We start from the raw sequence: 72,089 nt of genomic DNA, 5'->3' as shown, positions 1-72,089 counted from the left end.
ACCTAACTTTTGAACACCTGTCCACAAAATGAAGAGTAATAACTCGTTTTAGAGGTTTAGAGATGTGTAGAACCGATTTCTGTAATCATTTTTGCAATATAAGGTCATTTTCAGGTCAAATCCAAGATGGCCGCCATATGCCATCTTGAAAAATTGAATTTTGTACCCCTTGCCCCAGAATGACGAGTAATACCACTATTTAGGGGTTTTGGGGTGTGCAGAATCCATTTCTGCTTTCTATTTTGCAATATAATGTCATCTTCAGATCAAATCCAAGATGGCCGCCATATGACACCATCTTGAAATATCAACTTTTGAACCCTTTGCCCCAGAATCATGCATAATAACTTTTTCATGAGTCATTAGGTATGTTGATTCAATTCATGCAGTTATTTTGCACAAAGGATAATCTTCAGATGAACAATTACTTTCCGAGGCTTATACGTGTTAGAAGTAATGTAAAGGGATTTCAGTAAGAATACTCATTTCTTTTAATAATTCTCAAGTTTTTGTCCCAGAATCATGAATAATCCCTCTTTTTGTGAGTTATTTGGTATGTTTATTCAATTTCTGTTCATAATTTTGCAATATAGGATCATCTCCAGGTCAAAATAATCCAACATGACCACTAAACGCCATATTAAGAAAAAAAAACTACTTCCGAGACTATTGAACCTTGAAGAAGTGCAGACTCGTCGGCCTTATGCCAAAAGGGCCTTAACTGCTTTTGGCCATTCCGAGATAATGGCGTTTAAAGGTTTTGGCCTCTCTAATAATCAAAAGTTTGTGGTCGTTTTTTTGCTTTTGAAGCCAATTTCGATAAACGTGTTAAGTTATTAAGTTTTACATGGAATGTGTTAAATTTATTATAAAATATTCAGAACCCCTAAAATCGGGTTAAGGCCCTTTTGGCATAAGGCCGACGTGCTCTACCTAATAAGGTTGTTGTTATGTATTGGAGCTCATGTAAGGGGATTTCAGTGAGAATGATTAATTTCTTTTAATCACTCCATTTTTAGTTCGAGGTCAAATCATGTCTAGGATGGTCAGATGGTTGATAGATTTCGTCATTAACCGCTTACTTTAGAATGAAACCATTCAAGATTTTGGCTATGATTTCGGGAGTTTTGATATTATTTTTATTTCTGTGCAACCATACTTTTCCAGTGAAATTACTTTAAAGTATTATTTGAATTAAAAAGTGATTTCGCCGTTATTTTTTTATTTGATTTAATTACTAACTTCCTTTATAATTATTATTGAACTTTTCCTCCTGACAAGAGCCATTGACTTGGTCAGCAGGATTGCACTCTTTAGCCTCCTGCAGCAGATAGCCTCCCCAAGACTGTTCCACGGTCAGGATTGTTCTCATTCGTGAAATGTTTTACGGAAACGATGTCACCCTACCTTTCAAGAAGTGGGAGTACAAGACCTAGTCATACATAACAGCTGCCTGTCCTGTGCATGTAAGGGGTTTGGACCATCCATCAGACTTTGAGACAGTCAGAAATCCTGATAGACTCAAGACACCGACTGTCCTCAAGATATGTATATTAACAGCACTCACTCGTCTGGTTGTGGTGAACTCCTCACCTACCTTGGACCGACTACATGTCTCTTGCCCCTTTCACAAGACAAGCATATAAGCATCAGGATTGTAAAATCTGTCACAGTCCTGGCCAAGCTCCTGCACGGAAGTAAGTCCTGGAAAACGTACGCCGACCAAGAAAAGTGGCTAAACACCTTCAATTTTAGCTGCCTCGGACGTACATGTATCATGCACGTAAAATAGCAGGACAAAGTGAAAAATACAGAGGCCCTTTGGCGTACGTGCTGGCATCAAAAGAGTATTCTCGCTCCTTAGTCAAAGGCACCTCAGGTGGTTGGGGCATGTTTGCCGCACGAAACCTTGGCGAATCCTTTCTTGGATTCGCCAAGGTAAGGTAAGCTGTGTGATTGGTCTCACCCCATAGATCACACCATCGTTATAAAGACACCTGCAAACGTGACATAAAACTTGCCGGCATAGACACTAACATTATGAAGGTGTAGATGATAGTCGCCATTTTTATGGAGAACTACTAAGTACAGGGATCAAGACGTCAGAAAATAATCGGAATGCTAAATTAGCAGACCAAAGGCCTAGGAGGAAGGCTAGGGCAGCATCTCTATATAAACGTGTCTCAGCGCCATCCTCCTTCATCTGTAAAAAATTGCTCTAGAGACTGCCACTCTAGAGTGGAGCTTTACAGTCACTCTCGAAAATGTAAGGCCTAGCGCTACACCATCGTCTTTTAAGACGAACTGATGCCTACCAATCATTGGACACATTGATTTAGAAAAAAATATTGATAAAACACTTTCAAATTTAAATAAGACCCTAAAAGCCTCTTCAGTACAAAGGTATGGATGGACCTTAAAAAAATACACTCGAAATGGATCATAGCCCAAACCTAAAGAGGATTCATTCTAAGTTGAGCAATTAATGTTGAAATCTGATATCTAAGATGTAACTTCACCTTGACCTTGAACTTGAGAATTAATAAAATAAATGAGTATTCTTACTGAAATCCCTTTACATTAGTTCTAACACGTATAAGCCTCGGCAGTAATTTTTCAAGATGGCGGTTGGAGGCCATCTTGGATTTGATCTGAAGATTATCCTTTGTGCAAAATAACTACATGAATTGAATCAACATACCTGACTCATGAATAGAGTTATTATTCATGATTCTGGGGCAAAGGGTTCAACAATTGATATTTCAAGATGGCGTCATATGACGGCCATCTTGGATTTGACCTGAAGATGACATTATATTGCAAAATAGGAAGCAGAAATGGATTCTTCACATCCAAAATCCCCTAAATAGAGGTATTACTCGTCATTCTGGATCAAGGGGAACAAAAGTCAATTTTTCAAGATGGCATATGGCGGCCATCTTGGATTTGACCTGAAGATGACCTTATATTGCAAAAATGATTTCAGAAATCGGTTCTACATCTCTAAACCCCTAAAACAAGTCATTACTCATCATTTTGTGGACAGAGGTTCAAAAGTTAGGTTTTCAAGATGGCATCTGGCGGCCATTTTGGATTTATGCAAATTAGCAAAATTGCCCAAACGGCAAATTTGGGCAACCAAGCTGAATTTGTTCTAGGACCCCATAGGAACACGAATCAAGAAAAAAACTTCATCGGAAAGAACATTTCTAGGTTCGGAAAATGTCAAATCGACTATAAATGCTTGTGTCACGCCAAATACTTGTTGGAGGGGGGGGGGTCTATTGTTCCATTATCTAATTGAATAGCATGACGGATTGACGCCCTTGAACAAAGATCAAAAGGTTTTCTATTCCGTGGTTCGGTCTGTTACTTAAACATTCATAGTTCTTTGTATAAATACCGCCCTCATCTAACATGTCTAATCATTTGAGAAAGTACAGACACCGACTCGCGAGCAAGTACTTATTTTGGAAATACATTTACCTCGGGTGGCCATTTCATAAAAAAGGTGGGCATGGCAGCATATTTTGCTGGAATGTACCTTTCATCAAAATCGGATGTAAAATAATAAAAAAAGTTATGATATTTTTAAGATACGCATAATTTTACAAAACAGTTTTATGCACAAACCGGTTGGTATGCAAGTGAGGAAACTTATGACATCACTCACTCACTATTTCTTTTGTATTTTATTATATAAAATACGAAATATTCTAATTTTTCCGCATAGTCCTGTGGAACAATGTTTTATTTCTCCCTGGGCATGTAGAATTACCATTGTAATTGATTTTATGGTTCAGTCAAGTTGAGTCATATTGTGAAATCTGTAAAGATTCAAATATTGTATAATTCAAACATTAAAAGAAAAGAAATAGTGAGTGAGTGATACCGTCGCTTTTCCTCATTTGCATGTGAATAAATTATGCATGTAACTATTTTGTGGAAAATAGGCGAAACTTTAAAGCCTGTGTATAGCTTTGGTGAAGGGTCGATAATGTGATTGATAATCGAATATCATCTAATATGACAGTCTTACTGAAGCGTAGAGACCGTTAGATATTTTTCCAACTGCACTTCTCTGAGAAAATTTCAAATATTCAAATCTTGGATATATAGCGCCCTCTCTCGGCGATGCTGGTTTTAAATTAAAAAAATGGGCATTCAAGTACCTATCTTATACATTTACTGATTAGATATCCAAAAGTTACAGACAAAGAACATAATTATCTCGAAAGTTTCAGCCCATTCCATGATTTCGAATAGGATTTAATTGAAATACAAAAACACACCGATATTTTAATTTGATCGGGTGACCCGATCAAGTTAAATTTCCATGTACAATGGCAAAATTTATCCTGTAAAACACATTTTCATTTCCTATCCTCCACATCATAACTGTTATAGGGCATATCCATTCATACTAGCTAGCAATGAATTGGAATAGTGATAGGTGCATTTTGGTGGATTTACCAAAACTATACACAAGCTTTAAAATGGCACAACTTTATTATTTTACATCCGATTTTGATGAAATATTCAGCATTATACTTGTCTGATTTTTCTCTTTCAATTCAAATCAACATTTTTCTGAGGTGGACTTGACCTTTAAAAACAGAATTTTCACTGTTGCCATGGTATTTGAAATTCCAGCAACAGTTGGTAACATCATGAACACAGCAATTATTTATTAAATTGGGGCCTGCTTTCTACCGCCCACCCCCTTCCCGACAATGGCAAATCTAAGAGGGCGGTTAGGAGGTTGACCCCCCCCCCCCACATCGAAAGAGAAAAGGGGAATCAAAGTGGAACATTCCCTTCCCTGCTGACGAGGGTAGGTCAATCAGAGAAGGATCCAAGGGGGGGGGATATGAGGTTGAACCCCCTCCAAAACCCGCTCTAAAGAGAGAAGGGATAAAAAAAAGTGGAACATTCCCTTCCCTTCTGACGAGGGTAGGTCAATCAGAGGAGGGTCCAAGGGGGGTATGAGATCCCCCCCCCCACCTTCAAAGAGAGAAGGGGGATCAAAGTGCGACATTCCCTTCCCTGCTGACGAGGGTAGGTCTGTAAAGGGAGGTTCCAAAGAGAGAGGGGGGGGGGTTCGTAGCTCATTATGGGCCTGACCAACAGGTCCAATCCCCGTCAAAAAAAGAACAAGTCAAGCCACCCCTCCCTCCCATTTCTTTTTCTCTCTTCCTCCCTCTCTCTATCTCTCCTCTCCCTCTTACACACATACACACCTCACCGTGAGCTAGGATTTTTCAAGGGGGGGTTGCGTTAGTCAAGAAAATTGACGTTTGATATTGTTTGGTAGAAAATTATCTGCATTATACGCGCATAGTGAATGTTTTACAGTGTTAACATAAGCGGGAGTATGATTTTATAACAACTATTACAAATAAATTTATTGTAAATTGTCCTAATTAATGAACAAGATAATTCCAAGCGCAAGTTTTTAATAGAAAAAACGATCCATTCTATGCATTTTTTGCAGTTTTGAATTGCATTGATATCTTCATGAATAAATGATGCGAGCGTTATACCATACTCTCAGTGTGTATGAATGCGATTTATTTCAGAGGTATTCAATTATTATCGAAAGAGGAGCTTTGGTATTTTTTATGTGTGTGGGGGTGAGTAAGTATACCCCCCCCCCCCGAATACAGACCTGTTCTTCCTGCTGTTTCATGCTCTCTCTCTCACTCTCTCCTCAACTCTGTCATGTACACCATCTTGATGTCATCTTGTATGTGTTAATACCTCTCACCTCGAATAAAGACCAGGACCAAGAGTTACCATTGATCCGTTCAATCGCAACAATGGAGGGCCAACAATGTCAGCATGTATTTTTCATGTTTATTCAAAATATTTTCTAACTATGATGTATATTCATGCCTTCTTTATTTTCTTGAAAATTCACTGTTAGTAGACTTATTAACTGCAAAAAAGGGGTTGAACGCTGCATTTTTAGTACAAATGTCCCACTTGGCACAAGTGTTCCTTGAGTCAAAAGAAAAAGATTCATCCAAAGAGACGCGCTGTACCTATGCAAATAAGCAAGTAATTTGCATAAATTTGCATATTATGTAAAAACAAGTAATTCAGAATATAAATTTCACCAGAACTGCCATAAAATTGGAAATAAAAACTTAGGGTAAGACAGGGAAGAAAATTGTCACAAAAAATGGGATATCCTTGTCTATTATTACCTAATTTACATAAATTATGCAAATTATAATTTAAAACAGAGTATTTTTTCAAGAATCCTGAACTGTTTTATAAATAACAGCAATTAATACAAAATGTTAACATTCTACATGAAAGAGAATATATTAGCGAAAACATTGATATGCTTCATGACAGTATCAGTCTCTTAATTTGCAAAAATTTATGACTTGATATTGCGCTAAAACGAGACCAAAACAACCTCTATGTCACAGTCACACTCACGAATCGGACAATAAAGCGATCAATGGTATGTCATTCGAGATAACACAATCTCAACACAATAGCTTCCATCGGTCTCTCGTATCGCTTTTGTTGGTGTGTCTGCTACACCGTAATCTATGATACATACGGGCAAAATGCATTTCGGTATCGGTAAAACACTATTAATTTTGTTTTATTTTTTATTTCTAATTTGTTTCTCTTGGAAAATTTACAGGAGACATTGCTTTGCAGGTTACTGCTTAAATGAACCTCTGGCACATGAATCATGACGAATGTACCCCACCTCAATCCATTTAACTTTGTTAAAATATATGTCTTTTGGAGACCCCGAAGTGGCAAAACTGCATTCCCCGCGGCATTCCCGCTACTTTACAAAACCAGTTTGACTTGTATTATCGACTTGGAAAAGACAGATGTATGAGACATTAGTTAACATGTTTCCTGAAGATTTTTTTTTATTTAAGCCTACGTCCACGGGAGCCCTCCGAATGTATTCCATCCCCTCTCTGTATTTCGACACTAAATAAAAAAAAAATCGTTTTTAAAAGCCACCGGCAAGGCAAATTGCGTTTTTGGTATAATAAAGCAACTTGTATATTAATTTTCATATTCATCTATATTAATATTATTATTAATGTTATTAATATCATCATTATTATGATTATTGTTCTGCAGTTTGTAATAATGCTCTAGCACAGTAAAGGCTATAACCCAACAGGAGCATGCCTAGGATACCCTTTTCCCTTTTGGTTTTATGTATTCAAAAATAGTTTATTGTCTTTAGAACTCTTAAAAGATTACTTTTGTTTGTATTGATATCTTGGAGTAGATTGAGGAGAAAATACTATACAGTTGACATGTAGGAGAGCTGTAGTGCATTGAAAAAAGAAGCCACACGTAAGCTCTATAATACTCAAACCATTGCTTCCACTCTATGTTAAATTTAAATATTTTCAGAGCCCATTCGGAAGAAAGATACATTTCTACTACACACAGTAATGCCCCTTTACTTTCTCCTCTTGAAAAAAAAACAAACATAGAAGCCATTGCTTTATACCGCATAAAATAAGTTCGTGTACATGATGGTGGCCTGTCAAAGTTGCCAAACCATTTCATTTTTTTGACAGTATATGTTTACAATATCGTCTAAATGAAGCACTCATCTGGAAAAGGGCACTTATTAAAGGCAGCATCTACATTATATAGAGGAAGCCCTGGTACTTGGAAGCGGGGGCTGAAGCACCCGCAAGACTTTCCGGAAGAGGGGGGGGGGGGGTTGTTGCACCCACAAATGTAATAACGCCCACAAATGTAATAACGCCCACAAATGTAATAACACTTTACCCACAAATGTAATAACGCCCACAAATGTAATAACACTTTACCCACAAATGTAATAATTTTTGATCGCCCACAAATGTAATAATGACTTTACCCACAAATGTAATAAATTTTAAGGGATTTTTGGCGAATCCGTTCTAAACTAAAATCCTATAGTAATCATATAGCACAAAAGTGCAAAGTCTTTTTTTCAGACCGGGTTAATAAAACATCAAAGTACAAGTCCAAAGTCTTTCTTCCAGACCCGGTTGTTTCAAAAATTATAATATAAATCCAAAGTCTTTTTTCCAGACCCGGTTGTTTAAAAATTGTGATATAAATCCAAAGTCTTTTTTCCAGACCCGGTTGTTTAAAAATTGTGATATAAATCCAAAGTCTTTTTTCCAGACCCGGTTGTTTCAAAAATTATAATATAAATCCAAAGTCTTTTTTCCAGACCCGGTTGTTTCAAAAATTATAATATAAACCCAAAGTCTTTTTTCCAGACCCGGTTGTTTCAAGAATTTTAATAAGTGCAAAGTCTCTTTCCTGACCCAGTTATTTCAAAATTTATAATATAAGTCCAAACTAAGATACGATAATGATATTCCTGTGGAAAAAAATGGGAATCGAGCTTAGTCTTTTCTCCAGACCCAGATAATTAAAACTGGTGGAATAAATGTCTTTGTTGTTGTTTCAACTTATACGGTGTATATTGTGAATATATGTGACTCGGCATACCGAAAAGAGAGACAAGTCGGAATTTTTCAAATCCAACTTTTTTAGTGATTATTATTCCCCGTTTCTTTACCTTTAATTTGATATATCACTCGACCCTTAGAGTAAATATTAGTGGAGATATTAGCTTTAGAATGGAGGAAGAATTGGGCTCTTGAAAATAAAAATCAAGAGAAAAACGCCTTTGAAGTTTGACTTCCGTTTTGACCCTGCTCCATGAAAAAAATATATTTTGCCACCACCGAGCTAACCGAAAGGCCCTAGTAACCGCGTGCCAAAAAGGCGAAACGATTAACCAATGAGGAGGCTGCATTGAGAACAATAGTCAACTTGCTAGTCACGCGCGACTGCAAGACGAAACAACGTTCCACGTCAATCAATTATCGTCTACGTATACATCATTGGTTAAACCGGGGTTTTATAATAATCTTCGTGAAAGAAAAAAAGAATGCCATGATCTCCCTTATTAATGAAATAAAAGGCGGGGTTAAAAAGTTGGACCTAAAACCATGGAGGAGGGATTGTGCCATCGGCTTGTTTGAATGTCGATGGCGTTTACTCTTACCCGGACTCGTGACATGTAGTCTATCAAGCGTGTCATTATGACCTGAACTTTAACCGCATGTTCTAAAAAAAATATCCCTTGTAAAATGGTAAGATGGGCCTTCAAAATAATTCGTACCTCACCTTTACTTATGTGCTCATGTTTTATTAATATTTAAGTTAGATTGAGACAGTGTGAGTAAAAACGCGAATAATTTGTTCAATAAATGGGTTCAGTATCGTACCCATCATAGGGGGGGATACAGCATTGAAATGATTCAAAATTAGAACAAAATACAGAAAGGTATAATGAAAAAAAGGTTAAAGTGATTCTAAAAGTGATGCAGAGAAAAAAAAAACCTTGACATAAACGTCTTAATTCTACAACAAAAAGAGCCAGGAGGTACCATGAGTAATTAAGTCCCATCATTATTTCCAACAGAGGGTGGATTAGGGAAGATACGCTTTTACTTTTTAAACAAACAAGTGCACACCAAGTTACAAATAATGCGTAAAGGATTTCCATGTATCTGAATGCAGGATATAAGAGCAAAAATGTAGCCGCGGGGATCGGCGCCTGACCGCGCTCTCCATGTATAGCCAGACGCAGCTCGGCCATGGCACCTCCAACATGAATGCTGATTCGGATCAAATCAAGCACAACCAATATTTTATTCTAACACAGTAACAGATAAAGAATGAGACCATGCAAAAGCCTTTGTAAGATTAAATGATTTATTTTGGAGGAGAGAGACCCCCTAAAAGAGGGAGAGAAAAACGTAATAATAATAATAATAAATAGATTTAAAATAAATAATAAAATCACCAAGTCTCATTTTAAACCTTAAAACTAGCCGCCATTTTAAATCTAATTGCAAGTATGATTCAAACATTAAAACAAGACAACCCGGATGTGTTTATAGTCCTCTGTTTTCTTTGTCCGTTTTGTTAATTTTCCAATCGAACTTTTGACTCATTCCATTCTACCTCAGCTTGATTTCCCGCCGTTAATTGTTTGCTATTTTGTGCATCTTTGTCATTTATTTCCCTTTCTGACTAATCACGCTAGCATAATGGAATGATTTGTTCTTTCTCACATGTTCTTTCCTTCCTTTCCCGCTTTGTATGTTTTTCTTACTTTTTCATAGGCGGATCCAGCTTTTGGCGAAGGGGGGGGGGGCGTAATGCCCAGCGGCATACATATTTTTGTACATCACCGGCGCCATAAAAGTACAAATTGAAAAAGGGGTAAAGTCTGACCCGGTCAAAATGTTCTTTTCTTTCCTTCATTTTTTTTTAAGCGGCGCCTTTTCGTTCTTTATTTTTTCAAATATTAGGCCCCCCCTCCCTGGATCCTCCATTGTTTTTTTTTTTCACTTTTCCGTTTCCATTTCTCCTTTCCCCTATCCTCGCTTTCTTTCCCTTTCCTCTTTTTGCTCCCTTTCTTAATTCCGCCCACCGTTTTTAATTATATTATGGCGATGAAATCAGCAAGGGCAGCCTGCCCCCCTGCCTGTTAGACCACTGATATTATTTTACAAGAAGAAAATTGAAATTTTAGAGAAAGGACAACAGAATCAATACTAGAACTGCAATCGTTTCAGAACGATGTGCATGCATTGACGCCTCTGATTTAATAGAGGGCAAGAAACAGGAGGAGATCAAGAGAAAACTCTAGATGATATACATTCTCAAAATATTAGAGGGCGCTATTTCTTAAAGGAATGATCACTGATGCGTAAAACACAGTTGGAGTATGTGAAATGATACAATTGGGAAACCCTGAAAACATGAGACCAAAATAAATTCAAACAAGGAAGTTATGACAATTTAACTATTTTAAGACTTTGCAATAGAAGGCGCTATTTCTAAAGGTTATGGTCCCTAATTATGGACAGTATGTCTACCAAATCAGAATGAATTTGGATGAGAAACGGAGGCAGGAGAGGACTAACAAAAATTACATGTTAATCAAATTGGATTTTGGCAGATTTTGCTTTTCATAGGAAATTACATTCTTGAGTCAAACAGATTTCGTCCATTTTTAGACCATGTGGCCGCTGAACAAAGAGAGAGAGAGAAAGACGCAGAGAGAGTAATAGAAATAAGCATACAAATTCGCTGACAATTCATCAACGTAACCCAGTGTTAAGTACATATCAGAACGATGTGCCTTATTGGACAAATGGCGTGCCATAGTACGTTCAGTTCGTTTTGCGCGAAACCGATGCAATAGACACTGTGTACAATTCTGTTTATTGATAATGTGTACATAGTGAGCAGTATACCATGTATTCAGATTGACTTATCTTGAAATTTTCTGTTGTAACCTATGTCGTATTTGGTATCACTGGAAAGAGTATTCCAATGCGGTTACATTGATACCACTTTTATTTGTGCGCAGGCAATAGACCGGAAGTAAATGCCATATAAAGAAAGACATTAAAAATGAAGGTTTTGCACAATAATTTGAAGCTGACGTCAGATTTTTGTCAGTTTCTGTTACAAAAGGTTGACGAACGGTTGAAGTATATATCAATACTCATATCAGCCAAGTTAGAAAGAATAAGCTTCAATAATAAGGAAATAAGAGCAAGTTGAAGTTGTGCTGACATTAAAGTGCATTTTGGGGTATTTTGCTGATTTTCGGGAGCATTTTTCAGATATTTCGTCAGTTGTAAGGTATGTATTTTTTTTAATGGCATGAAAGATCATATCTTGAATACCCTAAATTCAAAAAAGGGTACGGGTTTGGCCATGCATGACGCAATGAGGAGCATTCAAAGGTAAGCGTTTTTGAAACTTTAGAGGGCGCTATTTCAATGACGGAAGGTCAATGATGCGTGAAAACTCAGTAGCTTGTATGTTATGATACCGTAATCAATTCCTGAAATAATGAGTTCAAAATGAATCAAAACAAGAAAGTTAGGGCCATTTTACGATTTTTTTACTTTACATTTCAATAAATATGACGTTTTTGAAGGAAGGCTATTTCGGATTTGAATTTAGGACATGAAGATGGCATTTTGAAGGTCAGGTTATGCGTCGCAGATGATAGAGAAACTCTTGGACTATCTATAGCAATTTGTTAGAAGTCTGTAGCATGCAGGATAATTGAGATATGAAAGAATGAAGAATGGTATGCAAATGGACTTGAAATTTACAAAATGGCGCCTGGATGGTCATGCATGAGTGATTTTGGAAAATGGAAGACAAGAGGCACAACTAGGGATGCTGGACAACATGTCTACCAAATTTGGATGAATTTGGATGAGGGACGGAGTCAGGGTAGAGCTAACAAAATCATGTATTAAACAAATGGGATTTTGGTGGAAGAAGAAGAAGAAGATTACGGAATAGGAATATGGAACAAGAACAACGCATTGTCGCCATTGGGCGTCAATGCAAAAAGCTGTGTCATATTTTTTTCTCATGTCATCACTGTATAATACCGATCCCCTTGCTCTTGTCTTTGTTTTCGCTAATTCCTTCCTATCCTCTCTCCCTTGTTTTCGCTAATTCCTTCCCATACCTCTCTCTTTCTGCCCTGTTTTTGCTTATTCCTCCCCCCCCCCCCCCTGTTTTCGCTTTTTCCTTCCCATCCCTCTCTTCCTCCCGTTTTCGCTAATTCCTATCATCTCTCTCTCTTTCTGCCCTGTTTTTGCTTATTCCTCCCCCCCCCCCCCCTGTTTTCGCTTATTCCTTCCCATCCCTCTCTTCCTCCCCTGTTTTCGCTAATTCCTATCATCCCTCTCTCTTTCTGCCGTTTTTGCTTATTTCTTCCCACCCCCCCCCCCCCCCCCCGTTTTCTCTTATTCCTTCCCATCCCTCTCTTCCTCCCCTGTTTTCGCTAATTCCTATCATCCCTCTCTCTTTCTGCCCTGTTTTTGCTTATTCATTCCCATTCCTCGGTGAAGAAAGGGCAGAGAGAAGAAAAAAAAAGAGGAGAAAATAATCGACATAGAAAAAAAAGAGATCGAAAGGGGAAAAGAACGGAAAACAGAAGAGGAATTAACGAATAAGATTAAAGAAGAGAAAGGGGTTGAGGAAGAATAAGGGGGGAGATTTAGAAAGAAGAGACCGACTGATCTGAAAGAAAATTGCGAACGAAAAGGGGGAGCAGTAGAAAGGAAAAAATAAAACACAAGAAAGAAGAAGGTAAGAGAATAACAGAGAGGGAAAGAGGGAATAGATCTGGGCAAAGTCGAATGGGACAACATGACAATGACTTTTAGGAAATGATAATTTCAATAGGTGTATTTTAAATGACTAATATTTTCAATCAATATCGTAAGACCCGTATACCATTATCCAAAAATTAAAAATGCAAGCCTACTGCATGGTCCCATATTTCATTGGTCAAAGTCAGGGGCGGATCCAGGATTTACCAAAAAGGATTTTTTTAGATACTTCGTACCCGCCAAAAAACTGACAAGCAAAAAAAAGAATAGAAGTCTTCGATTTCAAAAAGGGGTACATCCCGGGGTACATCTCGGCTTCAATGGCATTTTTACATTACAAATTTTGTTTTTTTTTCTTCTCGGGGGGGGGGGGACGTGCCATCCCCTGGATCCGTGCCTCAGTTGTTGAAGTTCTGACATTTATTTCTTTCTCTATCGTTCATTCAAACATGATAAAAAAAATTGAAGGCAAAAATAGTTGGAAATAATAAAGCCCACAAAGCTTTCATGATGAACTTTTTTTCTTTTGTTAATGATATACTGCAAATCAATTAACCCACATTCGCGAACATACAACACTTTTATGTATTATAAACCCTTTATTTTGAAATTAGAGTTTTCTCATCGAAACATCCCGATCACTTGCAAATTATAAAGAGAATCTTCAACATGTCCATGTTATGTTTTATGAAATTAATCCTCGCCAACAAACCGTGTTATATAAACACTTTGCGTTTACGCAGGACCTTTTTCGCGAGACAAGCTAGCTATACACTCTAAATCAGGTAGGTCTATCAATCTATCGCTAACGCCCCCGCCTAGTACCAACTACCATTATTACAAAAAATATCACTTTAGAAGTTGAATCCCGTTTGTTAACTTTCAGAAGCCCCCTTTTCAATTTCAGAATACCTATTGAAAGCGATGCTTTTGATCTTTCTTTTGAGGCTCATTGAACCGATCGATCGAGCGGACGGTCGACGGACGCCGCCAGCTGTACTTGAGTTTAAATGAATAGCCAATCAACAATGGCGTTACGTTGCTAGGGGCGGAGCTTAGTATGAAGCGAAATTCGATGAAATCGAGCGTGCCAAGTATAAAAAAATTTCGAACTGACCGAAAAAAAACACTCGCAGAAAAACTGTTTTTTATCACTTTCCCGTCATCAAATTCACTCATTTTTTTTCGCACACTAATTATGAAACATGGAAGAATCTAAAAATGAAAAAAAAAAAATCTTCAAAATTTTGACTTTTTTATTAGTTTGTCGAATTTCTAGAAATTTTCATTTGCGACTTCTCTCTCATTTCGGTATGCCGAGTCACATATGCACTAAGAGTAAATTGAGAATCAAGCGTAGTCTTTTCTCCAGACCCGGTTACCTGTTATTTAAACATTATGAATAACAGTTTAAAAACAGTATAAAGACCCCATAATCTTATTAATGCTGGATATATAGCGTAGTCTTTCAGCCCGACCATTTTTTTCTTAAAAACGCTAATAGTAAGAATTAAAAAAATCAAAGTTTAAGACCAAACAAACCTTCAACCTAAGAACCTGTTTTAAAAGAGGTTTAGAGTGTTGTCTTTATTCCAGACCTAAAACAGTTACGAAAAAAAAATCTTCTAACATAAGACCTTATATTCTTATTCTCGTGGAATAACACGAGGTTTAAAACGTACTCTTTCCTCCAGATCCGGCTATTAAAAAAAGTAACTGAAAAACTTCGAATCTAAGACCAAATTTCCAAAGTTTCACCCAGTAAAAATATGTCTTTTTAAAAAATAATACTACTACCCCTACAAAACATTGTAATAACGCGTGGGTAAAGCAGACATCCTTTCTCCAGACTTGGTTACTATTTGAAAAATAAAATAGTTTTTACAAATATTCTAAAACGAATATCCAATAATCTAATTACTGTGGAACAACATGAAGACCGATTATCGAAGATCGACTTTCCTCCAGACATAATTATTTCAGGAATAAAAAATCAATAAAACTCAACCCCCAACAACGAATCTAAGAACCAACAATCCTCCAAATTAAGACCATGCATGTAGAAAAGCACACGTTTAGAGCGTTGTCTTTATTCCAGACCCGGTGATTTAAAAATGATTTAAGCAATCCTAAAAACAAAAGACTCAAATTCTTATTCTTGTGGAATAATACGAGTATTATGCTTAGTCTTTCGTCTGGACCCGGTTATTTAAAAGATAAAGAAATATTGAAAAAAAATTGACAGCTGAGACTAATCTTCAAAATTAAACCCACTTAAAATGCTTGGGCTTAGAGTGTTGTCTTTACCCCTCACCGACGTATATTATAACTTTTGAAACGACCGGGTCTGAAAAAAAAGACTTTGGACTTGCATTATAATTTTTTAATTAACCGGGTCTGGAAAAAAGACTTTGGACGTATATTATAATTTTGAAACAACCGGATCCGGTAAAAAGACTTTGGACGTATATTATAATTTTGAAAAACCGGGTCTGGAAAAAGACTTGGACTTGTACTGTAATATTTCATTAACCGGGTCTGGAAAAAAGACTTTGAACTTTTGTGCTATATGAACGCATTACTATAGGATATTAGTTCAGAAGGAATTCGCCAAAAATCACTTCAAATTTATTACATTTGTAGGTAAAGTCATTATTACATTTGTGGGTAAAGTGCATTATTACATTTGTGGGTAAAGTGTTATTACATTTGTGGGCGTTATTACATTTGTGGGTAAAGTGTTATTACATTTGTGGGCGATCAAAAATTATTACATTTGTGGGTAAAGTGTTATTACATTTGTGGGCGTTATTACATTTGTGGGTAAAGTGTTATTACATTTGTGGGCGTTATTACATTTGTGGGCGATTATTACATTTGTGGGTGTAACAGGGGTGCTGCGTGTATTATTCTCGATAGATAGCACCCCCTGGAATTCCGGCAGATGTGACAAAAAAAGAAACGTTACCCCAAAAAACTTCATTTTGTAGTGCAATCCTTTTTGTTTATTCGCCCGTAAAATTTATTGATGTAAATTTGAAAATCAAAAAAGGTTCAATGTAAAATTTTGGTCCCAAGAAATTAAACAAGCTTCAGCCCCCTCTTCCCAGTGCCAAGGCCTCCTCTATATAATGTAGATGCTGCCTTTAATAAGTGCCCTTTTCCAGATGAGGGCTTCATTTAGACGATATTCTAAATATATATTGTCAAAACAAAATAAACGGTTTTGGCAACTTCGACAGGCCACCGTCACGTACACGAACTTATTTTATAAGATATAAAACAATGCCTTCTATGTTTTTTTTTTCAAGAGGAGAACGCAAAGAGGCTTTACTGTGTGTAGTAGAAATGTATCTTTCTTCCGATTGGGCTCTCAAAATATTTAATTCAACATAGACATGATAGAGTGGAATCAATAAAGGGCCGTGTGGCTGTTCTTCAATTTACCACAGCTCCTCTACATGTCAGTTGAAGAGTATTTTCTCCTCAATCTATTCCAAGGTATCAATACAAACAAAAGTAATCTTTTAAGAGTTCTAAAGACAATACACTATTTTTTAATACATAAAACCAAAAAGGTGTTGAAAATGTATCCTAGGCATGCTCCTGTAGGGCATTTACTGTGCTAGAGCACTATTACAAACGGCAGAACAATAATAATAATAGTAATAATAATATTAATGATAATTATAATAATATCAATAATGATGAAAGTAAATATAAAAACATAGATATAAAAGTTGCTTTATTATAACAAAAAACGCAATTTGCCTTGCCGATGGCTTTAAAATATGATTTTTTTTATTCAAAGTCGAAATACGGAGAGGGGATGGGGTAAATTCGGAGGGCTCCCGTGGGCTTAAATAAACAAAAATAAAAAACTTTTTTCAGGAATCATGTTGTCTGATGTCCCATACATCTGTGTTTTCCAAGTTGATAATACAAGTCAAACTGGTTTTGTAAGGTAGCGGGATGCCGGGGAGATGCAGTTTTGCCACTTTGGGGTCTCCAAAAGATATATATTTTAACAAAGTTAATATATGGATTGAGGTGGGGTACATTCGTCATGATTCATGTGCCAGAGCTTCATTAAAGCAGTAACCTGCAAAGCATTAATGTTTCCTGTAAATTTTCCAAGAGAAACAAATTAGAAACAAATAAAACAAAATTAATAGTGTTTTACCGATACCGAAATGCATTTTGCCCGTATGTATCATAGATTACGGTGTGGCAGACACACCAACAAAAGCGATACGAGAAGCCGATGGAAGCTATCGTGTTGAGAATGTGTTATCTCGAATGACATACCATCATGACCATTGATCGCTTTATTGTCCGATTCGTGAGTGTGACTGTGACATAGAGGTTGTTTTGGTCTCGTTTTAGCGCAATATCACGTCATAAATTTTGACATATTTGCCCTCTTTCTAAGCAAAATAAGACACTAATACTGTCATGAAGCATATCAATGTTTTCGCTAATATATTCTCTTTCATGTAGAATGTTGACACTTTGTATTAATTGCTGTTATTTATAAAACAGTTCAGGATTCTTGAAAAAAAATACTCTTTTAAAGTTATAATTTGCATAATTTATGTTAATTAGGTAATAATAAACAAGGATATCCCAATTATTTTATGACAATTTTCTTCCCTGTCTTACCCTAAGTCTTTATTTCCAATTTTAGCGCAGTTCTGGTGAAATATATATTCTGAATTACTTGTTTATTCTATATCGACATAATATGCAAATTTATGCAAATTACTTGCTTATTTGCATAGATACAGCGTGTCTCTTTGGATGAATCTTTTTCTTTTTGGAAAAAATATCAAACATAATTATACAAAAGCTGTTTGTATTTTCAGCAAAGGATCTTGAGTTCACTGTAAATGAGCAATAGTTGAAAGGACAATCTACATAATTTATTATTAATAATACAGCTGAAATTTACACGATATTGAAGATTGTTACAATAAATCTGATTGGAATCTCAACAACTTGATAATTATTTTCAACAGCTTATTGCTATAACTGCTAGTATAATATACAATTGTATAAACATATAAGACATATAGAAAAAAAATGGTGAATATGCATGCCAAATAACAGTAAAATGTATAATTAATTTCGGGATATATAATGAATTGAAGAGCGAGAAGTGGGAGATATTAAATAAATGTATCTTCTTCTTGTATTAAGATTGATTATAACAATTAGCATACAACGGAACATGTGTCATTTGAAAGTTTGGAATATAATGTAAACAATTATACAGAATGTTTATCTAATATCCTGATCAATGAAAATACACATTGTGATAAAGCATTGTGAATATTAACCACGAGCGTTAACTATTTGTCATGTTTAATTATGTGTGATACAACAATCTGTACATGTCTAAATTATATAAAGTGGTACCTTACTGACTGCTGAAAGTTTAAATTTCCATTAAGGCTCTTAACTGAGACACCATTGCCAGCAGTCAATTAAATTGAACTAATTAATACAGAAATAACGTAGAGCGCAAAAATACCACCATGATTAACTACAGAAACAAGAAAGCAAAAAGGCTGTGTTTCAGTTGATGAATTTGAAGAACTTACACTTAAGAAAATAATGAGCATTTAAAATAGTTTTAAGAGCAATCTACATATATAAGCCACAGCTATTATAAAGTTGTATAATGACGCTACGTGTCACAATCTCAATTGAGTGTTTTCCATATCCATTTATGCTCTATATTATACTGTGTTTTTTTTACGAAGTAAGAATGCCCTTCTGTAAAATTGTATTTGATTTATATTGTTTTATATTACTTTGTATTATGTTTTGAATGGAAATGAAATAAAAGAATTGAAGAATTGAATTGAATCCTTTGACTATTATTAGCGAGATAGTAACATCATATATAGTTTTTATGGTATGACCAACATCATTATTAAAACATGAAAGAGAAGTAATGGTACACATATATCATATTCATGATATTGCATTCAAGCAAATGTCTTGTTTTTGAAATTCGATATATACAACATAGGCCTCATATTCATTGCACGAACAACGTCATTTTTAAAACAGTAAAGAATAGTAATGACAAGCACATCATCATAACCTCCAAGCATTTTTTTCCCGAAACATTAGCATTCCTGTTCCAAGATTTATATACAATGTGAATATACATGTATTTAATGTCCAAGTATGGATAACAGTTCTTTAATCAGTTTGGTTCAGTTGTTATTAACTTCCATAGGGATGATGATGCCAGGTAAATTCCGTTGAAGTTTAATTTCAATTCTTGAAAACATCCAATTTATAACATGTTTTCAATCATATTCTGTCAAATTATGATTCTTGGCCAAAATATGCATGAACATCATTGTTCGTTGCCAAAGGAAAGGGGTCTTCGAAAGAAAAAATATTTCAACTGATATCTGTCTTGAACAAGAATATATATATATATGTATATATATAGTAACAAAATATGCTGAAGATAAATGGTAATGCTTTCAAAGCCAATATAGTTTTTATTTCCTCGAATATATATATATATATATATATATATATATATATATATATATATATATATATATATATATATATATATATATACGAGCAAATAATTTCTAGACTTACAATTATATTCAATACTTTTTATTTTTGATCAATACATTGATTTTAATAACTAATCTAAACGACCATGAATGGTTCCAGGGCCTTGTTTCATTTTAGACATGCGATTTTTATACGACATTTACTATGATCAAATCGATTTATTTCCGTAACTTTTAACTAATGATTTTTACTAAAATCATTGGCGTGTTCAAGGGGGGGGGGGGTAGCAAAATTAAATCGAATACGAATGAAGGTGTACGATAAACATTACTTTATAATATACTTTTGAAAAGACGCATTGTCACTTGTTGACATTCTTGATTTACAATATGATTGGTTTTTTTCTGTATTGAAGAACTTTGCTTCCAACACATACTACCAAGTTACCAGACGGAGTAACGAGACAAGGACAATCGCTAGAGCTAATATAGCGATCGCGAACTGATCTCTCGTATTTTATGATCCTCCTTGCCTGGATGATACCATCGCGTGACACCTGATCAACTGCGCAGGTATGACGCTCCCTACCAAATCTAGTAGACTGAGATATCACCCTGTACGTGATGTAAATTGTGTCTGTCAGTTTGTCAAAGTGACACTGTGAACATCTCCACTCATCACATTGTATGACAGCCTTCTCTTCTCCTGATCGTGAGAGGACAGTGTATTCATTATGACCTGTCTTCACAATGATATCACCTGATGACAAGGCTTGTATCTGACCCCACACCTCCTTACTCTGCATCGTAATAGTGTTTACTATCTCATCATTAGCAGGATTGATTACGTAGATATTAGACTGATCCAACTGAGCAGCGATGATCATCCCATCCCTGTTAACATCAACATAAACAGAATCACAGCATCCATTCCTTGGTATGCTGATGTCTCTAATCACCTTCCATTGCCTGTCATACAGAGTGATGCATTTATCCAACCTGTCACTCGTGCAATCATCTCTCTCCCAGCCCCAGGCTCTCACCTTAAATGCCTTACCACATGCTATTACGTGACTGTCTATGGGCGCACATGATGTTATCCACACACCTCCATTTATTACTTTCACTTTCTGTTGAGTGTTGATGTTTGTAACATATGTGTCATCGTTTTTGCTGTCTCGCACACATATCTCATCCTCAGTGACTAAACCAAGCACCCGAGGCTCTTCGACGACGCCTCTGTAGGCGACACGTACATCATCACGACTGTCCCAACGACGCATATACGGGTATTTAACAACTGGTGGAATGTGGATTGACTTGACAAGTTCCCATTTACCGACATACCCATCAATTCTACCAGAGTATTCTCCACCTACTTCCCCCTCTACAAACTTCACTCTCTCAACTTCACTCTGTATTCGGTCAAGACAGTCGCTATCATCTTGATGAACATTCAAACTTAAATGTTCATCAATAGATGCAAGTACTTGAAGAGCTTCATTCACCAATGTTTCATCATGTTGGTTTATACGTTTGATGGTTGATTCAATTTTCATCAAAGTGTTTATTGCATGCTGATTTTTACAAGAGAGATTGTTTGTCTTCTTAGTAACCTCCTCACTAATTGTCTTTGTATCTGATAACAATTTAACTTCTTTGTCTTTGACGATTTGTTCTTCCTTGTCAAATTCATTGTTGTAATCCTTGATCCGTTTGTTCCTTTTCTCATTGATCATTCTAATTTCTTCATCTGCCTCGTCGTTAATATCTCGAAGCATTCTCACTTTCTTATCCCTCACACTTTTTAACTTGTCTTCGAATGACATCTTCACTTGGTCATTGACTGCACCAATGCTCCTACTTGCATTAGCTCTAACGGTTTCTATTTTGGAGGCCAGAGTTTTCAAATGTTTCTTCGTTTCTTCTATCTTTGGTTTTTTGTCGTCCAAATTCTCCCTCCTCTGAAAGATGATATCCTGGATATTTTCCAGCTTGCATGGTTTCTGATGATCTTTGGTTGCGCATGGATGGCAAATTGGCAACTCGTGTTCTAAGCAGTAGAATTTGATTGGTTCACCATGGTCATCACATGACCATGTTATGTCATGACCTTTCCTTCTACGAAGCTCGTCCTCTCCACTCTTCTTTGTTGGGAAATTAGACGCCATGACGAAGAGAAGATAGGGACAGTGGTCTGCATGTACAAACACAGATTTTTAAATGAATATGAATTCAAGAATGATTCGGGGGAAATGATCAATGCAGTTAAAATAAATTTATGCATATTCTACAAAAAAATGTATAAAGAATAACTATATTCTCGTTATCACATGAAAGGTGAAATGCCCCTTTCTGCAAGAAATAAAAAAAATGGTAGAAAAGTAACTATTGCTTACAAATTAACCGTATTCATTTAGCAAAGAATTGGAATCACCTGAATATCGTTAAGAACAGTAAAAAACTAAGGGTTTGCATGGAATTGAGAAGGGTACATTTGAAATGAAAAAAAATGAATATAGATGTAAAGTAATTTCCACTCGTATCTTTTAGTACACACGTAACATACTAAAGATTTTTTTTTTAATCATGACGTTGCATCTCTCTACAACCCACCGATTCCTGGGGCATGTTTCATCAAAGTTTTCATCACTGACTAAATGGCCAGTACTGACTATTTCAGTGAAATCCTTGGTTTCGATTGGCTACAAAGCACTGGCCTCTGACTGTTCCTACAGTAACTATCAGAGAAAGACTACCTGAAAGTGCTGACAACTTTCATGAAACGGACCCTGGGAGAGCAGTGTTGTCTCGTGACTGTGGACGGGGAGAGTAGTGTCGTCTAGTGACTTTGGACGGGGAGAGTAGTGTCGTCTCGTGACTATGGACCGGGAGAGTACTGTCGTCTGGTGATTGTGGATCGGGAGAGTAGTTTTTGACTCGTGACTGTGGATCGGGAGAGTAGTGTCGTCTCGTGACAATGGATTGGGAGAATAGTGTTGTATCGTGACTGTGGATCGGGAGAGTAGTGTTGTCTCGTGACTGTGGACCGGGAGAGTAGTGGTGTCTCATGACTATGGACCAGGATAGTAGTGTCGTCTCGTGACTGTTTATCGGGAGAGCAGTGTCGTCTCGTAACTGTGGACCAGGGGAGTAGTGTCATCTCATGACTATGGACCAGGAGAGAAATGTAGTCTCGTGACTATGGACCGGGAGAGTAGTGTCGTCTGGTGACTGTGGAGCGGGAGAGTAGTTTTTCTCGTGACTGTGGATCGGGAGAGCAGTGTAGTCTCGTGACTATGGACCGGGAGAGTAGTGTCGTCTCATGACTATGGACCGGGGGAGTAGTGTAGTCTCGTGACTGTGGATCGGGAGAGTAGTGTCGTCTCGTGACTGTGGATTGGGAGAGTAGTGTCGTCTCGTGACTGTGTATCGAGAGAGCAGTGTCATATCGTAACCGTGGACCGGAGAGCAGTGTCGTCTCTTGACTATGAGCTGGGAGAGCAGTGTCGTTTCGTGACTATTTGCAATTCTTCTTCCGGTCTAAATTTTGATGATGTCCGAGTTCAAAGATAATAAGAGTGGATAACTTTTTAATTTGATCTCAAATGTACATTTCAATATCTGACAAGATTATGATCATGCTAAATTATGAAAACTTACTGTTGGTCAGCCATCTTTTATGCATCCCTGTTATACATTCTTTTTCACAGCAAGAGTTGTAGAACTCCCTCCCCTGGCTTTTACCAACCGTGTAAAAATGTGTTTGAAAACGGAAGCAAATAAGCACCTGATTGATTTTTGTTTTGACTCCCTCAAAACTGAAGTATATCTCTCGATTCTTCTTTCCATTTTCTATAGGGCTGTGTCCAGTCCAGTATATCTGAAAAGTTATCCTACTTAAGTGTTCTATTTACATGTACATCAGTAATATAGTGTAAATGGACAAAAAATGAGAAACACATTTCATTAAGATTATAGTTTTTCTTTCTTCTTAATACATAATGAATCCTTTTTAAAATTGAAAATTTTCATATCAGCCTACATAAAATGTTGGTAATATTTTATAATTCTATAAATTATAGTAAATATGAAATTACCAACCAAAGTGCATTTTTTCTCACTACTTTCTGGTTACTAGTCTTTTGCATGAATAATGCCAATATCGACCATTTACATCATGAGTCCCCAAACAACGAACTCTGTTGAAATAGAGCATAAAGCCATGAACATACAATATTAATCGAAACAGACTTACCACCGGGACGTGGTGCCAAAACTCGAATATTTCCAACTAAAGTCCTTTTTCTAAAATGGTAATATATCAACTACGTTTGAACTCTCTGAACAATGTGATATGAACTCGAATTCTCCTGTATCTGTAGAAAGTCACCAGCCTTTGGTGGAATTAGCTTTACCACGGGGATTCCCATCGTGTAGTATGCTGTGCACGATACATGACGCGTTGCCATAGTACCGTACTCGCCTTTGTAAAAAATATGGCGGATGTTAATAAGTACATTATTGATGATTAGTACGGTATCATTCCAGTTATACACATAGCATACACATTCTTATACTTGCTCTCATCTCTGGTTCTGTTCTTCTCTCTCTCTTTTCTCTTCCTTTTCTTACCAAATCGTGTTTTTTAACTATTTATCAATAGTTGTCATAGTTATAGGGACGTATCTTGACACAAAGACCTGCTTTCTGGGTCTTTCGCCCTATACCCATACACATAATTTAAATATTGTATTCGTAGTCATTGTATTCATTTGTATACTTTAGCAATATATATATGTGTATGAAAGATTGATGAAATGTCAAATGGAAGAAAAATGAACATTTATTTCAATTGAAGTTAATAGACTCTTCAACGGGGGATGAAATTGGCATACATCGTCATAGGGGACAAGTACCTTGCTTACCATTTCGAAGGGGGGGGGTGGTGTTATCTGTTTTTAAGGGGTTGGGTGGTAGTTGAATTCATACCAAGCATGCCAAGGATGCGAAGCGACTTGGAAAAAATATAATAAAAATGATGCATTTGACAGACTATGTAACCTAGTATAGGTTTTCCCATCCAATTTCATCAAAATTTCAACTGATTTAATGATGTAATAGTTTAATTTGCAACTAATTTGAATGAAGTATGAGATCAGCTTCTAAATAGCCAAATACTTAATTTAATTGTGATGGCACGCGATTTCATAGTTATCTCATTTAAACATTTATAAAGAACGATCAAATCTAAATAGCTGAGTAGTGTCTTCAAATTCGCACCGGTACCTCCCTTGCGAACGTCTAGAATTCAAAAGCGTTAATATGCAATCGCTTTAATACAGGATATGGACAGTGTTTTTCGTTGTTATTGTTTTTTACTTCTTTGTATAATTATGGAAATGGGTTTTACTCCTAAATTGGATGTTAAAAAAGGGTGGACTAAATATTTCAAATTTGAACGTCCTTTCATTAATTTAATTGCAACTCTGATGAAATTAGACAGGAAAACCAATATTAGCCTGATAATATTGTGTAAAATATGGGAGAAAAGTACATTCGGGACTGCGATGCAAAAACAATCACAAATGTATCATAATTTTAATGGTAAATCTGGACCTGTACCTGATTTTTTTTTCGAGAAAACGTATGTCATCTATGTATGTTCATGCAGTAATGATATTATTCGCATATACTTAATTTTATTTATAAAACAATAACTGATTTTCGCTCTTTATATCCCTTCTTCGGCCTCTTTCTCTTTCTCTCTTCCTCTCTCTATCTATCCCTATATTTCTCTCATTTCATTTACGGTCTTTTGCATGGTTGTATACATAACACAAGTCCTCGATATTAAAAAGTAAGGCAAACGAATATGTGTCATAAATAATACCAAATCCCGGGGGGTGGGAAGCTTCCATGCGCGACCATGGGGTCTCAAAAAGCACCATTAACAAGTACACTCTAAAAAATGAAGTGCTAATTCAGCTCTTAAAGAGCGTGTATAGTGATTGCACTTCTTAGTGCTGATTGTTCTCGTTCAAATTTGAACTAGACAAAAACAGCACTCCGAAGTGCAGTCACTATACACGCTCTTTAAGAGCTGAATTAGCACTTCATTTTTTAGAGTGTATTTTCCATATTTTGACAATGCACCCCTTAACAAGTATTAGTGTGTGAAACCCTACCCTTATTAAAAGTAAATAAACGATACTCTTCACAAGTATTCCCTGAAATTTAAGTACAACGATATGTGTATTACTTTTACCTATATAATTGGGGTTAGTTTAGCCCCATTTCCCACATTTCGCGCAAATCATACTCTAAACACGTAGTGTTGACTCTTGGGGCAAAAAGTACTTCCTTTATAAAACACTTTGGGTCTTGATTTTTAACACCCTCGCAAATTTGACCCTAAACACGTAGCTATCCTAGCTAAAATAGATACACTCTCATTATTTCACTGTTTTTACACCCCTATTGCCTTGATTGCGTTGCGTAAATAAAGTGCCCTTTCTTGAACAAGACATCTTTTTACGTGTTTTTTGTCGCGCATGGTGCCCCGTACCAAATGCATTTCTAATAAAAGGACCACCTTCCTCCTACCCCCCCCCCCCATCTTATATCTCTCGCGTTTACCCCTTCCACACCCACGCACATACTCTGACACACACACAGGGTATAATTATACCCAAATAGCACATAATCACAGACATCTGCAAGTGATCTTCAACTTATTACTCTTTAAACATTTTAGACCAGGTCCAAATCAATAGAAGATTCCACATTACATGTGATCAATAATGAAAATACCTCTTTTCTCATGTAAAAGAAAAACAAATAATAATAACCTAAAACTGAATAAAGTTAAAGATTGAACCACATCTCTATCAAATAACCAAAGAACTAATAGAATGCAGTTAGTGTATGTACAGAGTGGAATGTAATGATAGGGGGCGCAAAGGTATCAAAAGTGGTGTTTCATAAAGCTGTTCATTGGCGATGGTTTAGCGCGTATAAAGAAAGGATCACCAGCCGTTCTTAAGTCGCTCTTAACTTACGAAAAGCATTATGAAACAGCCCCCTAGACCTGGGCTTTTCGTACATTCATACGAGGTTTTCCCCTTTATTTATGGCATTTTTAGATGATATCAGAATTATTATTTACACACATAAGTAGAGTCACTGTATAAGGAACAATTTGCTATATCTAACTCAATTGGACCGTTTTTATATTCAGATCAGTGGCGGACCGTGACCCGGAGGAGACAAAGCATTGGGGGGGGGGGGGGTACAGCATTGTTCACAAACAATGCAGTGCCCCCCCCATGCTTTGTCTCCCTCGGGTCACGGTCCGCTACTGATTCAGATACTAAATTTCCTATCGCGGGTCTCATCCGCGGAGAATAGAATATTATCTCCGTTTTCCATGCTTACAGTTATTCCGTCATACATTCAAACAGTACATATATGAACTATAAACCAAACTACTTTCAATAATTGAGGTCAAAGGTTTTGGTAATCTTTTGTTATCAGTCAATGTGAAAATCGATCTATTGTGTGTATCATAAAGCTGTTTTTGAGTTACGACAAATGCCTTTACACAGAATGGTGAACCTTTCTTTGGTTAACGGGTTCCTATGCAGCTGACTTTATCAGATTAGAACATATACTAGTCTTGAGTAAAGCCTTTCGTAACTTGGGAACAACTTTATGAAAAAAAAGCCTGCCAAATTACGCATGTCGCTTTTTTGTTATTATCATTTTCGCTTGTTAGTTACCGTTTTAGCGGGTGCCGGTACATTAGTATCAACATAATAGAATAGTCTGTGTTGACACGCATTGAAATATCTTCAACATAATAGAACGGTATGGGTTGACACGCAATGACACATTTTCAATATAACAGGTGAATTATGGCATTTCTTTTGTATTATTTCATGATAGGACTTGTCGGACGTTTTATCCGACAAGTCCTGTGTTATCCGACAGTTACTATAGCAATTGTGCTACTCATCCAATCAGAATCCAGGAAAGTTGTCAGACCTGACAACTTGTCGGACGAAAATATTGATGAAACGCCCCCCTGGTCTTCTTTATTTAAATAAAAATATATGTACACAAACAAAAGTTTTACAGGTTATTTAGTATTAGATTCCATTTGCTCATATTCATACACGAATTTCGTTTACCTTTCTCACTATATCGTTTTTTCCACAACACATATGAACATAATTTTCAAATCATAAAACTTCACCTTTTTTATTGTAACTAATGTTATCTTGTAACATTTGTAAATAGAATATAATGCATAATTCCAAATTGAATTCATTTATTTTCCTTTTTCTTTTCTTAGACCGTAAATAATATGTTGAGGCTTCAAACGAAAATGTTGAATTAAACATTTTCTTATGAGTGCTTCAACGTATTTCCAAAACTTATCAACCTCTACACACAACCAAAACAAATGAAATAAATCACTGAACTTATTGCACTCACTGCAAATATCTGTGTTTCTTAAATTCCATTTTTTAAGTTACAGAGAGTATGTAATAAATTATACATAAAATTGAAATTAAATTGGCTATGGCATTATCTTGAATACTTTTGAGTTTCAGTGTCCATGTAAACAGCCAAGAATTTTTATTTTCTTCATCTTAAATTTATCTTCAAAATAATTCGGCCCTTGATCTTTCAACATTTAATTGCAACATCTCTTAATAAATTTGTTTTACTCTAGAGTTACAATTAAGTAATGTATTTAAAGATGGCATACATGACTCGTCATTCAAGATTGATTTGTTTAATTTTCTAAAAAGGCAAGGTTATTTTCTTTTAGTTGTTCTCTCCACATTTTCGGTATTGACATTATGCAAATTGCATATTCTGACAACCATTGTCCATCAAGATTGACTAACTTTTATTTTACCTTATTTACAGTAAGAATACCAGACCACCAATGAACAAAATATATGACGGTATCCAGTTCCTAAATAACAACATCCTTCCATTATGTCTGATATTGTTGTTAAACCATAACAATTCTTTGCAGATCTCTGTGCTTGAGATTACTTTTTTCTTTTCCTTAAGCAATTTTTCTTTTTTTAAAGTAAAATAGACGTATAATATTTCACGATAAAACCTTGGAATTGTTTTCAATGACAGTAAATATTGTGGATCACACATACAATTTCTCAAAATAAAGCTTCCACTTAATTCATCAAACCAATAATCAAACATCCTTTTCCATTTTGATTAAGTATCATCGAAATATTTGAAAGCCATCTTAACTTAAAACCTTTAACTGTATACATGTAGCTAGATCTAACATATTTAATCCACCATTTGACAAATCACTAATTACCATAGTTCTTTTTACTTTGTGAATTTTGGATCCCCAAAGAAAGTTCATCATTAATTTGTCTATTTTTAACTAGGTCGTTAGGACAAAAAATAATTTGAGCAGTGTATAAAAATTTAGACAATATTAATGTTTTTAAGACAATTATCTTACCTTTATATGTAAGATTTCGTTGTTTGCAAATGTTAAAAGCAATCTTTCTATTTTATCAATTTTGTCCTTTGATTAAGTTCGCAGCTCATAGATTCATGTCTGGTAAAAAAATATACCAAGGGCTTTAACATAATTCTCAGCCCATGGAATATTACTTATCATTTCTAAAGGTTTGTCTTTCCCCAACCACATAACTTGTGTTTTTTTCTTGTTTAAGATAACACCTGAAAGTTTTCCAAAATCTATTACATGCTCTATGGCCTTATTTCCTGAATACTTATTTTGCATAAAAAGTGTCAGGTCGTCAGCTAGCTGACATAACTTTATTTCTTTAGATTTTTCTCCAACACAAATTCCCTTTATATCCTTATCACTTCTGATTTTGTTGCTGACAAACTCAGCAGCTAATTTCAAATGATTTAATGTCTGAAACCACCTCTTCATGAAGTGCTTCAATGTGAGTGTAATACAGGATTGAGGGAGCGCCATCTTTCGACGTAGAATGGGTAAGAATAAGAAAGGAGTTTCCCAAAAGAGAGAAATTAAATAGTTTATGCCGTCCAACGAGCATGTAGCTGTGCTGATATTCCCTGGTTATACACAAAGCATAAGGGCGTTTAGATCTACCCCCTCTCTCTCTCCCTCCCTTTCTACTTCTATTACTCTTGCTTGCTATCTCCATCCTCTTTCTCTATTATCCCCATGTTTCTATCTCCTTAACCTAATCTTTCCAAGCCTCCTAGTTATGTCTTCTTTTACTTAATTTTCAATATACGGAGTTCAAATTCAATTTTTCTTTAATTTTGTTATGAATTGCTATGATTGACATGCTTTGTGATATATTTCTCTTTACAATGATAAGGTTACTTTGTTTATGAGAACAGAAAACACTGCTACCCTTCTATTATATCATTCTTTCTTTTCTCTCTATATTACTGTAATACTTCATATCCCCTCCCTCTCTCTTTCTCACACACACACAAAAACACACCCTCTTTCTTTTCCCTTTTCCTTTCACTCTTTTTTTCCGTTTTATACTATAATCTTTATCTCCCTTTATATGTCCCATATGTCTTTCTTTTTCTGTCTCTCTCTATCTTTCTCTCGCATCCCTCTCACCCCCTCCTCTTCTCCTTTATCTTTATTATTATATTAACCTCCCTCTTAATTCATTGTCTCTTCGTCTCTCTCCCTCTCTCCCTACTTATTTCCCTCATTTGTCTCTCAACATCATTTTTTTTTTTATTTCGAACCAGTCTTATAAGAGTCATTTGTACATTAAAACATGAGATGTACTGTATAATTTTTTTTTCACATTTAATCCATGTATGTTCACAAAATTACTTGATTATAAAATCGCATTGTTATTGTGCATATAGAAACACCCTCGTCAAAATTAAGACCTCGCACTATGCAAAGATTCTGAATAATTTGAAAAATCAAACATTTTATTCAGATATGTTGATAATTGTCTGTCTTCGTAGGCGATTCTAAAAAAATATTTAGAAGCGTCCACACAATACAAGCATTGCTTTTTAGTGTATCCCTCCATTTTCAAAGAATTTTTATTTTAAAATGGTTATGATACTTGCTTATTCTTTTTTGTTTTACTTCGTTTTATAGATAAATATCAAATACTATACATTCTTGAATTTATTTTATCTGTATAAGTTCATTGTAACTGTTTTGATCACATTACTTCGTTCTTCTGTTGAAAATGAAAATAATAATTGAATTGAATTGGTGTTAAATTCAGTAATTCGTACACAACTCATAGTGGATTGACAAACATTTCTCTATATGTACAAAATACCTTAACCCATAGTAAAAATATTTACTATTTTCACGCGACTATTTTCTGCTCTCAGGTATATTCGAATTATTTCCTCTTGATTACAGTCTTTACACCCCAAAACATTCTCCTTTTTTTCCTATTTAACAGCTAGTGTTAGTAATTCGCAACAAAACAGAATGAAAATATATTTCATTATGAAATATATCACTTTCCCCATCCCCTCCCTCTTTTAATTTTACCCCCGCCCCCCCCCCCCCATCTTGTCTGTTTACAACGTTTAATATGTTATTTTCAACCATTCCTACATGTCCAATACATTAATTTGTATATCAAAAGTATGAACTGCGTGTAAAGTCGTTTTTTGTTTTACAATTAAATTTCATGAATGCTGACGAAATTACTTGATTATAAAATGACATTATTATTTGTGCATTAAAAGACACCCTCCTCATCACCATGATGATGACCTCTTAATATACCCTGCAAAGATTCCGATCAATTCAAAATCGTAGATATTTATTCAGGACGGTGGATAGTAATTTGTATACAACTATATATTGCATTGACAAACTTTTCTTGAAATGTACTCAATACCATTATCCATAGTAAAAATACTTCCTCTGTATTTCCACGTGACTATGTTCTGCTCCCAAGTAGGTTAGAATTATTTCGTCTAGATTAAAGTGCATGATACATCCACAAACATTGTTTTTTTCTATTCAAGAAGTTCAGTAATTCACACAAAATGTAATATGGCAAAAAGAAGCTGCTGTAAACTGCTTATCTAAAAAAAGAGCCAATGGAGTAAATAAGAGAGTCAAAAGGGACCTAAGCTTTCGATCCTAGCAGAATCTTCAGAGGCAAACGGCCAAACATATAAGGTGGAACAACCATAATATAGACCACAGACATACAACAGCAACACTGGAACAAGGAGACAAAAGGGGCATTAGTGAGAAGAGATGACCAATCAGGTTAATGAAGGGGATGAAAGAAAAGGAGTAGGCAGACACAAAGGGAAGTTAGTGTGAGTAAGGCCAAAGAAAGACCTCAAGCCAAGAGGGATTAAGATAATGAGGCAGGCAACATCAAACAGGATCTGGAACAAAACAGTGATAGAGGGTATGAGGAAGATATGAATAACAAGAGAATTAGTGAGAGGTGGGTCAAACAGGTAACAAAGAAAGGCATAATAAACTTGTGCATAAGAGTGGGGGGAAAAGGGAAAGAGAAGGGAACAACTGATAAAGTGCAAAAGACATAAGTATGTATGATAGAGCATTAAAGTATACACACAAAGAAAATTCACGAAAGTGATGATTATAGACAAATTATATATGAATGGAAAGGTCTTGTCTTTTTATACACAAATATGTCACTAAAAAGTCTTACAGATGTCGTGGAAATGCAAGAAATGAAATTAATAGAGACCCTTCTCAGCCCCCCAGCCGCCCCCAGGCAGACAATCACGCGATCGAAAACAGTCGAGAATAATGACGTCACATGATCGACTTCACATCATCTCTCTCTGTGCATAATACACTGATACACCTTCCTGGTCTCTATTTTTCTTCGAATTTACCGTTTTCTTCATGTGTTGTGATATCCGATTTCTGTTTTCGACAACTTCAGACTATTTAAGAGAACCAGAACTGTGTTACTTTGTCCATTTTTTATTGAATTGTGAACTGGAAAGACCGATTTTGTCCACTCGACAGTCTTCGTTGTGTTGCTCTGAATATTGAAAAACTCCAAGCTGTACGGTCCCATTCACTTGCTGCCGATGCAGGTTACGCTGCAGTCAAAAGTCAACTCAAGCCAAGGTAAGCATGTTTGGAAAATGTAGTCTGTAGCCAGGCCTACTTGTCCTGACGATGCATTCAGGTCAAATGACAGATACAGATCTTATATAATTTTAGAATCATGCATTTTGGCATGACTACTATTAAAATTAAAAAGTCTTTATTAATGTTTTTGCACAATTCCAGCAGATTTTTCTTCAGATTTCTAAATAAACTGGTCAGGACTCAGGCGATTAAATTATTTAGGAGCACTGGCATGGACCATGGCTGAAAATATGCTGTTTCAGAGGAATGTTTGGCATTATCGTAGTTTTTGTCACCAGTCCATTCACTGCCGTTTATTTCGTCAACGGCGGTGATCCACTCCCATTGACTTTGTACACAACGAGCGCACAAACACCATATTTCACGATAAGGCCAAATAATTAAGATTTTATTATACACAGGTCTAGTACCCAATGCATTTATGCTCAGGAGGGCTCTGCATCATATACATCCAGATACACAGAATTATCACCATAATGCCGATGTCATGAAGCAAGACAAATTTTCAGCAGTGGTTTACCTGATCATGCTGATTCCTGGCCAAAACTAGAGTCTGGTGTTTCTTTCTGATTAGAGTGCTGCTACATATGAATGCGTAATGCCTTCAACATAAAACAATGAAGATAAATGCACTCTTTGTAATGACACAGAGTACCGTACCTCAAGTGATTCACTACCGCTACAGCCTACACTACGCTACACACCTACCCGGGTAGGTGTTGCGTACATGTATGGTAGTGTAGCGGTAGTGAAGCAGAGTGGGGCCTACACAAACATCACTTGAGGTAGAGCACCAGTGTTCTGAGTGGAATTTTTCAGGTGTTTAAACCTACTAATCATTTGTTGTTGACCGGGAATTACATGCCACCGCACGTCATCAATCATCAACATAATGAAATTCATACTTTGATTTGATTATTTAAATTATTTCTTTTTTTTTCTCTCACTCTTCTACACACAGATCTGCACACTTGCTGACTCTGGTGACTTCTGGTCTCTGCTCGCTACTTCAATCTGGGAGATTCCATCATGTCCTCTTACTGATTTGGATATAGCCATGTTTTCTTCACTCTTTCCAGGAGCTACGGTGCAAGTTTTGGACTGATAATGATGGAACAGAAAATTTATCTTTATCGATCTTGGAAACAATTTTGAGCACAGTTTTGGAGAGAATTAAAAAAATTGACTTGGACAGGAATACAGCTTGTCGAAAATAAGAACACACAATTTAAAACGAAAGAACAATTTTGATTTTATTAACTCATTGAGTGCTTCGTGCATGCTACGTATCCTACTATAACATGCCACACTCGTGCTCGCACGCCCACTATTGATTGCTTTGTGCTTGCATTGTTTCCTACCCTCGCCTGCTTCGTGCATGACTGCGCACATTCGGAATAACAATCATTGTTACGCCGTTTTGCATTGTATTGCGCATCGCATGCACGCCGTAATTAGCACTATTTTGTGCAGTGTGAACTCTGCTTTCTGACAGATAAACTTACTCACGCGGTTTACATTCGACTTTTTCGAGTATTTCTACATTTTTTACAAGATATGGCTCCGCCTCTGAGAGAGAAGAGACCTTGGTTTTTGATCCATACAAAACACTCCACAAAATGGAACTACTTGATACAACTCATATTTTAGCGGTAAAGATAATAACCAATCCACATAATGAGGACATCATTATAAGGGTTATGAAATTTCCTACAACTTTACTACACAATATTTTGTTGATAAACTAATCGTTAGAGAGTTACAAGCAATTGTAATCATGACTTTTGGAAGGAGTGAATACGACTCGCGATCCCAAAATCAATGTGGCACAGGGGGGTTTTGTGGCTGGCACAGGGGATTAGCATCGGATTAGCACTGTGGCATTGGCTTAGTAGTGTGCGTGGCATGTTAAGAGTTAGGGCATTTTGCGAGAAATTTTCTAATCAATCACCCGTCCCAAATCAAGGGTAAGTCCTTTGATTAAAAACAAACATGTAGTTGAATTGCTATTGCAACTCGACCTTATTACGCTTGAATTTGAATTTAAGACTTACGCTTGATTTGCAATGGAACATAAGTTTCTTGCAGTGCCCCATAATTATGTTTTGTTATCAGATATCTAACGTGCTGATTTTTCTCGAAAGGTATAATATATTTGTCCTTTTAAACGGTATTTGAATATGAGTACGCCTTTTATTTGTTTTCCACAATATTTATTGCATGTGCATGTATGAACAGAAGTAAAATATTTATTGTGAAGCACTGTGAATGTTGTGTGCTGTTGTGTGATGGTTCATCATTTTTTTGTTATAAGACTGTAAGCCTGGTGGGTGTGAGGAAGTGGCCTGGATGAAAGAAAAGTGAACATGTGCCCAATTACAGATTTGCATATTCTAAGACAATTTTGTTTCTGGATAAATATTGCTATGCATTCCCTACATTAAGAGTAAAGGAGAAGTCCACACAATCAAAAATTCATTTGAATTTAAAGAAAAATAAGATATTGCAGGAAATTTCATAAAAACTTTGATTCAAATTTATATAATTACTATTTTAACATTGAGAAATTTTGCCTAATTTATAAAACGATGAAATGCTCATCTGTGTCGATGTGCAAATTACACTAATCGATTATGTCACACGCACTAAGTTCTTTGGTATTTTGTTGTTTGATATATTTACATGACATGTAGATTAAATATTTAATTTTCTAATTATTTTCTGAAAAATTTTCGGAGGGATTTTAATTCCTCCAAATAACATTTAGAGTTACAGTTCCGTAAATGTAACCTATTGTGATCGGATGAAGAGTTTCCTATCCTCAAATCTGCAAAGAATTAAAAAAACAAAATGCCACAAAAAATTAGAAACGAATGTGATGTGAGTGACAACACTAATTTGCATATCCTTGTTTTTTGATTGTTTTGAGTAAAAACAACAAGGGAAATAACTCAATTCAAATAATTTTTAGTTGATGTGGACTTGAAGAGTAGAATCTAATCAAGAACTTGAAAATCAAAAGCAGCAATTAAGTAAGATTTGATAAATACAGGTCTGAATAGGATTTCACAAGAAAAAAAGAGAAAAAAAGCTGGGTAGGGACGAGAAGGAATAAAAAAAAAATACTCAAATGAATCCGAGTTTTGAACCAGGGTCCTCGCACACGACAAAACAATGGCCAACACGTTTGACAGAACCATTTCCTTCCTTACGGGAGGCTTTTAAGATATATGAAACAAAGTCCGCTCGCCGCTGTGGGCTAATCATGTTTCGGCAATTCAACTGCAATTTCAATCATTTCGCGATGGATATTGCCGTGTTATTTTGTGGTTCCTGACTTTGTTACGTAATAAAATTTCATATTTTTTCAGTAGCGAAGAAGAATGTCTATGCTTTATATTGATAATAATATTAATTTGTCGCAAGTGTGATTTCTAAGTGAAAATATGCTTTGTTTATTCAAATATATTTCTTGAAAAAAAATCATTTCTTCTAAGCTAAATATCGGTTTCCAAAATACGTTTAATGTGCACTTTATTTCACTGTTCAGTAAATTCAAACTTTTATCTATATAACAAGACCAATCTTGTGAGGAATAAACAATTCTAAGAGCAAAAAACGCTGATTGGAAAGTTCGTCTTCAATGGCTGCTGTCAGCTCAGCTGCTCACTGCTTATTGTGTGACGTCACTCAGCTGGAGCTCGCAAGAGGACCGGTGGAAGGCAGAAATATGGCATGAAAATGAATCATTTTTGAGAGCTGATTTCTGCAAACTCTAATCACTATTTTGAAAAGTGAAGTTATATATCTAATCAGTAATACTTCCCCTTTACAATGATGACCACAAAAAGGCATTATAAAATATATTTTGATTCTTCGGGTGTCTACTTTAAACAAACTACAAGAGAGGAAAATACATGTAAGTGCAAAAATAAATCTGTAAGTATAAAAGTATATAAATGTATCCAAAATGAAAAAATAATACATATACAAATGGTGTAACTGATATTGTTATCCGCTTGGTGTGAGGGGGAAAAAACAGAAGACTATATAGTAGGAAAAAAACCTGTATATATGGAAGGGAAGCAAATTGCCTAAAAGGGTAAAAATAAATAAAGAAGCTAATGCTGTATGAGAGAGGGGGCGTATTGAGAAAAAAATAAACATAGTAAACATGAAAAAAGCAAAATAAATAAGTGGTAAATCTAAAAGGTGAAGGGAGAAAAAAAAATATAAAATAAATGTTATATCGCCTGAATAAGGGAGGAAAAATAGGAGCTGAGTTTGAGATATGGGAGGAAAGTAGAGGCAGAAACTAAAATGTAACTAATCTAAAAGAGCTGAGGAAAAAAAACATATGTGTATACAAAATGGAAAGTGGATAAGAAGGATTAATCAGTCGTTCCCTATTGGATGTTCAGGCCATGAGGTTGGATGGTGCGAAGTCGTCTCATCCAGAACTTCTCTCTGCAAGTACGGACTGAGTCAGGACGGGTAGCTATATGGAAGCAGGAGACCGTCAAAAACACGGATATACGTCGTGTCGTAATTCAATTTACTACACGACGTAAATAATTACGTAGTGTAGCAATTCGAATTACTACACGACGTAAATAATTACGTAGTGTAGTAATTCGAATTACTACACGACGTAATTCCGAATTACTGCTCAACGATTTAACGTCATGACGTTAAATGAATTAGTGTAGTGACGTTAAATCAACCAATGAGACCGTTCGTTATATGAGCGCAATGCGAAGAGCTGAGACTACAGAGTATTGTACAGGAACGTACCGGCAGGAAGTTAGTTGGATGTTCGACATTTGATATTCAAACTGTGAAGTTGGTTTGATATTCAGGTTCGATATTCAAACGCCTGTGAAGCTGGACCAATATTGCCACGGACCCGATCCGCATAGTACTGCCCCCCCAAAAAAAAAAAAAAATGTTCTACAACCGAGAACAATAGGAAATGATAAAAGGAAAGAAAGATGAAAGATACGTTATTTTATGCATACCATGTCAAAATCAATCTCAAAGTTAAAGGTGTTTTTTTTTCTCGCTGGCTCGAGACTTATTACGAAGCAAATTTTTGCTGCATGCGCCATTGTGTGCCCCCTCTTTTTGTTCTTATCACGCATTGAGCTTCGCCCTAATGCTCGGGGCACAATCATAAAACATCCTGTTCATACAATGATATGACCCCTCCGTTCTCCCTTCTCTTTCTCTCCCGTTCCCCCTCCTTTTCTTTCCAATCTCCCCCTTTCGCTTCTCTCTCTCCTATTATGTATTCTCTCTTTCCTTGTTTTTTTTTTACTCTATCCACTGGCGGCACCAAGAGATTAGTCAGGAACGTGGTTCCCCATGCTTGAAATATTCCGTTTTGTTAATTTTAGCCCCCCGTTAATGTGCATGCGCCGGGTAACCGAGTCAAGTTCTACAAGTTAGGGTAGGTGGTTACCCCGGATAGACCGTCGGGATATTCCTGGGGGCCCCTTGGAAAAAAAATAAACAAAATGCGATAAATAGCCCTTTATTCCTTTAATTTTGTTAATTTGAGCCCCCTAAATGTGCATGCACCGGGTCAAACTAGTGTTTATATGGTTGCCCGAGTCGATTTCTACAAGTTAAGATACGTGTTACCCCGGCTAGGCCGTCGGGGTATCCCTGGGGGCCCCTCGAAAAAAAAATTAAAAAATAAAATTTCTTGCCCTTTTATTCACTGACGTTTGTCCCCTAAATGTCCTCGTACTTGGGCACGCCAGTGTTGTTATGGTTGCCCGAGACGTGCTGCACCTGTAAAACCCCTTAGCTTTCAAAACCCCTGAATATATTTGAATATCGAATGTTGGTCCAGCTTCACAGGCGTTTGAATATCGAACCTGAATATCAAACCAACTTCACAGTTTGAATATCAAATGTCGAACATCCAACTAACTTCCTGCCGGTACGTTCCTGTACAATACTCTGTAGTCTCAGCTCTTCGCATTGCGCTCATATAACGAACGGTCTCATTGGTTGATTTAACGTCACTACACTAATTCATTTAACGTCATGACGTTAAATCGTTGAGCAGTAATTCGGAATTACGTCGTGTAGTAATTATTTACTACACGACGTAATTATTTAGGTAGTGTAGTAATTGGAATTACTACACTACGTAATTATTTACGTCGTGTAGTAATTCGAATTACTACACGACCTTAATTATTTGATGTAGCGACACTAATTCATTTAACGTCATGACGTTAAATCGTTGAGCAGTAATTCGGAATTACGTCGTGTAGTAATTATTTACTACACGACGTAATTATTTAGGTAGTGTAGTAATTGGAATTACTACACTACGTAATTATTTACGTCGTGTAGTAAATTGAATTACGACACGACGTATATCCGTGTTTTTGACTGTCTCCTGCTTCCATATACCTAAAGACTCGATGCCCTGTAGCATCATGTCAGTGATGGAGTGGTTGGGAAGGTTAAAATAGTGTGTCCAGCTTTGCTGTGTTGACCGTGGATCTGTGCCCGTAGAATCGTTTCTTTAGTGTGGTCTTGGTTTCCCCTACGTATTGTACCCTACAAACTCTGCAAGTGATGAGATATACAACATTAGCATGATTAGTGGTAGTGCAAATGATGTTGCCCTTGGTTCGGTGAGAAAGGCTGGTAGAGTTGCTGGTGAGAGTGTCGCCCTCTTGAATGTGTATTTCACATATTATACACTTGTTGCAGGTGCATTTGAAGGTGCCATGCTGTATGGGAGAAGAATGGTTAGTGAGGGAGGGCAATTCAGCACGAACAATGAGGTCCCTGAGATTCGGTGGGCGTCGGTATGCTAGAATGGGAGTATCGGGAACGGCCTGTTGGAGACGATCAGAAGTGTGTAAAATGTGGTGGTTATCAAACAGGATTTTGCGGAGAGGGGGTAGATTGGGATGGAAGGTGGTCACAAGTGGTATTCTGTCGGTAGTCTTCTTGTCACTTTTAGGTTTGAGAACTTCAGATCTAGGGAGAGAACGAACTTTGTTGATTGCTTGTTGGACTGCCCTGGCCCTGTGGCCCCTGGCACAGAGATGTTTCTGCAAATTCCTGGTATGGAAGGAAAAATCAGGGTCCTCGGAGCAGATACGGCGAAGTCTGAGGGCTTGACTGTAAGCGATGCCGGTTTTGCAGTGATGGGTGTGGCAGCTGGATGAGTGGAGGTACTGGTGGGTATCTGTGGGTTTAGTGTACAGGGTAGTGGTGATACCGTTAGGCTTTTTCTGGACTGTGACATCAAGGAAGTGGGTTTCCTGTTGGGAGAAATCAGAAGTGAATTTGATGGTCCTGTGGAAGGAATTGATGTGGTCAATGAATGTGTGGAGGCTATCTTCCTCCCTGGTCCAGATGAAGAAAATGTCGTCTATGTAATGGCACCAAATCAATAGGCGACAGGGGCGGAATCTAACATCTGCTGTTCCAGCTTGGTCATGAAGAGACAGGCGAATGAAGGGGCCATCCGGGTGCCCATTGCTGTGCCGAATATCTGTAGATAGTGCTGGTCCATTAAAGTGAAGTTGTTGTTTTTTTTTGTTAGTACGTGAGACATCAGAGATTTGATATCGGATAGCCTATGGGGGGACTGGAATGGCCACTGGCGGCCAAGGCTTCACATGATGCTTGGATACCTTCATCGTGGGGGGTATTGGTGTATAGTGAAGAAACGTCCTAAGTGCCGATGATCGCAGTCTCGGGTATCTGGTCCTTGATGTCATTGAGTTTCCTGAGAAAGTCTGGAGTATCGTGGATGTAAGATGGTGCACGTGAGACAAGGGGTTTAATGTGATAATCAACACAAAGGGAGATGTGCTCTGTTGGGGAACCATTTCCTGAAGGGATGGGTCGACCAGGGTTGCCAGGTTTATGGATCTTGGGGAGGGGATAGAAGCGGGCAGGTATAGCATTAGTAGGGGAGAGAAATTTGTGGGCCTTCTCAGATAGATGCTTGTGTTCTTTCATGTCATTCAGTGTCGATTGGATCTGTAGGGAGAAATTACAAGTGGGGTCAGAATCAAGGAGTGCATAGTGAGATCAATTGTTGAGATGTTTCATGGCTTCATCGATATACTGCTGGCAGTCCATGATGACGACGGCTGATCCTTTATCTGCAGGCTTGATGATGATGTCGGACCTGTTTTTGAGTGATGAGAGAGCGTGGCGTTGTCATGTGCTCTGGTGTCGAGGGTATCTGTGGAGCAAACTTGGGATGAGACAGCTTGAATGTAAGTTTCAAGGGAAGGAACTCTATTCTTGGGCGGAGTCCATGTGCTCTTCCGGTAGAAGGGCTCGGGATCAGAAGGGGGTTCATCTAGAAAGAACTCTTTGAGACGTATCCTGCGATAGAATGTAGAGAGGTCTTGGCTGAGAGCTATCTGTTCAACTTCTGGTGGCGTTGGGCAAAACTTGAGCCCTTTAGAGAGAAGAGAGGTTTCTGCTTGGGAGAGAGGGGAGGATGAGAGATTAACAACCAAATGGGGGGATGCATCATTGTTGTTGGTATGTCGTCTAAATCTGTTTGACCGTTGTCGCTTCTTTGTGAGGTTACCTATTTTCTTGTTCCTGCTATATGTATCCTTTCTTAATGTATTCTCATTGTTGTGCTACTTATATGTATTAATGCTACCAGACACGATTAACATTACAAAATCTAATAATATATTTCATTAGAAGCAAGACATTATGTACGATCTATTCTTCTAATCAAAGTGATATTAACATGTTCATTGTTTTGTGCACATGTACTGAAATTGCCCCCACATTCATCACATCAGGGGTGCCACTGTCACTGCCAAGATTGGCAAAAGCTGTATAACCGATCCTAAACAGTCCCCTTTTTCCTTCACTGAAAATGTCCACTAAAGTTCCAAATACTTTACATGGATGCATTCTAATAAGCATCTTTTTCATGAGAATGAACATGGTGAAGTTTTGACTTATATTCTTCTTCTTTTTATCAACAAGGTCTCCGTTGTATGTGCATATTTACCAGCAAGCAGGTGCATTTTCTGTATCACATATTATAAAATCTGAGATTATAAAAGAGATAACGAAACAGAGTTTTAGAAATAAAGTATATACCTTTGCTACTTATATCTAAATCTAAAAGCGCTTCTAAATACATCACTGTATGAACTATAAAATGATTCTGAGCTGTAACGCATTTATATTTACATTTAATTACAAAATATATTTTATACTAGATGTAAAATAGCTTGTTCATTATATTAAGTATGTATTCAACATTTATTCATAATTAATCATTATATTGTATTATCATTAGTTTCGTAAAACTCTTGATATCTCAAATGTTAGTGAAAATAATTGTTTTGAACTTTTCACCAATGATCTTGCCTTTTTTGTAAACGTTATGTTTGATAATCCTTTATCATTTTATTCAGTTAAGATACCATAGCTTTGCATTTAATCACAGAATATATACTACGCAAGATGTAGGATAGTTAATAGCTTAAGTATGAATTCAACATTTCTTCATATTATATAGGTCCTTTCATACTGTATTCTCATTGCTGTGCTACCAGATACGATTAGCATTTCATGCTATTTTCTGGTCCCATTTATCCTTTTAATGCCTTTGTAAAACTTTCAGTTTCGCAATGTTTTGTTGCATACATGTATACTTTGTTTGGACAATAAAACATAAAACTCAAACTCAAATATAAATTGATTGGATTCGTGTTGTGTACATTTCTATGAAGCAAATTTTGATTATCTGTACATGAAATACTGAGTAAATACGACACATATACAAAGTTGTTTTCTATTTTCAGCAAAGGCTCTTGAGTACACTGTATAATGAGTGATAGTTGAAAGAACAATCTACATACAGCTAAAATTTTTTACGATATTGATGATTGTTACAATAAATCTGATTGGAATCTAGAGAACTTGATTATCATTATCAGAAACTTAAATATAACTCCAAACTTTATAAACATAAAAAAACATATAGAGAAAAAAATACGGTGATCGTACAAAAAATATATATTCGTTGAAGAGAGAGAAAAGGGGAAATATGAATATAAGAAAGAGTGGGTATATTATGAGAGAGGAGGGGGGTATTAAATAGTTCACAGAATTCTACCTGATATCAGTCTTGTAGAAAAATGTATTATAACTTTCAACAGCATAACATGTGTCATTCGCTTTATAAACACGAGTTTAGAATGCACACAATTAGCAAGAATGTATTATCTAATATCATCACTATCGTTCACAATACACATTATGATAAACATTCTTATTAAATCGAAATCGCAAAATATTATTTTGTCATGTCGAATTCTGACTTGAATAGGAAAACATGAACATTTCTTATTAATCATCTTGATACATATCGTGTATGTTATTGAAAATTAAGGGTTTTAATATCCATCAAGGCAGGTTCATAACTTGAGATACCATTGATAGGGAAAATGATAAGATAATGTAATAAAATTTACCTCACTAATGATGTATGTAAACATAAATGAATGTAGAGGGCGCCAATGAGATACCGAATGTATAACTTCTCGCGAATGTTCTCATTTCTACAGAATGGTATAATTTCTACTGTACGCTGTCATTTCTACGGAATGTTAACACATTTATACACAATGCCATCATTTCTACAGAATGTTATCATTTCTACTGAATGTTATTAAATCAATCGACTCTTTGAGAGGCTGATCATGTAGACAATGAGGCATGATTCTATATTAAACATCAATATTAATGAGATTTTCATTCTTATTATTGAACATTCATATAATTATCCATCAAGTTTAGGTTCCCACTTAATTACAAAGTCTCCTCTTTTTTTCTTCTCAAGATTAAATTAGCCCAAAGTTTGGATTGGAAACACATGGGAATCCAGCACAAACAATGCAATTTTTTTATGTAAAAAGTTAGTAATTTTCATAGTCTGGGTGATTCAGAAAATTAAAATCTTCCGGTTTGAAAGTAGTCATGTAGGGAAACGTGAACTTTAAATGAAACTAAATTAAGTATATCGTCTATATTTTTTCCACAAATCATTCATTGAAATACTTGATGATTTCAAGTGGTCATTAATTGGCTATTAGACCAAGTGGTCATTAGACTACTTGACTGTTAGACAAAGTGGTCATTAGACCAAAAGAGAATCGGACTAAGTGGGTTTAGCCAGAACATTGTTAGCCCATCTGATTATTAGACCAATTGGTCATTAGACCAAAAGCGAATCGGACTAAAGTGGGTTTAGCCAGAATGTTGTTATCCCATCTGACTATTAGACCAAGTGGTCATCAGACCAAAAGCGAATCGGACTATGGAAGTGGGTTTAGCTAGAACGTTGTTAGCCCATCTGACTATTAGACCAAGTGTCAAATGATAGACCAATCGTCAGTAAATTAAACCAACTGCTCTAGGATTATCAAGTACTAGCTTACATGTACCCCAGTTTATCAATGCTGAATAATAAAATCAAAATACGGATTTAGGGCATTCCTAATTATCAAAACTTACCGATAAATCCAGTTACAAGCCTGTACACTCTCTTTCAGCTGACACTATCAGTGTACCGTGTGACGCTATGCTAATACTATACATTGGTGTATAACTGAGTTAGACGTGCAGCGTGTATTGAAAAACACGGGGAATTCCACATCCTGTATCAGTCCGAGAATAAACAACTTTCACTTTAGACTTTGGACTTGAACCTTTCCCTCGATTATTACCGAGGTATATGGGCACACACGACTAACTATTTTTCCATAGACTCATGCGTTAAAAATGAGATTTTAAAAAAAATCGCAAAATTAAGTCATAATAATTACACCATCCAAACCTTTATCATTTGGTAGTTCATTCAATATCCTTCCAACGCTAAAAATATGAAAAGGGTTTTTTCAGCATATTTTTTTCTCGCGCTACAGAGGCTAAGACCCAGACTACGTGCAAATTTAACAGTAGTCACAGTGCTCACGGGGTTTCTTGGGCAACTAATTAGGTTCCCATAAAATCCAGAATTGACAAATTACTGCTCTCCAATGGGACTGAACAGATCCAGTAATAACCCTCTCTTTGCCCATGTGAAAAAAAATTGTTTAGATATGCACCGTAGATTTTATATGAATATTTTCGTTAGGGGTCAAAAGGGGAATCCCGAGTATGCCGGATCTCATTAGTGATGTGCGTCCATATGCACAACACTATATGTCTACTGCAAACACAGCATTAAAACCCGACGGTATTGTTCAACAACTTTTCTGGAGTGGTCATATACAAATTCCGGACTGGTGTTAAATTAACACCGCAGTTTTTGCAGTGTATAGGAACAAAAATGCATTAGGAAACATAACACAGCATTATTAACAAACTTATTTTTAACATTACAGTTAGAATGAGTGTGTTTTTACACGGTGATTGTCAGCATGCTGGTATAGTATGGAAATATCAAATGTTCATGATTTTTCAGAGGGTGTTGTGTATGCTATCACATAGGAACCACTCCATTGCCATCAAGTTGATAAGAAAAATAATGATTGAAAGAGAGGAACATTTGGCAGCAATAACCTTTTAATTCGTTTATTAACCTTTTGTTTACTTATTTATTTATTTATTTATTTATTTATTTATTTATTCATTTTTGCATATCAATTTGTTGTGTACAAAAACGCTCCTCTTATAAGGCTTAGAAATGGGACGTTTAACGCACAGTCACTAATATGCGCCACTGTCTTCGCATCGTGCAGGCAGTCTACGTGTATAGTGGCGGGCTGCTACATTGTGGTGCAGGGGTGTTCAACTTACATATCGTGAGCGCACTCAGCTGTGTGTTTTCACTTCTCCTTTCTCTCCTTTTCTTGTCATTTTCCTAGCATTACTTGTTTTCATAAATTTCCCTCTCACTTTCCTTGTTTTCTCACTCCCTTCAGTTTTGTAACTCTTCTTGATCACTTGCATTAATTGGCACACCCCCCGGTCAAAAATGGTACGGTCCTATCCAACATACACTCAAGTCGTCGCATGAAAACGTGCAAAATTCTGCGTTGCATAGCTATGCGTGTGTACTGTGTACTATACTGTGTACACACAATGCCATCGGCTGAACCCGCCAAACTATAGTGACCAATTGACAAAAGCTTTTGCAAATGTGAAAAGTGACAGAGGTTTTTTTATCCAATCAAAATCATTCTTAGGTATTCGCAATCTACAGCATTTTCTGCAAAATGTCTTTTTTTGATAGGGTCTATTGTGACGTATATATCTTTTTACAACAATGTGAAGTCGCACCAAACGTTTCGTTTCCCGCACTTGCCCATTGGCTCATGTACAAATGGATTTCCAAAATCATCAAGAAAGGTTCCAAAAACCTTAAAAGTGACAGAACTTAATTTGACTAAAATTAAATTAAAATCATATCATGTTCAAGGTGAGAATCTGCTCTATTCTATTCTGTTTTGATAGATCACCTTGTTGACGCGTTTGGGAGATATCTTAGCAATTCCCTCAAAAACGGCGTATTTTATATCATTCTCCATAGGGAAATAATTTAACACGCTACGCGCTGCAAAAAAGGAGCGCAAACAAATTGATATGCTTCTCTTTTTTAGTTACCGAAATCCCCTCGGGCATCATCAAGTTAACAATTTTGTTTACGAATCCCCAAGCCGTTGTTCCTATGGCTACGATGGCACTGGATGTGATATCACCAACCCATTAAAATAAACTAATCAGCATTATTTTATAATCATATTTAATGAAAATTTTCAGCATTCGGTGAGTATCACTCAATATTATTTTCAGCCTGTGACGGGAAGCTTTGACCATCTTGATACGTTAGCACAACATCGTGTTTTTACCCTTCTTTTTCGTTGGCCTTTTTATGTCGATCACCACGAGACCTCCAGCTTACTCGTCATACATATCTGAGGGATTTCGGTGCTAGCTCGCCAAAAAAAACCCCGACATGATGCCTCCAACGAATATGATTGAAGACGACATTCTCAGTTTGAAAACATTTCATTTGATCTATATTTTGCAGAAATATTTTTACATGACATGCATGTAGTCTGTAAAGTGCAGTGCATATACACTAGTCAAGTGGGCAATGGAGGGGGGGGGGGGGTTCCTCAATCTCATGAAGTTAATTGAAGGGAAAAGGAATGTCGAAAATTCCCTGACAAAATAAACTTGTTTATATATTTTAAATAATACATTAAAAAAAGTGGCATCGAATCTATTTCATGAGCTATTCAGTTGCATGTTTGTTCTATGCAAGGAAAAACAGTTAGGAGTGGGGGAGTGCGTCTTTAGCCTATTAGCATTACGAAAACCAATCGTTCATTCCAGCTTCAATGTATACTGCTAGGACTTCTGATTTCAACTTATTTTATTAATGTCAGAAATCACACCCACATCAAGTGCTTCAATGTGTGTGCAATGTAGGCTTGATAGAGCGCCATCTTTTGACGTAGAATGGATAGACACGAAGGTTGATTTCCCGATAGATGATAACCGAATTCAGATCCTTGTCACTTTATGGAAGCCATTACGGGGGGGGGGTTCTAATGAAGAAGAAATTCACTTTTAATGGGTGGTTAAATAAGCAACCTGCGTCAATGTCAGTGTTTACATTATTTTGTGTGAGATATAATTCACCCCCCCGTTAAAAATTACCATATCAAAGTATCTAAACCATATTAGGATCCAGCAGACATTACAAGCTCTGCTTTTTTATGCAGGTTCCTTCACGTTTCACTTTCATTAATTGCCATTGCCATTCAAGTGATTTAGAAGGTAAGCACTACTGACTATCGCATCGATCTTAATGGAAAGTCAAAGGTATTTCATGCAGACATGCTTAACAAATACCCCTCTCGGATACAGGCATCCACTTCAGTGATCGAAGAAGATAAGATAACGATAAATGGTTCATTAATACAAAATCACATATAATATACATACAGGCATGGTAGTTTTTAAAACGAAATTGCGCCATGAATTTGCAATAAAAGTGTACATTGCATTTTACTTAAAGGAATATTGATTATCAAAAAGAATAAAATAAAGAAAAAAATATTCACAAGGACACACTAATTAAACAGTCCTACCCAAGCATGCGCACACCCTCACACTCACCCCGCATCCAGACACTTTCACACACACTATACAAACAAAAGTGGATACTATTTCCATAGGATGGATGAAACCAAATCATTAGTACGGATATTAAACAGATGGGGGCACGGCATTGCTGGAATAAGAAGAGAGCACCTCTGATGAAGGTGATAGTTGGTCCCTCCATTTCCATCTTAATTAATTTCGATTGAAAAATAGTATACTTATTTAAAACCTCCAATCTGTTGCCCAAATTGAGTGTTTCTTTCACAACATATGTATTGTTATTTTTGTTTCTTTGCAATGGATACAAATACTTATGTTTATATATGGTATACAATTTTTTAATGGAAGTGAAATAAATAAAATTGGATTGAATTGAATAAATTGATTCCCATCAAAGTTTTACAGACGAACATACACACATGACTAACACTTTCCTTCTCCAACTATATACTTTAGAAGCTAGCGAGTCTGTGGCGATGTCAAGATTGGTGAAAATCCTGTATCATCTAAAACGGAGCAGGTAGGTGCTATCTTAAGAGAATTCTAAGACATAATTACTGACATTCCTGGCTGAACGACGCTTGGAGAACTTCAAATAGAGATGAAGCAAGAACTACCTCAAGGTAAACCTCCCCATGCCCTTAGATTCACAGTTGTCACGGCCCTATATTGGGGTCCGGAAAGAAAAGAGAGAGGTAGACTTGTGAACGGATACTCAGTACAACAAACCCTGACACTTTGAGTAAATTTTATAATATCATTTAATTAATAAGTTCTTGTTCCCATGTCAATTTACAACAGTGGAAAGGAGTTATTAATAACAAAAGCTTGGAAAACCTTATCGAACACTAGTGTGTTCAAAATACATTTGAGAGTTTGAATCATACATCAATTGAAGAGGAAAAATATTCACGGACTAAATGAAACACCCACACCCAATCACACACACGCATTCACACGAAACCTGATTATCAGTTCGCGGTAGGGTGGGGCCCCTTGGTTTTGAAACACAGTTCCAACTCTTGCCGGTGATGGCGCTGTCGATATTTCTGCGACAAAATCGGTGATCTGAACGGTGTTGCGGCGTCCCAAAACGACGACCTTGAGCTGTCCTTGACGATCAGTATTGGCTGCATAATCGTACCCGATAGGGTAGCCGACTCCAGTCCCGACGATGGAACTCTATATTAAAACAATAATCCAAAATGTCTTTCGAGAAAAGGATCTTTGAGATTAAGAATTATATTTACCCAAACAAACATTCGCATTCATCCTCAAGCATACATGCCAATCATGTCCGTTTGGATTACATTTCCTCATTTTACCTAACGCATTAAAGATCGAGGTAAACAAATCTTTTATAAATAAATCATTTCAAAAGATTAAATCATCCTTTCATATGCTCTTTAAAACATTTCATAAGAATAATAAATTAACAATCAATGATGGAAATGATCTACAAAAGATGCTTCTATCACATTAGCTATTCATTTCTTCCGTTTTTCCATTTAGTAATTGAGTTTAATCTATAGCAATACTCAACTTGTAAAAGAACCTGAGGATTTCCCTTCTCTTTTCTGTGAATCTGCATTTAGACAAATTCAGAATATATCAGAATTTTATCGCACTTTTTTAAACATTAATAACTCTGAAACCTCCAAGGTGTTTACTCACTTTAATCAACTTTACAACATCGATAGGCAACAGACTTCCAAATTGTTCACTCTTCCATTACGAATCACTATTGACACCAGACTTCGAATCACACACTATAAAATTTTAAATAACTTAATACCTACAAATGAATGGCTCACAAAAATAGGAAAGAAGACCGATGCATTATGTTATTTTTGTAATGCGACACCCGAGACATTGAATCATTTGTTTTTTGTATGCCCTAAAATAGCATCCTTTTGGAATGCGTTGCGTACGAGAGTGACTGACTTTAGTCCTAATTATTTCCTTTCACGAGAAACTGTTTTATTTGGATTACTAGAACCACTTACTCCATCCACCTTAGCATTTAATTTTCTAATTTTACTTGGTAAACAATTCATTTTGCGATGTAAATACCAAGAGACTCTCCCTAGTTTAAAACAATTTAATTATTATCTTTTATCTTATAAAGTTACCGAAGAAATTATTGCAAAAAAGAAAAACAAACTCAGTAAACACAATGTAAAATGGCAAAACATAAACAAGTATTTTTCCATTGCATAAATTGTAACCACTGTAGATTCATATTTTGTGTTATCCTTTTTTGTGACTTTGTTTTATCTTCTGTTCATGTTGTAGTGGTGCTTCCGGTCATGTTAATACATGAAAATGTCATAATTTTTTTTTTTTGTTGTTGCGCTATACCCCGGCGATGCCGCCAGGTCGACTCTGGACCGTTAGGTATGGCCGTACCCTCCCTTTTTCTGTTAATGGATCGTCCTGTCGGCAGCGCTGGGGTACAATTTTCTTGTAAATTAAGATTATGTTGTATGTACTTATACAATGTTCTTTTTTATTGAAGTGCAACGATATGTTTTGTATATTTTGATTATTTTTTATGACGAATAAAAACTGCAAAGATAAAAAAACAAATACTCAACTATTAATATATTTAACATTCAAATGCTTTCAAAAGTCGTATTTTGCCTTAAAGATGGCGAGAGATAAATAAATACAATCATTGCTTACCACCGCAGTGAGTTTTTCAGATACACCAAAAAGGACGACTTCTCTACACGTCTCGATCATAAGTTGATTAAAAGCTTGGTAAATAATTACTGAAGACTTCAAAAAAAAATAAAGATTCATTTGGTGACTAAATAACTCAAAGATACAACTCAGGAAAACATAAATATGGCGACTGGCAGGAATTAAACTGAGACGACTACATGTCTTCACTCAACGAAAGCAAAAAACGTAATGCCTGCTACTAGCTTGTACACCAACCAATACACCTTACCCGACGTATCAACTTGGGCGTGGCACATACGTGTACGTATATACATTTGTACAGATTCAATTACGAGCCACGTACGCTCGGTGAACTAATTTGCATAATTACCATAGCGACGAGCGCTAAGAAAGAAAATCGGCGGCAATTTGCCACGAAGCTATTTTGCTATACATTTGAATAGGCCCGATCATTGACCAGTATTTTGTTTAAACGTAAATATTAAGGAATCTTTTCCTCAATTAAAATTTGGGAGATACAGGTAAGAAAAAATATATTTAAAAAAATGACAATTTAGGAACTCGACTTGTGACAACAGTCAAACAAGAAGTTAGAACGATGATGTCACTCGATGTGATAGAACCATCTAAAAGTTCCTTTGCATCAACATTTGTCATTGTTAAGAAACCAGATGGTTCAAATTCGCTTTTGTGTTGATTTTCGCAGATTAAATAAAGTCACCATGTTTGATGCTGAACCTATTCCTGACCAGGACGAGCTCTTCACAAAAGTGGTTACAAGCCTAAGTACTTTTCTAAAGCCGACCTATCTCCTAAGTAAAGGGTATTGGCAAGTGCCAATGTCAACAGAGTTAAAATTCTTAACTGCTTTCACAACTCCAGAGGTTTTTTTCCAATTTCAGGTAGGCCTAATGACTTTCTGATTAGTCAGTGCTCCAGCTTCGTTTCGCAGCATCATGTGGAGACTTCTGGAGGGACTGACCGGTGCCCTTAACTATATTGATGGCATATTCATTTATTCCAATACTTGGGATTAGCATCTCAAAACCCTCACTGAACTATTCAAGACACCTCAGGCTGCCAATCTGACCGCTCGGCCAAGTAATTGTTACATAGGTCACCAGAGTGTTGAATTCAAATGTCATGTGATAGGTCATGGGAAATTAGCACCGCGACCTGAGAAGAACACGTCCATTCAAGACGTAAATCAAGACGTAAGCCAAGTCCAAGAAACAGTTGAGATCCTTCCTAGGAATGATTAATTATTATCGTAAATTCACCCCTAACTATGCTGCCATTGCAGTACCACTGAGTGATAAAACTAAGAAGAAGGAACCAAATATCATTCAGCAATGGGAAGCGAGCCAAGAAAGGACGAAGGTGAGAAATTTCCAGTAGCTTACGAAAGTAAAAAGTTACTTCCAAGAGAGAGAGGGTCTATTTCGTGAATGCCTCGCATTAGCGTGGGCTGTAAAGAAGTTTGAGCCTTACCTGTACGGCAAAGAATTCACAATAAAAACTCATCATCATCCACTCGCTTTTATGCAAAGTGCACAGGTGCGTAGCCAGGGGCGGTTGCCCCCTCCCCCAACGCTCACAAAAAAGAAAAAAAAGAGACAAAGAAAAAGGAAAAGCGAAAGGAGAAAAGGGAAGAAAGGTAAAGCTTTGTTCTCCCCATTCCTCCCTTTTTTTCTCAAAAGAATAAAAATCTAAACGAGACGTTCATCTCTTTTCATACAAGACTTTGCTTCCGAGATCCGCGCGCGAAAATATTAAAATTGCCATGAGCTTTTGTTCCCACCAATCTTTTATTCTCCGTTTACCCCTTCCCGGCTGTGGGAATCGTATATTCTTGCCAAAAATTATACATGTAATGGATGTATAATGATGTGAAGCGTATGACAGTTTTTTTTTATTACATTAATGACGCAAAATTGGGACTCTTCTGTTCGGAGCTGGTTAAAATTACCGTCACTCCCGAGTCCCCAAATGCTATTTCTTCCGCTTTTCAGCAAGTAATGTTTGGCAAAGTATCTGCTCAAAGGGGCAGGCATCAAATTTTTGCCGTGCTACATGCAAACAGTATGTACGATAGTATCATCCATGTCTTGTTTCGCGCAATTGATTTAAATTTTTAATATCACTGAGGATTCGTAATTAAACAAAAGAAAGCGTTTTTATAAGCGAAATTACACATTTTTTCCTTCCAAACTAAATCACATAGGATTCCGTGCTTCGTGAGCATGGGAAAGGAAAAGTCCCTCTTCCTGCTTACATCATATTTTGAGCTCGTTTTATTCCTTAATCTAAGAAATATTAGAATTAGAACAGGTTTAAGTTTCGGATTTTTTTTTTTTTCAATTCAGAGCTTTAACGCAATTCACGGAAAGGGATAACGCATATTTCCTTTCTGTTAATATACCCGTCTTCTACTCTGTTTTGCGACTTGAGTTCACAAAATTTAATGTAGATAAACTTTTTACAATCAAATCTGATGTGACCAACGTAGGCATTATTTTAGATTCTTCAATCTTTTCCCATTTTCGGGGCGCTAATAATTTCTTTCGATTTTTTTCAATCACAGCAAGTCAATATTCGAAATGAAAAGGGTACTAGAGAGCAGGACGCAACAGACGCCTTATTTTGATTTGAATTTGATGACACATCAAAAACTTTGCGCTCCGCACGGGAGGGGGAAACTCCCCCTCCCTGCACCCTACCACTAGGGAGCGCGCTTCGCGCTCTCGGAAAGTGTTGACACGCTTCGCGCGCGTGCACTTACTGCCCCCTCTAAAATTGAATCCTGGCCAAGCGATCGAAAGTGCAATGCAACTCTTCCGATTTCGAATTAAAGCGATAAAGGGTGTCGAAAATGTTGGGGCTGAATTTTTTTAGCCGATCAGAATGAGGGAGTTAATTAATTGTGAAACAAACAAAAAGTTAGCATGAAGAATGTACTATGTATATGTACTTGTGTGATAAATATATATATAGTTTAGTAAAAATCATCTTATTTTCTTGAAAGGGGAGTGAAATGTCACGTTTGGAAAATGCAAGAAAATTATTTCATCATTATTGATTTATTTTTTATATATATAAAAACACCCTTAATTGAGGTGTACAGTTTGAAGCATGAAAGGTTATAAGAGAGAGAAAAAAATAGAGATAGAAAGAATGATAGAGAGAAAGAAAGAGAGGAGGGGAGAAGGTTCCATTGATGGTTGAGTGATCAATCCAGATGTCTGTTGTTTGCTTCATGCCTAGCAATGAAAAGGAAAGTGGTATGGCATTAACACTTGTTAATGAACCTTAAACATGTTTTGAATGACTCTTGTATTAGCCTATGTGGGTAGGTAGATACCCGTTGCTGCTGTATTAGGATAGGGGTGGAAGACACACCCTATGAATATGTCTTGTGTGCATGTGCAGAGGTACACATTACCAGTTCGAGCCAAGAGATGGCTGGTTTTATTTTCTGATATTTTGGAAAACAAGATGATGGCACTTTCCGTTAAAATGTCTTCTTTTTCCAAATTTGCCCCCTACACTACCTTCAATGGCACATTACCCAGAGCTTGGGATTTTGAAAAAAATCGTTGTGTCCTCCAAGTGTCAATGAAGATTGGTCAAGCAATCGGGCATTCGAACTAAAGTACATGGCGTCGTAGAGTGGACACTAGTTGAACATTCATCACATCATGGTGAGCTGTATCAATTCAAATTTAATTGATGAACAATGGCTCCTTTTGAGGAATGAACTACTTCACAATTTTGAAATTGATAACGAAGCCATTGATAAATTTTGTCACAAGTTATATGCCCAAACGTTTTTGTATCGGCTAAGATGTATTACAGAGCCAGTGAAACCGTTACAGCTTGAGTTTAGTCTGATTGTACATCGTAGTTTAGGAGTTTATTATCACTCCGCATCGTGGAACCTGTGGGTATTTCAGATTCACATCCATAGTTGTATTAAGAGGATTGAGGGTTTAGAGAGGATGGTCATTGGAAGTGAGATATGTGGACAGTACAGGTCCACTACTCATATTTTATGACAGATCATTGTATTCAGAAAGAGAGTTATCACTTAAAATTGGTGTGCAGTGAGGAATTACACTTAGTAACTGCTCATGTGTTCAACTTAAAGTCCACCCACACAAAAACTTGATTTGAATAAAAAGCGAAAAAATTCAACAAGCATAACACTGAAAATTTCATCAAAATCGGATGTAAAATAAGAAAGTTATGGCATTTTAAAGTTTCGGTTGTTTTCAACAAAATGGTTATATGAACGAGCCAGTAACATCAAAATGAGAGAGTTGATGACGTCACTCAATCACTAATTCTTTTGTATTTTGTTATACATGTATGAAATATGAAATATTTTGATTTTCTCGTCATTGTCATATGAAATGAAGTTTCATTCCTCCCTGAACACGTGGAAATCCATTATTTTAACATTTTGTGCTTCAGGCAAGGAGGTTCTAATCGTCAAATTCGTAAAAATTGAAATATTGTATAATTCAAACAAGAAACAAAGGAACAGTGAGTGAGTGACATCATCGACTCACTGATTTGGATGTAACTGGCTCGTTCATATAACTATTTTGTTGAAAATAAGCGAAACTTTGAAATGTCATAACTTTCTTATTTTACATCCGATTTTGATAAAATTTTCGGCATTGTACTTTTCTGATTTTATCTATTGATTCAAATCAACATTTTTCTGAGGTGGACTTGACCTTTAATCTGAGGGGATTGTTTCTACCCTGAATCCAAAATTGATACTGGCATCGTTGACTTATGAGAATTTTAAATGTGCGCACATAATATCCAAACAAGTGGAATGCCTCTGGCCGTCTCACCTGCATCACGCGGTTCAATATAGCAGCAGTGCTCACTTTGAATACTACTCTAACTCGCACAAGATGTTCAGTGATACATGGTTACTCTTATTTCCCTTTTTTATGAACTAGACCAATAAACTTACAGAGATATGATGGTTATTCAACAAAAAACCCCAACATGGCCAAAGTTCATTGACCTTACATGACCTTTGACCTTGATCATGTGACCTGAAACTCAAACAGGATGTTCAGTGATACTTGATTACTCTTATGTACAAGTTTCATGAATCAGATCCATAAACTTTCAAAGTTATGATGGTAATTCAACAGATACACCCAATTCGGCCAAAGTTCATTGACCTTTGACCTTGGTCATGTGACCTGAAACGCGCACAGGATGTTCAGTGATACTTGATTACTTTAATGTCCAAGTTTAATGAACTAGACCAATAAACTTTCAAAGTTATGATGGTAATTCAACAGATACCCCCGATTCGGCCAAAGTTCATTGACCCTAAATGACCTTTGACCTTAATCATGAGACCTGAAACTTGCACAAAATTTTCAGTGATGCTTGATTACTATTATGTCCAAGTTTCATGAACTAGGTCCAAATATTTTCTAAGTTATGATGACATTTCAAAAACTTAACCTCAGGTTAAGATTTCGATGTTGATTCCTCCAACATGGTCTAAGTTCATTGACCCTAAATGACCTTTGACCTTGGTCATGTGACATGAAACTCTAATAGGATGTTCAGTAATACTTGATTAACCTTATGGCCAAGTTGTATTAACTAGGTCCATATACTTTCTAAGTTATGACGTCATTTCAAAAACTTAACCTCAGGTTAAGATTTGATGTTGACGCCGCCGCCGCCGCCGTCGGAAAAGCGGCGCCTATAGTCTCACTTTGCTTCGCAGGTGAGACAAAAATTAGTTTAATGGATAGTAAAGGACTGTATCACCGTTGCGTAATTGGTGAATTTGCATACTTAGAATTTAATTATGATTAAATTTGATCTGTGGAGATCTTAAATGGCATGTGTTTGTTATCATTATTCTGTATTATGCGTATTATGTGACAAGCACCAAGGTTACTCTTTAACAAAATAAAATAATTAACAATATTGGTAAGGGTTGGTTAACTTTATATATAAAAACGTAAATGACAAACTGTATACGTTAATCATTTCAACTCAACGCTGTCCAAAGCATCAAAACACAATTACAGCCGAGAGGTGATTTTCTAATTCTTGCAGGCCGGGTCTTCAGCCTAGACTATTGAGCTCAGCGAGTGGTTATTAGTTTTAGGGTAACGCCCCCGTGCGGTCTCCGCATGCGCGCCTCTCCGAAACCAAACTCATACACATGTTTGCCAAAGAGGTATATAATTTTGGCTCAGTGCACATCGAATGAGTTTCAATAGGGTAGCTCGTGTGCCACATCCTCGAACGGCACACGTACTTTGTTTAACTCATCAAAGTGTTTTGATTAAGTTTTAACGGACGTTTTATTACTTCCATCTGAAGATTATTTCCAATTGTTGCTAGTGTCGAAGTCTGAGTTTACTTTCCTTTTTTTGACGAAGTTACATTAAATGTGCGTATCATCACGTATCAGGGCTTCGCTGTTGCTTAAAACACTGGATGGTATTCAACAGGGATAGAATATTTTCTCTGGTTGGGTAAGTATTTATTCGTTTATAACTTACCACATGTATTTCATTGTACCTCCGAGGACATCCTATATCATATCCATCCATTTATACGTGTATTTTCCCTTCCTCCTCATCCTCCTTCAAGCTCTTACTCTCCATACATCATCATCGTCATTTTGTTAAACAAAATGACGATGATGATGATGATGGAATTTGTTATCATTAGTAGTGACAGGATCAGTAGTTTTTGTAGTAGTAGAAGTAGTACTAGTACTAGTACTAGCAGTAGTAGTAGAAGTAGTAGTAGTATTAGTACTAGCAGTAGTAGTAGAAGTAGTAGTTATAATAGTAGTAGCAGTAGTAGTAGTAGTATTAGAAGTAGTGGTAGTAGTAGTAGTAGTAGTTGTTGTTGTTGTAGTAGTAGTAGGAGTAGTAGTAGTAGTAGTAGTATATACCAGTAGTGGTGTGGTATATAGTAGCTCTTCTTCTACTACTACTACCACTATTACTACTTCTTCTAATACTACTATTACTACTACTGCTACTACTAGTAGTATTACTACAACAAATGTTGCTGCTGCTGCTATTACTACATGTAATTATTCTTCTTTAACTGCTATTACTACCATGACTATTGCATCTCCTTTATTTTCTCCTTCTTCCTCTTCTTCTTCTTTTTCTTCTCCTTTTCGCCTTCTTCTTCTCCTTCGCTTCATTGTCATGTATTCCCTTCACTGTTAGAAAAAATAAAAGAAGTTCCTGCAGCAGAGTCTCGAGAACACCTGTAATCTTACCGAATTGCGTAATCTTACAGGAAATTGGTATTTGATGTATGGAATCTTACAAATTTCCTTGAATAAAACACCCTTTTCCCCTTTTTAAACAGACCTGTTCTGTTAAATTGCAGAAAAATTCTTGTTTTATGAATTTACAGAATGATTATTACGCAATTCGGTAAGATTACAGGTGTTCTCGAGACTCTGCTGCAGGAACTTATTTTATTTTTTCTAACAGTGTTCTTTATCTTGTATTCCCCGGCTTTGACATATTATTTTCCTCCTTTCAATTGACTAATCATATTTTTTTCGTTGATTCATATTATTCATTTACATCATCTTTACCCCCTTCGTCAACCAATCGTATTACTATACAGACCTTCGCCGTTGCGCTCCAAAATGTATCCATGTTTACTAGGGCCTTTTCGCACGTGAATCTTGAATCATCATTGTAATGATGATATTACAATTCGTCTTTAGAATCATCGGACTTTCACACGCTCACTCGAAACTGGGATTTCAATTTGAATTCCCGAGCCAAATGCAAACTACGATGAGTGCATGATAATTGCATTATCTACGGAAGTGCCACATTAAACTCCGCCCTAAAAAGATGTTTTGGAGGTCAAAAGCCTTTCACACGTAAAATTCATAACAATAATAATAATAATAACGGTTGTTAAAATGCGCTATACACAAAAAGTTTCACAGCACTTACAATTGTGAGAAATTAAAAAATATATAATCTTAAGTAACAAAAAAAGTATATAATCATATACATTAAATACGTACCGTACATTAAAGTGAAACTTAACTGGGGTTTACCTCTGGAGTAGAAATTGAATTCGTAATTGTGATTAGCGTTCCTGTTTCTAGTTTGCGTTCACGCGTGCTAAAAAAAATCATCATTAGCCTTATTTTACACTGGAATCATCATTGAAATTACGATTTTGTTTTACCGTGTGAAAGGGCGGGTAAGAATGGTTGGTTTACTGTACAAAGATACATACATGATAGGAATTGAGGTGTATTTCCTGTAAACATGTGTAAAAGCAACCAAAGGTTATTTGAGAGTGCTTGAAAATACCTGTTTTATGTTGTGGAGTGGAGGTTTTTGTAAAGAACAGATAAATCGGATTGTCAGAAGACAGAAAAGAGAGGAAAAGGGGATTAAGGAGCCGTAATAAAACAGGACATTACGTAATTCTGGTCGACGTGCGATTATCATGATTGTTGAATCTCAAAATCTCTCGATTCAATTCAAACAATTCTTATATTCATATAACGGTGGATGGAAAATCATTCACGCATTATTGTAATAAATCTTATAACATACACTTAAGGAAATCATAAAATGTCACTGAAAATCTGGATGAAATAAATTTTACTTTGTATCTAAAAAAAAATAATACAAAGACGCCGCCAATATATTTTCACTTAGAATTAAATGCATCGATATGAAACTAGAAAAAGGGAAATATCAATTTTCAAACCAAACCAAAATATAAATTGAAATTATCAGATTTTTGTTTTAATGCTTATCATAGCTTTGAACCTGTGATATCTACTACTATTATCATTATTGCTTAGAATTAAAAATAATTATATTGGAATACCAGATATATTCCAAGAGTTCGAAAAAATATTCCACGAATCGAAGATGAGTGGAATATTTCTGGTATTTCATGAAATAAAGCCATCCAATATAATCATTATCATCTATCCCCCGACCTCCCCCCCCCCCAAAAAAAAGAGGAAGTAATGATTTTGATATGACAAGTCATATCACATTATGCCATTATCACTTCATAGGAAAACTTTTGATCGTTGACATGCGACTTCATGTACTGGTTCATTATGACGTCATCGAGCTTAGTTGTGCTCTATGTTGCGCATCGCATTGCTTTTATTGTTGTACGCGTTATATATTTCACGCATTCGCGCACGCGCCCTTAACTGTTGAATTACGTACTTTAATAGGCTCTCATATTCAATAGCAAATTTTGTACAGGAGCCTATGGGAAATTCGTGGGATGTCTGTCTTTTTTAAAAGATACACTCTGACACTGCACGAGCAATTGACGGAGACCAAAATATGCGGTTTTAATGCATTGCTAGAACTCTCTATATAGATTAATTACATAACATTCAGTGGCCTGGGGGGGGGGATATGTCGCCTGCAACAGAATCATATTGGCCCGAGTCTTTAGACGAGAGCAATATGGTTCTTTCAAGGGCGACATATTTATATAATATTGACTGGCCTTGAGGGAGATACCAAATATATTTCTTCTACTCGGGGCAATATGAGTCTAGTGACGGAAATATTTTTGGTATCTCCCGAAAGTAACGCCAGTCAATATTATTATTATTACCTGTTACCTCTTTCTGGTACATTAAATTAACATATTGATAGATTATATAACTAAATTGTTGGACTTACCTTGGTCAAGCCTCTTAAGTCAATTCTGCACTTTACAATTATGTCGTACATACAAGCGCTCGGATCCAGCGTGGTCTTTATTATGACGTATATTGTTGGTGCGCGGATCCTTATGAAGCGTATGTCTTTTATTTATAGCATCCACAAATGCGCTGGGGATTGGTGAGCTCGGAATACGGATATTATGGACCGCTAATTATTGTACGTAGGTGCAATAGGAAAATTACTCTTTTCGGGGAGGAGGGGTGTACGAATATTATGGTCACTCGTCATTCAGCTAATCGCTCACTAGTCATTGTGACGTAGTTTATGTTGAGTTAATCAGTTAGACAGACAAATGCGCGTTTATATCATGTCTCCAAAATGCCTCATTCAGGTAATAATTGATGTTACCCGAAAGAAGAGCCGGTCAATATTATTAGTATTACCTAAAGCTGTACAATGTGTAACTCAAACTATTATTTGAAACAATTTATATGCCTGTTTGCTTATCACTGTTTCCGATTTCAGGTTATTCACGAACTCAGCAAAGTAATCGTTAATAAGCTATTGTGACGTAAATTGTTACCTTGCAGTCGCGCATCATGCGTGGCGCGCACATACACTTAACGCGTATAAATCTACAATGCGTTGGTTCGTAAACTTGTTCTAGCCAGATTTTCCAAATACTGAAATTAGCGATCAAAATCGGCTCCTACTGCGCAAGCGCACTAGCAGGAATATGACCAATATTGCCCTTTATTTCGTACAGGATTTCTATGGGCAAATCCAGGGGAGGGCAATATGGCAAATGTTTATCTCGTTGGTCTTGGATTGCAAGTAGCGAGCGGAATATGACTTTTATTCATCTCCTAAAATGGCTTTTATGAATAACGATTAACATCAATAATGTTGATAAAGATAATAATTATAGCAATAATAATAATGATAATAATGAAGATGATGATAATAATAATAATATAGTAAATCTGCAACAATAAAAAAATTAAAATGATATTGATAATTGCATTGGCACTGATGATGACATTAATTGTTTCAAATCAAAGGATAACATAATATCACGATATGCATACAGTAAAATCATACTGATGACGATACGTTTGCCGAAATACAATTCTGAACATCAGTTGATAAGGGTTCATTTTGGACTGGAGCACAGACTACGGATTATTTGAGGTCGTTTTACCAAAAACAAAACTAGACACTCGTGACAAAAGGATTGTTAGATTCCTGAAATAACAGAGCGAGGCTTCCTATTGTATTTGAGGGTTAGCATAGCTAGGGAGTTTTGGAGTGGAACTTGGAGGGCACAAGGGTTTGAAGTTATACATACTATCATCATATATGGCAAATCTGCCACTTCTGTTTTCAGGCATAGGGCCAACGTTCTGCTATATAATTGTGATAATTTCTAGTATATATACATATATATGGAAAATTTTATGAATAAACATGACAAAGATATCAAGATTTCAAGGGTTATGTATTTCATTTTTTTCTATTTTGATTTTTTAGTAATCATTATGAAAATATAAAATGAGAACAATAGCCTATTTGAAAAGGGCTAGAGGCAATGGTCAATAGGTATGACTACTCTAGAACATATCAATTTATCAATAAAACAGGATAAAAGGAAGTATAGCTACATGTATTCACGGTATTCTATACGAAATGTGAAACTTTCAAGTTGATATTTTGTTTTCTATTTTCAGGTGGCCAAATAGAAGTTCGAAAATCGGAAGCTAACATGACAATCATTTCCGATGACTGAACATTAACAATAAACAGCTATTATTATTGTATGAGCTGGGCGATTAACAAAAGCTTGATATTAAATTCTTAACCCGCGAATGAACTTTGCCCGTTCAAATAAGTTGTTTACGTTTTTTTTTTCGTTTTTTTCATTATTTTTTTTTCTACAATGCACAGCAGGTTGATTAAAATTCATACCCATAGTTGGTTAAAAATGAAACATAAAAATATGTTGAGTACAATGTTACGTAAAAAAAATAAAAATAAATGGATAAAACGTTTGAAGGGTACATTTTTACCAAGGGTTGCGACACAGGGAAAATGAAACAAAGACAAATAAGTGAAGCGAAACGGAAGAAAACAAATTATGAAATATATAAAATTGGAGATCTAATACCCATATAATTAATTTGAAAGGGGGGACCTCACATTTTCGTAGTCTTGCCCTCCAAAAGACCACTTTAGGCCTACTGCTTTTGCTATCAAATACTTTTGCTACTACTACTAATTTTGCTACTATTACTACTACTACTACTACTACTACAACAATATGTACTACTATAACTACGTTTGATACTAGTACTACTACTACTACTACCATCACTTTTTTTTTCTTCTTCTACGACGACTGCTACTACGACTACTACTAATGTTACTAAAGTACTATTTCTACTACTACCACTACTACTACTACTACTATACTGCAATTACTAATGCTTCTACTTCTTCTACCACCACTTCTACTTCTGTTTCTACTGCTACCAATAATTACTACTACTACTCCTAATACTACTACGACCAATTCTAGCACTTCTCCTTCTACCCCTCCTACCATTTCTTCTACTGCTCCCAATGATATTAGTACTATTTCTACTACAACTCTACTATCCCAATACCACCACAACTACTGATACCACTGCTACTTCGAATACTTCTACTACGAATACTTCTACTACGCTTCTATTGCTTCCGATGCTTTCTTTTGTTTTTCTTTTGGTGGGGGGGGGCAGGATTTTCTGCATTTCTTGGAAATGACACATAGCATCGATCTACATTGCATGAATATATTATAGAATAAAATACATTTAACCAAGAGCAATTTTTTTTAGTGACAGTAAGCTTAAAAGAAAAGTGAGTCAATGAGCAATATTTTGAGTGAATGTTATTGGATATATCGTTCCATAAATATGGGCCATAGGATCAGGTTTGGGGTGCTATGATGTTTGACGTGTAGGATATGAATGAATGTCGCTGTTGTAAATAAACATGTTTTTAAAGGATTTAGGTGTATCACTGATGGATAAATTACACATAAAAAGGGCAGCTTAGAAAAAAATTGATATAGTTAATTTTCAATAAAAAAATAGATTCCAAAAAATAGGATCAGTATGCGATACACATTGCGAGTTAGAGAAATATTGAGTATTAATGATATGTTCGAAAGGCATTATTGCCAATCTTTTATCATTGGTGGCTCATTGCAAAAATTCCTGTGTTGATTTAACACCAGCCCGGAATCGATATCTGTCCACACGAGAGATTTATTGAAAAAAAAACACCAGTTTGGAATCAAACTGATGCTGTTTTAATACTAATTGGTGTTGTATATACACATATCTGGTGTTAGATCAATACCAAACTGGTTTTGTTTCATACTTCTCTGGTGTGGACATATAAACCCCTGAAAAAAAGTTCTGCAACTCAAGTTTGAGTGCTAATAAATTTCTTTGTGTGCCATCATCATATGGAAAAGTGGTATCATTGGAAAGTATGATTATTCCTCTTTGAGATCATGCGTCATTTGTAATTCTAGTGTTATCATGAAATACACAGACATGATAAATATGCAGCAATGTAAAAAATGAAATGTTGCAAAATTCGTTGCCATATCATGTTCGAGTTCTGCAACTCAAACTGCAAGTTTGAGTGCTAATAAATATCTTAATGTGCCATCATCATGTGTAAAAGTGATATCTTTAGAAAGCATGATTATTCTTCTTTACAATCATGTGCCATTTTGTAATGCGAGTGTTATCATGAAATACACAGACATGATAATATACAGCAATGTTAGAAATGAAATGTTGCAAAATGCGTCGTTTCCACTAGCGAATTTCCAATTGTTTCGAGGATGGACCGAGTGCATTCATTGTCACCTGCATGGTGGAAATGTTATAGAAATGTAGACTCTTGTTAAAAATCAATGCATTTTGCAACATTTAACTTTTGACTTTTCTCAATGTTCAGGGTGACTGCATATTCCATGATTACATAATCACAGCAAATGGCATGTCATTGTAAAGAAGAATAATTCAGCTTTCCAATGATACCAGTTTCATCTTATATACTTCATTAACCAAAAAGATATCATCCCCCAAAACTGAGTTGCAAAACTTTTTTGAGGGGTTTAGATTCCGGACTGGTGGTAAATCAACACCGGAGTTTTTGCAGTGCATGATTGAGTTCAACCTTTAACTTGAGCTTTTGGTAAAGTCATAAAGGGGGGAGATTTATCCCCGGGTCACGCCAGAGGTCACACACGCTTAAGTTTATCTCATTTACGGATTTATTCCGCAAACTTACGATTACCAACAAGGGCAAAATACTTCAACGAAAAATGACGTCAGTGCTCATGGTGCTTTCCATATCATATCATTTACGAAAAGAAAATCAACCATTAACACAATATTGTCTATAATTTCAAAATCTTAGCTTCATAACTTTTTTAATCTATATATTATCATCATCAGGATCATGATTAGAAACGATGTCGTTATTCATTTGATACTTTTAAAATAAAGCTAATGATAATAATGATTAGCTTGGTGGTTATTATTATCGTATGTAATTAGCAGTACACATCAAAAACGCTGCTTAAAATCTTTATACAACGCTGTTTACTATATGAACCTTACAGAAATTATTTAAACACTTTAAACAAATGTTTAAAATCTTAAGCAACAAGGTTTAATTTTCAATATCTAATCTTCAATTAATCAAACATGATTGTTTAAACTGTTAAACAACTACTGTAAGGTTCATATAGTAAACAGCGTTGTATAAAATCTTGAACAGCGTTTTTACTGTGTAGTAGTAGAAATAGTAGAAGTAGCAGTTGTTGTGATTGTAGTATAGTGGTAGTAGTAAAAGAAGTAGTAGTGTGTATTGAAAGTAGCAGGAGCAGGAGGAGGAGGGGGTTGGAGAAGAACAAGGAGGCAGGGTATGAGTAGTCCTATAGTAGAAGCATGTATAAATATATATTGCGATAAGTATAAAGACCTAGTCCTTGTAAACGGTATCCTGTATAGTCAATTTCATATTCTTTTTTAATCCGTTTAAATTTGACGCATGCGAATCAGGTAAATAGTATCAATAGAAAATAATGTAGTGAGAGCTTGTAAGATATTCAAATATTTTCATTTATTTGTATGTTTTCATTTACATTGTCACAGTACATTGAAAAGAAAACCAAGATTTACATTAAAATTGAACATGAAAAAATTGACACTGCAAGAAAGAGTTATAGATACATATCCAATAGTAAGCAAACAAAGTGCCCAATTTGTCTTTTCAATCTTGTTTTTGGAGTTTTTTCCAAACAAAAGCTTTTTTGATATTTGCTCTCCATTCTATATCTTCTAAGAATATTTCAAACATTTCTTTAAAATTTGATTTTCTAATTGTATAAGAAGCTAAACTAATTAATACATTAAAGAAAAATATAATGCTGTGTCCATTACCACCACGTCTACCAATCACAATGTCTTTATAACTTATATTAACATTCAGATTAAAATTTACTGAATTTCAACCACAAAAATCTAGAATAATGGCAATCAGAAAGTAAGGGATAATAGTTGTCAATAGTTTTACATTTACAACAGGGTGGAGATTCTGCAAATTTCAAATCGAAAAAAAAAATCATTAGCGTCAAAAGTTTATACAAAAATTTAAAGTTGAATTCAGCTAAACGAAATTCTTCAATGAAAGAAACCTTTTCTTCCCAGATATTGTTCCAAATCATTTTTTTATTAAAGTGACCAATACTGTTCAACATTTGGGGATATAAACTTTTTATCCACCTTTAATTACATCATTCTTACTTAAATCAATTGATAAAATTTCTGCAAATACGAAAAATAACAGGGCAGACACTGGACAACCCTGTCTCACTTTTCTAGTTAGAGGGAAATTGACTGCCAATTTAAATTCATTATGCAACTCTCTTCATCAGCATATAAGGCTTTTATATAACTTATAAATTTATTACCAAACTTGAGTTTTTCAAGGGCATATTCAAATATTTACTGTAAGATTGGTTTATTAATGCCATGTATCAAATCAAGAAATACCTCTTGTTAACAAAAATATTATTCATAATAACGATTTTAAATTCTAGCAATACTGTATTGTTAACCAAGGCTTATTACTGATATCAATAATTGAATGCACGTTTTCAAGAATTTTTTTTTTTGGGGGGGGGTAATAGAAAGAAAAATGGGAAAACAGGACAAAAAGGGGAAAACGGTTGGTGTAACAGTCCATCTGCTCTATATACATCGTGGGACTCACCATGTTGATCCAGCGGGAAGAATAATGGTCTTTCCGGTTAAAATCTAAACTCTGTTAAAAGTCAAGGGCATTATTTCCGGGTACAAAGTGCGTAGTTGCCCTCTTTAGTTCTGTTAACATGGTTAAGGGTACCTTCATTGGGTTCCGCAATTAACTCTCAAACTATCCCGCAATAAATTGAATAGAATCATTTTCTTCTTTTTTTAATCTGTAAGATAATATTGAAAAGCCCTTCTTGGTGTCAATGAATGGAAAATATTAAACAGACACAATTCAGGGAATACTTTCACAACGTTTTCTAATGGCAACAGAGAGAAGGTTAAATTGTGTTTTGACTGACAAAAAACTATTCCGAATCTTTCGAATCTTGAATCCTGCATGGACGTGATACATGAGTCGCATTAACCCAACGATGCGATTATTAATGCAGGTAAGATGTTGTACAGAACTGTCATTCATCAGGATTGGCTAGATATTGTTTGACAGTTCTTATATTTGTCTTATCAGATACCGTAGAGTGTAATAAGGTCAACGGGTTCATAAATCATAATAGGAAAATGACTGCCAAATGAATCGTAAATGAAATTGAAAATCTCGTCGGAGTTGAGCTTCATGACGTGGGTACTGGCTTTTCTGGTTGAAGTAAAGGAATGGGCGATTGGATGGGGGGGTGTTCTCATTATTTGTCAACAAATCATTTGACTTATTTCGACATGACCGGGTCGGTCGGTTGGTTGGTGTTTATTTTGATTTTTTTTTCATTATAAAAGAATATTTACACATTTCTAATTATTACTAATTCATTTTTTATCTCGGTTATTTATTTATCTATTTTATTTCATCATTATTATTACTGATCTTTGAGGGGTGGTTAAAGTATATAGATAATGCCTGAACTCCCACCTCACAACTGCACCATAACCGACCACGAGACTTCACCACCCTGCATGGCAGGAGCGTGTGGTGCTGACCTGACAATATGTATTTTTTACCATAATTTCAAAAATATATCATTTTTTTGTTACTCCTGTGACAATTGAATATACTATTTATATGCGCCTTTATCATTTTCAGATTCCAGCTTTATGTCATTCTTTTAATGTATCTGTCTTCCCATGGTGGATATTGTCATGACAAAAAATGTTATATAGTTCATCACGTTCATTGGCGCGTTCTATGAAATGACCCGCCTCCTTTTTGCCCCAGGAGAGGGATAAACGTCACTTGTATTGAACACTAAATTTCATGATATTTTCCAATAACCAATTCATCAAGGGAATAAAACCGAAAGAATTATTATGACATTATTTAGAGTTATAATAGTCATTCTCCTTTTCAATCAGATTTTTTATTGTCACTGGTGTACAGATAGAAAAGTAACCCCCCCCCAAAAAAAAAAGAAAATTATATATATATATATATATATATATATATATATAATTATAATGAAAATTAACGATCAAGAAAAGTAAAATAAAATGTAAAATGACAGAAAGGGAAAATAAAAAGCATGGAATTTTATAAAATTTGTTATTTTGTATTATTTTGGTAAGTGCGTTAAATTCGTGGATTTACCTTGACAGGCCAATGGCCTTTTGTTTATCCCCCACATCCTCCTCACTTCATCTTTACCATTTCTTTTTATAATGTTATGTATAATGTATGTTGTATTTTGTATTGATTTGTAAACTTGATCTCTTGATGTTTTTAAAGAGATGTGAATAAAATTGAATTGAATTGAAAAATTTATGTCAATATATATCACATAATCAATCTTCATATTAAATAAGTCAGCATTTTGTTCGCTCGTTTTTCTAGCTCGCAACTCAAAAGGAAAAATGCTTCACACGCCATTTACGGCCCGTCATTTTTCTGTTTGTCTGTCAGTCTCGCTCTTTTCTTTTAGCTCATTATATCACTGTTCATCATTCTAGCCAGAGGATGATTCATTTCAAACTGAAATGTTTTAAAATTTTACACCAACCGCAGATTGAAATTGGTGTAATTAAACGACGAATCATATACACAGCAAAAAACCGGTGATAATTAAAAACCAGACGGTAACTATATCGGACAACACAAAAGAAGTATTGAAACAACACCAGTTTACAATCAATTACGCTGTTGTAAACTTACTGCTGTTATTTAAATGCCTATCCTGTGTTAGCATTATGCGAGCATGGTGCTGTTTTAACACATCTCTTGTGTTTTCCATTATAGAATCAGGGCTAGTGTTGAATTGACAAAGGTATTTTTGCAGTGTACATTGCCTCCCCCCCCCCCCCCCCTTCATCCCATCCGGTGTGTTTTTTTTTTTTTTTTGCTCGTCTAATATCAAACATTTTAAATTGCAATAGCTACAGTACGGATCATAGCATATTTCAGCCCTTTCTCAATCTTCCCACGGTTGATAGCAAGTGTGTTATTTACATTAACCCCTTTCCCCCTATATCATGCCTATTGACCACTTACCTCAATATATTTTACAGAGTCAATTGTTAGCTTCCATTTTTTAATTTCCCTCTACCAAACAGTACATAATAGAGGGGACGTATGCGTAAAATATATGTTTGTTCATTTATCTGTTCGTTTGTTTGTTCGTTAGGGCATATGCCAGTGTATACAGTTTCACGAGCGCAAACCAGGATTATTCTGTCGAGATAGGAAATTATGTCGAATATGACATTAAATTATATTAAATTCTCACCCTCTTGTAATAAATCATGATATACAGAAATCAAACAATTCAAATAGGTAGTTTTGAAAACCCATTATTAAGTCCATTATTAAGTATGAGTCCACTGTTTTTATTCATGAGTCCACTCCTCAAACAGTGGACTTATGAATAAAATAGCATATCTAACCATGGTAACAGTCGTCAATTCGGCGTACTGTAACAAAAGAGCGCATCAGCATTGGACATGTTTTAGACACGCACCCAATATATGCGCTAAACAAAGCGTAATTTCTACAGAAAATCTGCATAAACCATGGATTCAACCGTGGGTTGTCAAAACCACCTTTGTGAATTCGGGCCTTTAAGTTTACACTAACATACACATACAAAATCACACATGTGAACTATTGCAAGCTACATAAAACAATGAACTGTCACTTTTCAGCCTTGTTTTGACAGCACCACTTTATTATTCAAGGTTGAAACAGATATCCGGCGGATGTTCGTTGGATAACAAGTCGGTGAAGCAAACCGGTTCCCGGTCTCAAAGTGACAATGGCCTGCTAATGGTTGCAAACTTTTTATTATCATGATTATAAAGAAAGTTAACGTACCAACAGTGGATATCGCTTTGCAATATATTCGTTTGAAGTATAATTATATGTAGGCTAAATTTACCGGAATATTTGAATAGGTCCATTGGCCTACTCCCATTTAATTGGTGAATAAAAATTATCTTCTAGTGCAGGCAAATTATTCACGTTATTACTGGAAAGGTTTTGTGAAATCATCCTCTCAATTACTGTAGGGGTATGATACAATGATAAGCCAAGGTCAAATTGTCCTGGGCTTAGAGTCATTTCTACGAATAGCCATTTAATCGATTTGTTCTTCCTTTTTGTTTCCTTCCATACACAGATAAAATCGTTGTTATAGACCTCGCTCACCCAAGTTTCCCCGTGAATCCAAAAACCAAACCTGAACGTCAACTGTGTGTCTCTCCTCACCTCCATTCCTTAACCGACACAATGAAATCACTTTTAGTGGTGCTGCCACTATTCCTGCTATCGGTCCAAGGTGTGACGTCACAATACCTCGGCGAAACTGATGAGCGCGCAGCTATACCTCCTCATGAGGACCCCGGTCACAACACACACCAGGAAGCGGTCATTTACGCCTGCTTAGCTGTCGTCGTCGTCCTCGCCGTCCTCTGCACTCTCATCCTCTGGTTCGTAGTTGAGCGTAACAAGAGTGACATTCGACGCTTGGACAAGATCATCCCCGAGATCGCGGAGAGAATGAGGAAGGAGACGATTACGGCGAACGGGGAGCTGATGTCGGGTACATTGACTGCTTCGCACGAATTTGAGACTGAGTTTCTGACGAATGAGGAGGTGCAGTTGACATCGTATAGGAGGCGGAACGAGGGAGAAACGGCAGCAGACGATACCGCTCCGCCACCCGAAACGGCTAATGGTGACGTAACACGTGACCGCAGTGAAGACCCTACAGAGACGGATCGCGAAGCGGTAAGGACCGACGCGGTAAATGATGATTATCAAGACGATGTCAGAAGACACAGTCAACGTCAAGAAAGAAGCGAACGTCACAGCAATCGGCATGATGAACGAAACCGCAGTGGAAGTCCCGAGAGGCGTGCGCATCACAACTCCTACGAGAGGCGCTCGCATGACCGTTATTCCACGCCCCACGATTACGCCGTCGTCGCTCGTCGTCAAAACCACGCCCGTCCACCGCCACCGTCATACCGCCACACATACGATGGTACGTATGACAATCCAGTCATGTCGCTGCAGGATGAACAGGATTTTCGACGCCCGCGAAGAAACGGCCCACTGCCGACGCCTGCACCGAAACCAGCAAAGCGTACTGTGCGTCCGTCGTCGGCTTATGTGACCCCCGGAAGTGAATACCCAGAAGAAACACCCAGGCCAGTATCGATAATAGGCATTATGGGGGAAGAAGATGGCAGAAGACCAACTCGGCATGGGCACGGGCGTAGATATAAATCATTACTGTATGAGAGCCACGTTTGATTTATGAAGCATGATATGTCCCTATGCAATTAGACACTTTTATTTTCCATGTTTTAATTGTCAGAAATCATAAAAATGACTGAATGATGCATTATCTGTTAGGCCTATATCTGTATCTATTATAGCATAATCAGAATATAGAACATTATTGCTCAACTCAAGTTTATATACAGAGTAAAGTCGTATTATAAAGAATGGACCATTTTTTTATTTTCCGACGCTACTTCTGAGACACAGTTTTGAGCAAAATACTGTTGCACATATACGCGAACGGTTTATGTCAACTTTTGTAGGGGGTTTGCCTACTTCAAAAATAGTCCAATACCACATTGGATGCAGCATTTGGTCTAATGATAGGTGCTGTACAGTGCGTCCCACAAAAACCGAATCCGCGTTTGTCGATGATTTATAATACCTTTAATCACAAACACTATAGACATGGTAGATAAATAACCTACCATTGTAAAGCTTAGAATGTCCTCTCTCATCTGAAATTACTGAGATTATTCCTCATTCATGCATGGGTGGGCAA

The 72,089-nt window shown here is 36.2% G+C and overlaps 1 protein-coding gene across 1 annotated transcript; it reads left to right on the top strand.

Moving 5' to 3' along the window:
* Window positions 1–57,012: 57,012 nt before the first annotated feature.
* Window positions 57,013–71,856, top strand: LOC121416979. Its single transcript, XM_041610522.1, has 2 exons — window positions 57,013–57,307; window positions 70,419–71,856. Exon 2 carries the CDS (start codon window positions 70,529–70,531, stop codon window positions 71,555–71,557), a length of 1,029 nt encoding a protein of 342 aa, XP_041466456.1. The 5' UTR covers window positions 57,013–57,307; window positions 70,419–70,528; the 3' UTR covers window positions 71,558–71,856.
* Window positions 71,857–72,089: the final 233 nt, after the last annotated feature.

The sequence above is a fragment of the Lytechinus variegatus genome, chromosome 6 (assembly GCF_018143015.1).
Source record: "Lytechinus variegatus isolate NC3 chromosome 6, Lvar_3.0, whole genome shotgun sequence".
Taxonomy (NCBI): domain Eukaryota; kingdom Metazoa; phylum Echinodermata; class Echinoidea; order Temnopleuroida; family Toxopneustidae; genus Lytechinus; species Lytechinus variegatus.
The sequence above is the reverse complement of the archived record's forward strand: the minus strand, read 5'-3'. Positions and strand labels throughout refer to the sequence as shown.

What these genes read in the sequence shown, in the direction of transcription:
- LOC121416979 (XM_041610522.1), top strand. Translation starts at nt 70,529, where the DNA reads ATGAAATCACTTTTAGTGGTGCTGCCACTATTCCTGCTATCGGTCCAA.